Raw genomic sequence first — 60,948 nt, forward strand, 5'->3', positions numbered from 1 at the left:
ATATTAACCCGTTATATTGAACACTAAATCTACATTTCTACCACCCTTAAATTTAGAGGCTATTCTACAAACTAGAAGACAAAAATCCTTCAAAGCTACCTACAAGAGGATGTTGCTACAAAAACGACCCTTTGACACGAAACATGGCTACAAAGAGTAAACTTTATCATGTAAAAAGCACATGACAATAGGGGCAAAGAAAAAGATAGGATGAAAAAAAATGCCTCCTTTGGGAAAAAAAGAAACACGCTGGCTCGCTTTGCTTATTCATGTGCACCACATACAAGATGAAATCCAAAAGAGACTCTACATTCCTCAACGCATTACTAACATGTTAAAACACAATACATCATACATAATCAATTAGGAGTCAATACCACACACAACAAATTAAGTAAGATAATAATCCTTAGCAATTTTATATAAAGAACTAGTCAGAGACCCGTGCGTTCGCACGGGTGCATTATTTATTGTGTAATATTTTTTGAATGATACGAAAAAAATGTGAAGTAAAAAAGTTTGACCAAATTGTATATATAAAATAGAAATTGACCATTAGAAAAAAGTTTTATTTAAAAGATTTTCATAGTCAATTTGACAATACTTTGCAATTCCAACATAACGCACGGGTGTATTATTTATGGTGTAGTATTTTTTGAATGATACGAAAAAAATGTGAAGTAAAAAAGTTTGACCAAATTGTATATATAAAATAGAAATTGACCATTAGAAAAAAGTTTTATTTAAAAGATTTTCATAGTCAATTTGACAATGCTTTGCAATTCCAACAACATATATTTTGAGGATGGGTAATTTAATTATGATATTATGTAAATAAATAAAAAATATGTAGTAATTTAAAATCTTCAAATAATAATCATGAAATAAAAAAAAATAACAATAATCATATAGATAGTATCAAATACAAACGTAAAATTTTAGATATAAATGCAAAATTTGAAAGATTTACTTATTTTAAAATGAACAATAATCATATAGATTTACTTATATTAAATAATCATACACAAAGAAGAAGAAAATATAATTATGAGATGGAGAAAAAATTAATATTTAAAAATAAAGATTTTGTCTCTTGAATTAAAATAATGATTGATTAAATTAAAATAAATATTGTCTTGTTAGTGACCCGTGAGATAAATACATTTTTTATGTTATTAAAGTTAAAAAAATATGTTATAAAATAAATCTAAAATGAATTACTTAATTATTAAATAATTATACAAACAAAAAAATTGATCCATGAGACGGAAAGGGAATAAAAAGAATTTTAACATTTGAAAAAATAAATAAAATATGTATTATGTTGATAGTGACCCGTAAACTACAGCATAATATCTGTAAATTTATTTAATATTGTATCAAATATATTTAAAAACATGTAAATTTAAAATGAATGATTCAATTATAAATGAATAATAATCATAAATATGCAACTATATTATATTTTCAATTGAAATTGTACTTTATAAAGAGAAAGAGAATGAGATAGTGTATTATGTTTTTAAAATTTAAAAAAATACATTATACAAATAAATTTAAAATGAATTACTTAATTATTAAATAATTAAGCAAAGAAAAAAATTGATCCATGAGATGGAAAAAGAATAAAAAGAATTTTAACATTCGAAAAAATAAATAAAATATGTATTATGTTGATAGTGACCCGTAAACTACAACCTAATATCATGTAAATTTATTTAATATTGTATAAAATATATTTAAAAACATGTAAATTTATAATGAATGATTCAATTATAAATGAATAATAACCATAAATATGCAACTATATTATGTTTTCAATTGAAATTGTACTTTATAAGGAGAGAGAGAAAATGAGGTAGTGTATTATGTTGTAGAAAGTTGGTGGACCAATGAGAGTGAAACACTTGGTACAAAAGATAAAAAGTTGGAGGGTTATTTTGTTAGTTACTAAAATGTCCATTTTGTAGTGTAAATTATTTTTGAAAAAAGGGCAATTTGGTGAGTTTGGTCAATCTCTTAATATATGTTAGATAGTAGATAGTAGAAGGAAGAAAATAAACAAAAAACACTCAAGAACCCATATGTATGTATTTGGCCTGACGGAAGCAACATAAGTATATAGGGAAAAGCTTCCACAAATGGACAAACACAAATCACACTACCCATTTCAAGAAATCTAATATCTACTATCAAACATTTATTAATCTATTGGCCAAACAGACCGATTTGTCCCAAACACAAATTGCATTTACAAAGGAAAAAGGGCATTTTTGTAATCAACTAAATACAACACAAAATTTTCAACTTTTTTAACAAGTGTTACACTCTCATTGGTCCAACTTGATTCAGTCGACTTTCCCTCCATAACACTCTTTGTTTCTAGCATAATTTCAAATTTCACTTTTTCCTAATAAGCTCTTTTCAGGTCTGTTTTGTGAACCTTAAACTTCTCTCTCTATCTCTTTCTCTGCTCATCAACTCATTCATTTTTATACTTCTGTTTCTCTCTCCTTCATCAAATTTCTCACTTTCTCTCCCCCGTCTGAAAAACAACTCTCACCTTCAACCCATCTCTACTCAGGTAAGAAGTGTAACGCCCAGCATTTTCGAAATATTTTCGAATTATGCGTTGTGATTTAATTATTGAAGTTGTGAAATGTTGATTTAAGTTGTCACGTTATTGGTTGAATTATTGGATTGAGTAGGTGGTGGAAAATAGTATTAGAATAATACTATTAACTATATGGGCTTTTATGATGATTAGAAGTAGTATCATTGGGGGTGTGAATATGAGGCCCAATAAGACAAATGGAATAACAAAATATTATATGGTTAGTTGAATAAAGAGGGAAAATTGGAAGTGGCAGTAACAAGAATATAAGTTTATCAAAAAATAAGGGTTTTGGAGAAGAGAAAGATACATGGAGTTGCAGAGAAGAGGTTCCGTAAATTGATCGTGGAAAGTTGTAGAAAGTGAGAAGAGGCAAATGGTTGGAAACTATGGTGAACCTAGAATTCGGCCGGAGAGAATTATAGAGCAACCTTCAATCCAAGGTAAGGGTGAGGTTCTGACTCTATAATAGGGTATATGATGAATCGTATGCGGGATCGGCTTTATGAAATTGTTTTTGTTTGTGTTTGATATGTTGAAATAGCTTTGTTTGTGTCTAGTTTCTTGTGGCTGGCACTGAATAATTTTGATTATCGATGAATTGTTGCTGCAAAATTATTCTGTGTTGATTAATATAATTTCCATGTTGCTGTAAATTTTGTTGTTGTGTTGGTCTGAAAGTTCAATCGGAGGAGAAACCAGAAATTTGTTGTGATGTTGTGTTCCTGAAAAATGTTGTTGCTGTCATGAGGTTTTGATGTCATTGTAATGTTATCGATTGATGCATTGGCTGTGTTGTTATGTTTCACTGAGTAATTGATCTGAGACGAAGATGAGGCAAAGAAACTGGGAGTAAAGGGAGTCTGTGAGAAGAGGAAGTTGAAGAAAAATATATATACAGTAGGGGCGCCTACACCCTAGACACACAAGGAAGAGGCGCCCACCACATGAATTGAAGGGGAGCGTGTGCTCCCAAGGAGGAAAAGTAGGGAGCCGTCATCCCTTAGGCTAGTGGGGACCACCCATTATTCACATGACTTATTTTATTAAGAGGTGGCACTTCGTACCTTATCGTATCAGTTTAATTGGTGAATAGCACTTGGGATACCCTATGTCATTAAATTTTAGTTAGTATATAGCACTCTATGATTAAGTGTAGTAACATGGCATTGACATGATAAAGCAACAGAGAAATAACAAAATAGTACAGAGTAAGGAATACCTTATCAACAATTGTAGATAAATAGTGACAGAGACAAGCAGAGTATTTTAATAGGAGAGTAAATATATACTTAACACTAGCAGGTTTAGAACAACAAATTTTATACCAGTATAGGATTAGATGTAATTAAATTAACGGAATATTGAGTAGATGTAGTAGAACTCGTAGCCGTTAATTGTTTAGCCGGTATAGTTGAATCGTCTGAATAATTACGGAACATTTTGTCGCATAGTTTGGTTGATTTGGTGTGTTGAATTTTGTTGAATTGCCTTTAAATATTGACAAATAACAGGTTGTAAGCTTATGGCCAGTGTAGTTTTTATTGTTGCTGCTGTTATGCTACTGTGATATTTTGATGATGCACAGTTGTAGTACTTGTTGATAATACTGTTGTGACAATGTTATTTTTATTGTTGAAATGAAATTATATTATTGCGCTGTTGTTGTAATGATGCTATGACGAAGCTGAAACAATTTATACTAATAAACCTGCGACGATGTGATGATGATGATGATGAATTACCTCTATTTATTGGTAATAATAGTGATATAGGCGTATGCCTTGCGACGAGATTTATTGTGGTTGAGTAAGTGATGTTGCATTCATCGAGTCTCATACATTTTGAAATTCTAGTACAATAGACTCAGATGTCCTATGGGATGTCAAGACATTCGGTCTGTCTTAAAAAATACAGGCAAGGTATAAACAATTTTATGAAGTACTAAAAGGTAAATAACTCAAGTGATTGTCAACCCAGTTTGGAGCAACTCTCGTATTCTAGGGGCATACCAAGCTAGAAATAAATTTCACTATCGGTAGTATCAATTTGAAGCTAAACAACTTCCGGTTTACAACTTCTCACTTAATCACTACCCAATGCAATACTTCTACCTAAGACTCACATAGGTATGAGACCCTCCTCAAATCCCTTCAATCATAAATAGTGATACCCTATGGTATCAAACAATCGGAGAAGACTCACTTCCATGACAATACTTAGCCACGAATCTTGACTAAGAACAATAACTTAGAGTTTCTTCAGAGCTTCCTCCAAGAATAATACACCTCTTGCCTACAGGTTTCAAGGCAGACACTACTTCTCTTGCTTCACAGTTTCGAGAAGAACATGGTGATCTTCCCACAACCCGGGAGATTCACCTTTACAAACCCTATACTCCTACATCTTGAGTCGTACCAAACTAGGTTACAAATCCTTATTTTTATATCATATACCCAACTGGATTTGGGCTTCTAAACATATCAAATATGCTGTTATAAATTAGCAGTAACTTCTGCTAAAAGCAAGGTCTTCAATTCCTTAACTTCCAAGAATATATCCTTATTTAGAAACTATATAAAGCTGTATATTCTTCAAATATTCTGATTGATTCTTCTGACCTGCTAAACAAATAACGCCTTATATGATTGCATCATATCTCTGAGTATATCTGTGATTGTTAAATCGCAATAGATTTAACTTATCCACTTCAGTTCAGGCACGTTATCGTATGCTGTTATATAGGACATCACATACAACATGTCATTCTAGATGTTGAGACATCTCAACACAACATGTCTTAACATGAGATAGGACGTCTTGCTCAACCTGTTCCTGTCAATAAGTTAATTCAACCTATCTACTAAACCTGCTTTATTTGTTTTACTAAAATTAATGTCAATCCAAAAGCTAGAGAACTTACACATTTGCATACTTTGTGACGGCCTAACCGGCAAACTACGATGAAGGCTTATGCCTTGTTGATGCCTCTGTTAATTGTCAATTTAGCAATGAGCGCTGAAGCTCTGTTGGTACCACATGTTGAACGAAGTTTCCATGTTGACTAATAATGGGATACCTGTTGTTTATGTTGGATGTAAAATGTTTTGATAACATGAATATGAATATTTTCCGCTGTGTATTAGAATGCGAATTTTAAAATTTATGAAGTTTACTTTGGTTCATCCAAATATAAGTGTTATGTATTTATTCAATTAAAACGAGCAGGTTGTTTTATGATTTGTGTTTTAGTGAAGTGTAGCATCCCATGTATGAATATTTTTTATAACTTTGATTTTATAATACTCGTTGGGTAGAAATGGGGTGTTACAAGAAGCATCTCTCCCTCCCCCTCTCTCTCTCTCTCTCTCTCTCTCTCTCTCTCTCTCTCTCTCTCTCTCTCTCTCTCTCTCGTCTGAAACCTTGGTTACGAAAATGATTTTGTTGCTGAAAACGAAAGTTTATATGTAGTAGTGTTGTTTGATGCACGGTGGCCGGTGACTGGAGGTGGTGTTCCGACGAGATGATGTCTATTATCTACTACCAAACATTTACTTATCTATTGGCCAAATGGACCGATTTGTCCCTAGCACAAATTGCATTTACAAAGGAAAAAGTGCATTTTCGTAATCAACTAAATAAAAACACAAAATTTTCAATTTTTTAACAAGTGTTACATTCTTATTGGCCCAACTTGATTTAGTTACTTTCTCTTTATAACACCCTTTGTTTCTAGCACAATTTCAAATTTCACTTTTTTTCCAATAAGCTCTTTTCAGATCTATTTTGTGAAGCCTAAACTCCTCTCTCTATCTCTTTCTATGCCCATCAACTCATCCATTCTTATACTTCTGTTTCTCTCTCCTTCATAATATTTCTCACTCTCTCTCCCTCGTCTGGAAAATAAATCTCACCTTAAACCCATCTTTAGTTAGGTAAGAAGTATCTCTCTCTCGTCTGAATCCTTGGTTACGATAATGATTTTGTTGCTGAAAACGAAAGTTTCTATGTAGTGGTGTTGTTTGATGCACGGTGGTCGGTGACTGGAGGTGGTGTTCCGGCGAAATGATGTGAGGCACAAACGATGGCTGCAGATCTGAGTTTGTTTCCCCTTTTTCAGATTAGTTTCTTTTTATTTCTTTCCATTATGTCACATGTTGGGATTTTGTTGGTTTCTTTTGTTACAGGTTAAGCTAGAAGTTCATCCTACAAGAAAGATAAAGTCTGTAAGTGATGACTTCAAATTGTAAGAATAAATTTTTGCAAAATGTAAGAATGACTTTTTGACAACTGTTTCTGATATATTTTGAGCACCAAAATAGTTTCACAATCTTTCTGCTATGATTTCCTTTTCCCTTTCTTGTAAGAACCATTACTGTTAATATTTTTAGAAGTTTTTTGACATTGGTTTCTCGTGGTTCTGGTTCCAATAACAATACAGAAAATGTTGATCCTTATTTTGTATGCATGTGGGCAAGGTAAATTCATTATATATGAGGTTGCTGATATTTAAACAATATCTCATGGTTATTGTCAATATTCTTTAAATCATATGCTAAACTTATGTTTGTTTCTCTGCATGTGTCCTTCATATACATTTGATACTATGATTCTAAAGATTCTCAATAATAGTCATTTGATCCATACTATAAACTTTCAAGATTGCATCGACTTATAAGGATGTGTTGTATGTTGAAGGGGACTTCTTGGTGGTTATAAATTATTTGAACTGATTCCAACTTCAGTCTTTTATGCATTGATGGAAATGGTAGCTGCCATTGTGAATGTAGATGGAAATGAGATCGAAACTGGACATATAATTGTCTCCACCATTAGTGGTAAAAATGGCCAGCTAAAGCAGGTGTATGTGTTTTTTTTGTATGAAATGTTACATTTACTTGTACTTTGATTTTATGGTTACCCTTTTATGAAAAAGAATGGATAGATTCTTCTTTGTGTTCCTTTTCTGTGTGTTGATATTAAAATAGTTTTCAGATTTGGTTAAGAGAATGTTTTGTGTTTTGATATATTAAAGTAATTTTCACATTTGGTTGCGGGAACATTTGGTTGCTCAATTGTTTCAAATGTATTTGCATAGTGGATAGACTACTTTTTGCATTAAAAGAAAAAGCTTATGTTTATTTTATTTGCCTTGCCACATTTTCTACCGCACATTCATTTGACAACAATAATATTGCTCTTTTTTTTCTTCAATAAGTTGCTAATGCTTATGTATATATTTATTAAAGAAAAGAACTATTAAAATATGATATTAAAGTATGAACATAAAGCGATGTCTAAGACTCTGTCAATTACAAAAGTTGCACACAGTTTTTTAAAAATCGGACCGGACCGGTCGAACCGGGAACCGGCCAGGTAACCGGTCTGGTTCAATAGTCAGATCGGGTATGTCATCAAACCGGTGAAAACCGGGAAAACCGGGAAAACCGGAAAACCGACGGTTTAATTGCTTTTTTTTTAACATCTCTTTTAAACTTTTTTTTTAATATATTTAGTAGTGTATTACTTAAATAGCATTCTCACATAGTTTTTTTAGTTAGTGACAAATTAAAAACTTTATTGTTTATTTGTTATCTTTGTTAATAAATTTTCTTAAATAGCATAAACATATTGAATTTTATTTGATTTTCTTTTTAGGAGAATCCTATATTGAATTAAATTTGGTATATATTGGAGTTATTTTGTTATAAACTATTTAATTAGATTATGTTGTAATTAGACTTTGTTTGCGATTAGATTTTGTAATTTTTTACTATTTTGTTATGTGTGATACCTTTGTTTAAAATTTGAATTTAAGTTATGAAATTGTGAATTTATGATATGATATTTTTAAAAAATTTAAAAGCTAGTTATATTTTTTTTAGAGACTGAATCATCTGGTTCGACCGGTTTTATACCTATATAATGACAGGTCTATTCAACCAAGTTATCCGGTTTAATCCGGTTTGATCGTGCGATTCGACCAATGACCCAGTGGTTCGACCGATAAACTAGTGACCCAGTACCCTCACCGGTTCGATGACCGGTCCGGTTTTTAAAACAGTGATCGCACAGGTTTTAGAGTTGTGCAGAGCTGTACAACAGTACAAAATTATACGTTTAGGTAAAAAGGTTTCCGCGTAAAAAATGCAACTAACACAGAATTACACATTATTTTTAAACACATATACTTAGGGCATGCAATAGGTACTATATTTTAAGTAAAAAATTGCTATACATTGGTGTTGTCAGTACAACTACATAAGCATATGATCATCAGTAATATATGTTGTACACTTCGTTACACAAATTAAATAAATTTATACTATAATTAGTTAACTAGCAAAATATGGTTGACTTAGTCACAAAAATATTTGTAAAAGAAATATTCAAGTTAAATTTATTTTTGTCCACGATATTTGCAAATGATTGATCTTTTTAAAATGAACATTTGATTAATGGTGATATTATATTCGTCCGTCATCAATTATTTTATGTTAACTTTATATTCATGATAAATAAATAAGAATCAATTAATAATTAATAAAATTAATTTTATTAAATACAAAAACAATAATCGTACTAACTACAAAACCTATAATTATTGAAACTATATGTCATAAACCACCATTATTACAAAATAAAATATATTCCTAAAAAACATATAAAGTATACTTCAAACTTATCATTTACAGGTTGGATCCTTCAGTTCCAGAATTAAGCGTCATCATCAATCTTCTTAATCATCACACCAGGCTCTGCAGCGATGTGCTCTTTCAGTTTTTCATCTCCAAATGCTTTTGTTTTCTAACTCTCCATTCACTCTTGCAACATTCCTAGCAAAACCAGAACAAAAACTTGTAATCTATATTATTAGAAAACTCTATATAGCAAAAAGTAGATGTGATAACAATACCAGGTAATAATTTGATAGTGACCCGTAAGAATTTTGTCACAGTAAATTCATAACCCTATCACACACAATGAAATTTGTTTACCTAAACATTATAGATAAAACATAAGATATAAGGCAAACAGTTCATGCTTCAAACCTAGCCAAAAGTTATTGAGATAACTATGCCATCTTCTTTCAAAACCCTGTGAACACCTTTCAACGTGGACATCACCTTGGACATAGTTCCGGCTTTGGATTCCATGGGTCACCATTATCCACGAACAATACATCCTTCAAAATCAAAGTTAACATATTCACATTTATTGCTCAAGCTTAGAAGATGTAGGAATCGTAACAATTAGTTTAGAGTGTCGAGCCAAAATTCCGTTATAGGTGAAAGGAAAATCATCTAATTTACCATAGTTACTTCCTCGATAACCAAATCAAAACACTCATCGTCAAAAGGTAGCTTTAGCATATCAGCTTGCATCACTTCTATGTCTAATAATCACAAATGCAAACACATGAAAAATTAAGAAATCCACACACAACAAATGAAAAAAATATAATAAGATCTTGAGAAAGTTGATATCAATAGTTAGTCAACGAAAAAATCATATACAAAACAAATCAACTATTCATATCTACCAAAATACCAATTATTCCAAATAAGGTTGTGGAAAAAACTTAAATATACACATTTCTAACCTTGTAAAGAAGATGACATTTTCATTTTCTATTATTTAGATTTAAGAATCCATGTATTAACAATGAACCTCTTATAGCCAACTATGACACTTAGTTATTTAGTACATAGAAAGTACTTTTTTAGACACAACATCAAACTTTTTATTCACACGTATGCAGATAAAAAGTAAACTAATGAAATAAATTCAATTGTGACAACAACCATGAAAATTGAAAAAAATCAGAAAAGATTTCAATTTTCAAATTTAAATAGTAGGAAAAAAAAGTAGATTAAAACAAAAATAGAATAAAAAGAACCTTGAAATGATTATTTTCATGGATGAAGACCATTAATACTCTGCATCATGTAAAACCTTTGAAAAGATTTGTTGCTTACTTGTTTCTTTCTTTTGGTCTGTTTACTTTTTGTTTTCTCGATGTGCTTTAGCTTTCGTTCACGATCGATTTGTGGGTTTGGCGGAGGAAAAAAGATGATGGGGGTGCTAGGGTTTGACGGAGGAACAGAGAGAGAAAGGGGGGAGACGAAGAGCCATGTCTGTTTCAGGTTGGATTTTCACGGCACCATGATTTAGGGTTTGCGAGAGAAGAGAATACAGAGAGAAAAGAGAAAGGGAAAAGAGAAAGTAGTACGGTGAGGGAAAAGAGAGAGAAAAGAGAAAGTAGTATATTGTGAGGAAGTTTTTCAAATTGGACCAATGAAAATCAAACACTTGTGGACATAAACTCAAAAGTGAATGGTTTATTTGTTAATTACTACAATGTCCTTATTACAGTGCAATTTAATTTTGAGGAAAGGACACAATAGTCACTTTGGTCAATCTTCTAGTATATGGTAGATAGTAGAGTAGATAGATAGTAGAGAAATAGATAGTAGATAGTAGATAGTAGATAGTAGATAGTAGATAGTAGATAGATAGTAGATAGATAGTAGATAGTAGATGTTTGGGTAGCTCAATTATGAATCTATTTTTAGTAGGTAACTTTTCTCACCCTAACCTTACTTTCGCCCCCTTCGTGTAAAACTCAAAATGCTCTTAATTTTAGAAATGCATTTTCGAACGTTTTCAAATTTCAGAAAAATTTAAAAATGTATTCTCAAAAACTACTATACTGAAGAATAAAAAAACAGATGAAGAAAAAAACAGATGATAAATTAACATCAATTATTATTATGACATACATTAAAAACGAAACATTACATGGATAATCATTTACATAAATCTAACAATACATTTATTAATCAAAAAGGACGTTTTAACATCTTTCGAATATCTTTGGTCGATCTCATAATCTTAGTATCCACCTCAATCAGACCTTTAATTTCGTAACGGTGAAATGTACTTCACATATCAATTAATTCTTCACCCGTCTTGAGCTCAAACTTGTTGAACTATATCTTCTCTTTAATATCAATTGACGATGAACGACAATAGAGCTCACAATTTTTGGTATATGAGAATTTATATGGAAGAAGTTAAATAATTATTACTTTTTATATTTGTATTTAAATGAAAAAGATGAACAATTTTGTTGAAAGATTGAAAATGGAAAAGAACTAATAGAAAAGGAATCTCTCGTATAATTTATTCATTCACTTGTACATTATTCTAGAATTCAAGACTTATATCTGTTAGTGCGTGAGACATTTTTAGTGAGGATAGTAAGAGAGAAAAATAAAAGAATAAGGATTATATTGTTCATTTGAATTGTACAAATAATGATAAAAACTATAATTATTTATATACAACCTTGATTGGACTTGGGCTTACACAACTTGAATTATATTTGATATTATATCAATAATATATCAATCCTAATAATATCACAATATACCTCATATAATCCAAGTTGTCAAACATGCTTTAAAAATAGTCAATTTGAACTATTCATAATTTCTTTCTCAAATTTAGGAATATGTCGATCTTTAATCTTTTGGTGAAAATGTGGGCCAACTGTGCTTCATTCGAGCAATGCCTAAATTCAAGTTCACCTCGATTTACCTTTTCCCTCAGGAAGTGAAATCTAGCTTTGATATGCTTACTCCTTCCATGCAGAATTGAATTATTCACCAGATTTATGGATGACTTGTTGTCGATTTATAACAAAAGCGGTTTCTTCACTTTGACCTTCATTTCTTCAAGTATTGATCTGATCCAAATTGTTTGACATGCAGCATAGAATCCTGCTATATATTCAGCTTCACACTATGATAATGCCACCACAGGTTTCTTTTTTGAGCACCATGAGATCGAGGCACCAAAGACTTGAAAGAAATATCCAATTGTGCTTCTTCGATCTTCCTTATCTTCACACCAATCAGCATCTGAAAAGCAAGTAACTGTTACTTCTTAGCCTTCAGAGTCTCGTCGAAATAGAATTCCATAGTTTATCGATCCTTTTAACTATCTTAGAGTTCTTCTTGTAGCCTTCATGTGGGTCACTCTTGGTTCACTCATGTATCTGCTCACTAATCTGACAACGAAACTTATATCTCGTCGACTGTTGCACACATATCTCAAAGATCCGACAATTTATTTAAACAAATTTACATCAACTTTGTCTTCCTCTCCATGTTTCTCCAACTTTAAGTTTGTTTCGACAAGTGAGGTTACATGATTCAAATCATCCATTCTAAATCTCTTGGGTATCTCTTTGACATACTTCCTTTGATGCAGCACCATACCTTGCTTCAACATTTGAAATTCCATGCCTAAGAAATAAGACAATTTTTCGAGATCCGACATTTCAAATTCCTTCATCATCAGCTCTTTGAACTTTGAAAAGTTCTCCAAACTATTTCCAGTTACCAGCAAGTCCTCAACATATAAGTAGATGATTATTATATTTTGTGCCACAACCTAAACATAAAAACCATACTCAGATTTGCATTTGATAAATCCTAATTTGACTAAGTATGAGTCAATCTTCTTGTTCCATGCCCTAGGTGCCTGCTTGAGTTCATAGAGAGCTTTGTGCAACTTATATACTTTACTCGCTTCCTTGTGAATTACAAAACTAGGAGGTTATGTTACATAGACCTCTTTGTCTAAAGGACCATTCAAAAATGTTGACTTCACATCTAAGTGAAATGTCGACCAGCCTTGGCTGCATGCCAATGCTACCGCTAGTCGAACAGTCTTCAATCTTGCTACTGGAGCAAATACTTCAAAATAGTCAAGTCTTGCTCTTTGAAGAAATCCTCGAGCTTTTAACCTTGTTTTATGTCTTGCAATCGACCCGTCAACATTGTGTTTCAGCTTGAACACACACTTACGTTGATAGCTTTTGTATGTGTTGGCAATTCGACTAAATCTCATATGTTGTTTCGTTTGGTTGCCTATAACTCTTCAACCATAGCTAACTTCCACTGTTGAATCTTTAAAGCCTCTCTATAGTTATTGGTTCAGCACCTGCAAGTAAAGAAAAATGAACTAAATCTTCATCTTATGTGACCTCATCATCACCAACCACATCATAATCATGAAGTCTTGCTGGAAGAACTTTAGTTCTTTGAAGTCTTTGGCTTGTATTAGCCACACCCTCTTCGACTTTGACTGTTTCTAGAATGTCAGCAACTGTTTCGACTTCGATTGGAATAATTTCTTCGACTACGACTTCACTAGTTGCTTTGTCGAAACCATAGCTCATCAATGGCTTATTGATTGCATCATTAGAATTCCAATCCCAGACTGAATTTTCATCAACCACAATATCTTGACTCAACACAATCTTTGCATTAACTGGATCGAATAACATGTATGCACCAGTCTGATGATATCCTACTGGAGTCATAGGTTCACTCTTGTCATTAAGCTTCCTTCTTCTTGCATCAGGAACATGCTTGTAACACATTGAGCCAAACACCTTCAGATGACTCAATGATGATCGTTTGCCACTCCACACTTCTTCATGAACCATATTCTTCAACTTCTTGGTAGAGCACCTGTTTAGAATATAAACTGCAGTCGAAATAGCTTCACCCCATAAAGATTTTGGCAAATTCTTCTACTTCAACCTGCATCTCGCCATATCCTGTATGGTTTTGTTTCTTCTTTATGCAATTCCATTATGTTGAGGCGTATAAGGAGCAGTTACCTCATGATCGACACCATGTTCGGCACAGAAATCTTCAAACATATTGGATGTGTATTCGCCACCTCCATCTGTTTGCAGAACTTTGATCTTCTTTTCACTCTGGTTTTCGACTAGTATCTTGAATCTCTTAAAGATTTCAAATACTTTGTCCTTTCTCATGATCATATAGATCCATAACTTTCGATTAAACTCATCAACAAACAAAACAAAATATTTGCTTACACCAATGGTATGCTCTTCAAATGAACCACATACATTTGAGTGTACCAATTCGAGTATGCAGGATGATCTCGTTGGCATAGTCGAAGCGAAAGAATTTCTGGATTGTTTTCCGACTAAACAATCTTCACAAAATTTATCAGGCATCTCAAGAATTGGAATACCAGTAACAATATCTTGAGTAATCAGTTGATTGAGTGATCGAAAATTCAAATGTCGAAACCTGAAATGCCACACCCAACTATCCTTGTGGGTAATATCTTTTTCAATGTTGAACTTGTTCCTTCATGTCTGAGCATAAGATGGGAAATTTGTCTTCTAGCTGATTCAATATATGATTTTTTTTCCTCAATAAAATGGGAAATTTGTCTTGGGTTGATTCAATATATGATTTTTTTTTTCCCCTCAATATTTATTGAGAAGACAAATATGTTATGGTAATAATCTTGTGTCTTATAGTGTTGGACTTCTCAATGTTGCACATGAGAATAACGTTTCCTATTTTATTATGTTGGATTTTGACAATAATAAATGTGGATTGTCTATTCTTAAATTTAACTAATGTTGTTTCCATGGATTTTAAATTTTGTCCCCTATATTTCTTTTTTCTTTTTTAGGTTTTCCCGTCTTTTAGGCTGGTAATGTCAACCTAATTAAAATTACTACTAGTTAGGTATGACAAGTATAAAATGAGAAGAGAATTCACACTTTTTTCCCTTAAACTTAAAAACTTACAATCCAATCAAGAAAGACACTAATAACTGAAAACTACTCAATTGACCTTGGTACAATTATAGACTTTGAAAAGAAACAATTATAGACTTTGAAAAGAAACAACTAGTAACTACTCAATTGACCTTGGTACAATTATAGACTTTGAAAAGAAACAGAACAAAAACAAATACAGACTATGTGACAAGCCAATAATTGAGTAAGATAAAATTTAGGAATAACAATGCTTTCTTGATCTCAACATTGGGGCAGATCCGGTGGTGGAGGTATCACTGATTGTAATGGGCCAACTCCATTTTCTACCAAAAGTGCTGTTGCCAAACCCCAACTCAGATGTGAATCTATGTGACAATGCAAGAACCAAATTCCTGATTCACACCATCAAATAAACAAATCATTCAATTCGTCAATATAACACTCCTTCCGGGTGTCATTATAAGAAAAAAAATCACTTTTTAAATATATTGAATAATGAATGTATCAGTCTATATATAATTTAGAAAAGTAAATTTTTTCTTATAAGTATCAGGGAGTATATAATACCTGGATTATCAGCCTTGAAACGAATGGCGACCCATCCACCCGGAGGTGTGCCAATAGTGTTCCTCACCGGTGGATCCACAAGGTTAAACCTAGCGGGATCTGTTCTCGGATTAAAATTTCCAAAACCCGAACCAACTACAAAGAAATGGAACCCGTGAACATGCATAGGATGATCCTCAGTTGTGACAATACTAGTATCCTGTAAAACAATTTGAATATTTGAACCATATTTCACTCTAAACAACTTAGTTCCTTTTCTAGGTGTCCACAAACCCCTAGGAACATTTCCTGTATAATTGAACTGTATAGGAGGAACCGGCGGAAAATCCGTGGTAAAAACACCAGGAATTCCTTGATAATAAGCTTGCATTAATGAAGTTGTTCTAGGAAGAACAAAAGAGTTGTTGTTTATGCTTGCTGCAAATCTTGTTCCGTTCGGTCCTTGACACCTTGGACTATTCGGGTTTGTGCAGTTTATTAATCCTAACCCGACGGTGAACAATAAGCTCACGTCGAAGTTTTGAAACACTTGAATTTTGGAAAGTCCTCTGATCCTTGATGTGAATGCAGTTGAAGTTGCTGTGTCGTTGAAAGCCGGTAAAACGGGTAAAATAGGTCTTGAAGATGGTGCATTGTTGTATTGAAGAATTGCGGTTGTTGTTGTGTTGTCGAATGCAGCATTCATGGCTGTTTGGTAAGCGCGTGCTGCCATGTAGTAGCGGCCGGGCGGTTGATCGGCTGTGACAAGGACGTTGATTGTTTGGCCCGGTCCTATCATGAGGACTCCGGTTGTGGAAGGTTTTGTGTAAGCAGCATCCATAGCAACTACTGTCATTCTGTGGTTTGCTATTGAGAAAAAGAGTTCTTGATTGAGTCCACTGTTGATGATTCTTAAGAGAATTGTTTCACCCGCATTTACTTGAAAACGTACCGTTCCTGCATTGTAATATTTCTTTTATCATTTGCGTTATTCAATCGTTAGATTAAAGAAAATGTGTATGAAATCATGGTTTTAAATTGCAGTCTGCAACTGCAATACAGAGACTAATTAGTCGTATCAACCGTAGGTGCAATTTAAAACAATGAGTGAAAGTAATGACTAATGAGAATGATTTTCGAACCTTGACTTGAACATGGGTAGAGATCTCCGGGTTGACCGTTAATGGTGTATGCAACCGATGTATTTGGAGCTCCTCCGGAGAATTGTGTTTGTCTGAAGAGAGTCATTGGATCTCTATCAAACCATTCCCCTATGAATCATCAACAATACAAAATGTTATGGCTCTGTCTTTGTTTGATTAAAAGTATAAAGTAAGTGATGGTTTTAAGGATTACCAAGAAGGATGGGAAATTCTCTATTTGGCGAATTGAAAGGAAAATTAGAACCCAATTTTGGATAAACAATGAAAGCTCCATAGACAGTTGCTCTTAAGAAACCAGTGTGAGCATGCCACCACAGTGTTCCTTCTTGATTTTGGATTGTAAAACGGTATGTGTAACTTCCTCCTGGTTGGATTGGACATTGAGTCACATAACTAGGCCCATCTGCCCATGGATTTCTCATCATCCTAAATCCATGCCTAATGCACAAGACACATAAGAAGATTGTGAGCAACATGGCAATAATTTGAAGTATATAGCAACAACATTAACATAGTAAATGCTTGTAAAAACTGCTTAAGTATCATATAAGTTTATAAGTATATTCTACCAAGAAATAAAGTCAAATTATTTTTATTAGGGGTGGTAAAACGTGTTCGAAATGTCGAACATGTCTGTTTTGTCTGCACTTTTTTTGTGTGACAGATCAAAATTTTAGACTCACATCCTTTAATATGTTTGTCTTGCCCTGTCTCATTTTTGTAGGTTTTTGCAGGTGCGGTCATTAACATAAATTTTTGTAAATTTTTTATCCTTAGAGGAATAGTATTTGTGGGCTCAGCCCACCCATTCTAATTTTTTTCGAAGCAAATCAAGATTTTAGGCTCATACCTCGTTAATATCCAATCCGTTCTGCCTTATTTTTTCTATAATAGACTTAAAAGAGGCGGATATGCTCGTTTTATACCCTTACTTTTTATCTACGTTAAAAGTTGGTTATATAAACTATCTTAGTAAGCTTATGAAACTTCAACGTTAAGACCATAATTGCAATTTAACTTAATGCTCGCAATTTAAAACCATGGTAAAGATTGAGAATTAGTGATGATGACGATAATGATAGTTACCAGTGGAGAGAGATATTGTAAGGTCCAGCATTTGTTACTTTGATCGCCATGAAATCTCCATCTCTAGCTACAATTGTTGGGCCAGGAAACTGTCCATTTACAGTGAGTATGTTTCGTGTTTTGCACAGCCTATTCACCGTCGCAGTTTGAATCTATTTAAACCAATCATTCAAATTAGCTAACACAATTTCAAAATTGGTACAAACATATATAAGATCAATGATAATCAAACAAACAAAAACTTACAACAAATTCATGGTAATGATCCTCTTCAGCAGAAGCAAATGAAACAATGATAGTAAGTAAGCCAAGTAAACAGGTTAAGACAATCTTCATTGTTGAATTAATATGAGTTATTTGAGTTATGTTACATTTGGTCTAAAGTGAGGATATTTATAATGTTATAAAGTTGGAATTGGAATTGTAAACATTGTTTAATGTCGGAAATAAACAAGGTACATTGACATTTTAGGATAGTTAGTCTAACCATTCAGAGGATTTGGTGCAACCACTAGAAGGTCTAATCAATTATGTAACAAATGTTAGATTCTTTGATTTTTTATTTTTTTTCTAATAGATGTATTGGTCAAAAGAAAAGAAAAACAAGGGGAAAGTGGACTTAACACATTCATTCACAACAATTTCGTTGGGTTTTCCTATTCTTTTTCAAATAAAAAATGTTCAATTGACGTTAAACTTGGTAGGGAGAACCATGATTCGATCTCCCGCAATACGATTAAGAGGAGGCTGATTCCCGAACATGACTAAACAAATAAAAAATCCAAATGTTTATGTTTGGAAAATAAAAAAGTTTTAGTAAATGATGGGGTTGTTAATTTCATCTTTATTGACTTTGATACTTTCTGTATTTCCCTCTATACTTTTTTTCTTTGGGTAAGTAGCTTTGTTAATAAATAAATATATTCATTTTCGCCTGTTCAACCCTTGATGGCACATTTTGATAAATTTTGATTTTTGATTTTATTTTTCAAAAGCTAATGCAATAAGCTTATATTTTATAGATTTTAATTTATTTATTTTTAAAATTTTACGAAAGATAAATGTATTAACTTTACATTTTAATTATTATTATTTTTAATTTTACTAAAGCTTGACTGCTGCAGATTTTAATAAATTTTGAATTTTTTTTCATTTTATAAGAGCTATATGCATTAACTTCATCTTTCGATAAATTTTAACATTTTTTTTTTAATTTTACAAAAGCTAAAATGCATTAACTTTACATTTTAATAAATTTTGATTTTTTTTTTGTAATTTTACAAAAGCTAAATGCATTAACTTTACATTTTAATAAATTTTGATTTTTTTTTAATTTTAAAAGAACTTGACCCTTGCTGACACATTTTGATAAATTTTGATTTTTTAGTTTTATTTACAAAAGCTAAATGCATTAATTTCACATTTTAATTTATTTTTTTATTTTTTATTTTACAAAAGTTAGATGCATTAATTTTATTTTATTATTTTATAAATATTACTTATAAATTTTAAATTGATGCACCAAAAGGAGATATGTACGATAATTTAATTGGAATGTACTAATAGTATAAACGTTAAATGTTGGAAAAATTTTAACTTACATTTTAATCATCTGTAAAATAATGCAAATAAATGATGATAATGAATAGAAGGTGTAAAGGGAATAGTAACTAATCCCATTTACCGTTACCCCCAATGAAATTTTCAACAACAAAATAATTTTTATATGATAATCTATTAAAATTTATAATGGATCTTCAAGCCAAACTTTATTCTTAATGGTTATTTGTTGTAACCTCTGAATTTTAACTTCACATTCTAATTTTAATTTTATTTTTAAAAATTTACAAAAGCTTTACCCTTCTTGGCACATTTTGATAAATTTTGATTTCTTTTATTATAAAAAGATAAATGCATTAACTTCACATTAAATGAATTTTGACTATTTATTTTTATTTTACAAAATCTAAATGCATTAACTTCTATTATATAAATTTTAAAATATTTTTATTTTAGAAAAGCTGGATCGTTATTGACATATTTTGATAAATGTTTTTTTTAAGTCTAATTACAACTTTGATCCTCCTATTTTACCTCATTCATGAAGCTTGATCCGCAAATATTTTTTCTTTTAGATGTGGGGTTTCCTCTAGATTTAAATTGGGTCTGATCCCACTAAGCTCACTGCATGAGTGGTTAAGGTTTTAGTCTATGTTTTTGATGCATGCTTTACTTGATTACATGATATGATTGTATGTTTGAACATGTTTCCCGTGAATACTTATTGTATACGTGTTACATTTAATTGCTATACTTTTGCACTGAGTATGATGAGTGCTAGGTTGGATTACAATGGTGGCTACAAGTGAAAAAATGCAATAACATGCAGATCTGGAGCCATTAAGGCCATTAATGCCCATTATGGGTTGACCGTAATTAGGGGTGGCAAAACGGGCCGCCCGCCCCGCCCGCCGCCCGCCCCGCCTTATGCCCGCCAAAAAACGAGCGGGGCGGGCATGCCCGCCAAGTAAAATGGGCATAAAAGTCATGCCCGCCCCGCCAAGATGGCGGGTTGGCGGACGGCGGGCTTACCTGCCTATTTTTATTTATATTTTTTTAATAGTTTAATAGGCTTTTTTTACCTTTTAATTAAACTTTTTACTTATTTTTTAAAACAATTTTTTATAAAAGCAATTTTTTAACAAATTTACTTAAAAAAATATTACATATATTTATAAATAAATGTATAAAATAAACCATCAAGAATTAAAATTACTAGAATTAACTAAAAAAAGAGTGAATTTTGGAGGAGAGGCGGGTTTTGGCGGGCGGCGGGCTTTGGCGGGGCGGGTATGGCGGGCGGCGGGTTTTTGCGGGGCGAGCTTTGGCGAGCGGCGGGCCTAAAATCCCAACCCAACCCGCCATTTTTTGGCGGGTGGCGGGCCGGCCCCGCGGGCCACGGCCCGTTTTGCCACCCCTAACCGTAATGGTCTCAGAAAATTTGTATGGGGAGGACTGCCTAGGTGAGGTTACGTGTCATAATTCCCATTACGGCTAGGCCGTAATAACTCATAGCCTCTTCTTTTTTATAACTCTCTCAACCGTAGTTTGTGAGCTTGGTTTCTTTCTCATCTTTCCATGTTTTATGTTTTACTGTTATAAGATTTGAAGTAACATGCAATTCACCAAACGCAAGTAATAATATCAATTCAATGAAGAATCTTATTCGTTATGTGGTTATGTACTAATGAACAAATAGAAATAATCAAGTGATGTGATAACCCTGAGATGGTCTAGGAACATACTAGTAATGTGTTCTCGAGTACGCAGTCGTACTCTGAGTTAGTGAGTACACGGGAATATTGGTTATGAAAGGAATCAAGTACGTACGTGGGATGGATAATAAGACTTCTCGAGCATACTAGGATTGTCGCATGTAATCATGAGGATAATTCAGGAAAATATGGTAGGTTGCACTGTAAAACCAGCCTCAATGGAAATGATTAGTAGGAAGTCCCTGATTCTGTAAGATAAGCTTGACATGAGAAGAACTAGTTGGTGAAAGGAGTTTTGCGAGGCTTTATGTCTATTGAAGCGAACATGGTATGTAAAGCGAGTGTGCAAATATTCATGCATTGTATGAGACTAATTAAGTCTTGATCCCCTTTTTATTTGAATTTTGATACACGAGTGTTAATCGTAATAGAACTAGAATAATATTAGAAATCTTTTGACCAAGAGGACTTATGGTTTAGTAGGGCTCCATTGAGATAGTAATATCTCACCTCATGTTGTTGAATACTTTTAGATGAGAGGGTTCAAGCAAGGGAAAAAGCAATGTGGCTTGAGGAGGTTGAAAATGTTCCTTATATATTTTGTTTCCATTGCGTAGTGATCTTAATATTTTATTTTAGACATGTTATATATGTACGCACTATGTTGTAGACTACGTGTTTTCCATGTACTTATGTCATAAATGGAATACTGTATGTATTCAATATCAGTATTAATAGCTTAATTTTGATAATTCTAGACAATATCATATTCAGGGAATTGCATTTGGTATCAGAGCAAGTCGATACAAGACCTAAACAAGAAACATAAATAGTTAAATCTTTTCTTCCTCATATGTGTGTGCTTCCGGCATGAATTCTACTTTTTGGTATTAAGTTCTTAAATCTGATCAGCTTAATATATGTGTATGTGATATGAATAGTTATGGCTGAGTCACTACGAGGACGCGAAATGTCGAGAGTAGCTTGTCCTCATAATATTGGAGCCAACCAAGGAATAGGAAATGATGAGGACCGTTGTACACCAATGATGTACCAACAGCATCAACATCAGTTGTAATTGCAACACCAACAACAAGAATATATGATACATATGTAGGGTGCGCCACAACCTCAACCTTCTCGGTAAGGAGCATGGAACAAGAATTTCCAAGACTTTCACCTAATAAATCCGCCTGAATTTCTGAGAAGTCTTATTTCGTTATTGGCACACAATTGACTTACTATCATGGAGCGAATTTTCTAAGTAATCCCCTGTAGTGAAGATGAAAAAGTTACCTTCGCTACCCATTTGCTAAGAGGATTGGTGACTAGTTGGTGGACTGACTATGAATCTTCCGAAGGATTGGGAGCATTTCAAAGAAATAATCATGGACATGTTTAAAATATCATGAAGCAAATGGAAAAGAATTTAGGTTAAATGTCGTGGTCTTTAAAATATCATGATTCATCACTTATATCACTTAAATGTTCAAAAAATATCATTCAAATATAAGCTAACATGTTTTCAAAGTAAAAGCATCGAAATCATTAAAGCAATGCCTTTAAATGTGTGATTTTTCAACAACAAAAAAAGCAGAGTAGTAATCAACAACCATAAAGCTATTATCGATTACCAGTTATAGATTTCCATTTTTTAACACTGATGCATAGCGCAATCAATTACCATTGTTGTGTAATCGATTACTACCTAAACAGATGCATTATTTCATGTATCAGTGCATCCACAAAGGTGTGTAATGCTTCATGGTTCCTTCAAAAGTGTTGTCTTATTTCATGGAGGTTTATATGTGAGGACAAATGTTGTTTTATAACAAAAAATGAATTAACAAGGTGAGCAACTTTAAAGATCAGATTTACAAGAATCAGCATATCACTTTCATGTGATCCTCATTTTTTCAAAGTGTTTGAAATTTTGTGTACTTTCAAAATCTAGAATAAGTTTCAAAACATTAACAATTTCTGAGCATTTAAGTGGTATACAATTGAAATGTGATATTGATAAGAATCAACAATTCAAGTTTGAATCTGATTATTGTATAGCATACATAAGTTCTTCATTTCTCATCAAAAGCGAGTGTTATGTGTTTCACCATAGTGTTTGGTGAAGATCATCATAACGTTTAGTGATTGCGGAAAAAATTGAGTCGAGGTGATTCAAAGTCCACCATAGAGTTTGGTACGTATTATAAAAAAAGTGGCATGCTTTCTTGGTTGGGAGATAAGTGTTCTTTAGAGTTCTTGGTGTGCGACTGAATGTACCCTTAAGTTGGAAAGGAGAACCAGGATAAATATTTTATGTCATTTTCATTCCACACTTTATTTTTCAACACATAACTGCATAATTTCATAACAAGTTAAAAAATCATAAATTCGCATCGGACAAAATAATAGTTTCAAAATTAGCGCATCAATTTAGAAAAATTCGGCAAACCTAATTCACCCCTCTTAAGTTGCATATAATACTTAGATTAAAATAATTAGGACCACTAAAATCTTGAGTCCTAAGCCTGCCTATGCACTCCTGGTCTTTACTCACGACCGACTCTAAAAGAGATGTTCCCAAATTTTAGTGTGCAACCTTAGAGATCACATAAAGAAATTAGATAGCGTCCTTTTTGAACAAGGTTGTCACGAGTTGGAATTCTGTAATAAATAATTCTTCAAACCAGCAATGATTTTGAAGAAGCAATATCTTTGTTTAAGAGAATTTTTGCCTAGCATAAATGTTTTGATCAATATGAACATGAAAATTGTAAGCATCTTACTTAGAAACTTAGATAAAAATAATGTTTCTTTTAAAAATTATATTAGTTAAATAATATTTTTAAAACTAATAGCATCTAATAAAATATGTCATCAAGTTCTTTAAAAAATAATATGTTGTTAAGTTTTGCTTATAATTTAAGTTTAAAAGATGAATTGTTTTTGTTGGTTATTGTATTTGAAATTGGAGGGAGTTTTTCCTTTGTCACTCATGATTAATTCATACAAGACTAACGATTTTTGTTGTTGTATTTTTTTTTTATAAGATGGAGAGCCTAAGCCCAAAAGGAAAAACAACTAATAAAAAAATAACTCTAGGCGTAGCAACCCTAGACAAATCTCTAGCGAACAAATAAATTAAATCTTCTGGACATTCATCAAACACTTGAGATCCTGGATCATGGTGAAAACCCTGGTTATCCATTGCATCAGCGCATCGATTGACTTCTCTGTAGACGTGGAGGAACTTAACTAAAATATCGCTTAGAAACATCTGATTGATTTGGCTTAACAACACTTTAGGTGCTCCAATAAAGGATTTCTTCCCATTAATTTTGTCAACCACCCTTTTGTTGTCCGGTTGAATCTCTAATCTTTTGAAACCTTTGCTTACTATGAACTTGATATCCTCCAGGATCCCCCAGGTTTCAGCTACCTCTACGTTACAAGCACCAATCATTTGGAGAAGCCGCCACACCCATCTCCATTATGATTCCTCGTAATTCCTCCGCAAGTTGCCTTGTGCTCATTGCTAACCGTCCCATCAACATTTACGCAAATCCAGCCCTGACTTAGAGGTTTCCATTTAATATTTTTCACCTCCTGCTATCTTGTTAGGATTGTTCGGTTAAGATTCTCGCAAGCAAGATACTCCTTAACAATGTTATTGATCAGAAGGGGGAGGTTACTAGGCATGATGAGATTTTCATTGTACGTTCTCATTTTTATCCAATACCATAAAGAGTGTCAGATAGTTGCCCAAACTTCACCTGTTATCTTGTAATCTTCTATATAGAACTGGTTAACTAAGTTTTCGTTTATTCAAACCTGTTGATTACACCTAACGAATTCCTCCAAATGGTGTTCACTGACAAGATGAAGCCACATAACTCTGGCCATGGAGTAGTATCGCAACACATGCTTAATATCTTCTTCTACACCATTACAACCTTCACTCCATGGGCCGACAATAGATAATCCATGAAGATAAGCGTTAGTTTGAAGTCTTTCATGTTTAACCAACCGAATGAAGGTTTTAACCCTTTATGGGACTTTCAATTTCCAAATGATCTTCCACCCTTTGTGAATATCTTCAACGTGATTATCGCAACAGAAGAGACTATAGGCACTGGAAATCGAGAGCATGCCACTCTGAGTTCATTTCCACAAACAAAAATCTTCTCCATGAGAATTCCTAGGGGGCGAATTGTTGTAATCTCTTCCATATTTTCCTTATCGAAGATATTGTTTAAGAGACTTAAACTCCACTCTTGATTACTATCCACCAAGTTGGCCTCCTTATTCAACTGAGGAGCATTGGTAGAGGACGCTAGCTGATGTTGAATACGCCCTAAATTTAACCAATTGTCCTGCCAAATATCGATTCTATTACCATTGCCAATGTCCTAAACTGTTAAACTGTTCAGCTTAGGCCAAAGCTTAACTAAGTCTTTCCACAAACTCGAATCTTAGGGTTTGGCTCTAACAATAGCAAGATTGTTGCTATCTCTATCATATTTTGATTTTAGAATCTGATACCCCAAGCTCTTATCATCTGACATTAGCTTTCAACCCAATTTAGAGATACAAGCTTGGTTCATCTGGTTAAGATTTCTAAATCCCATACCTCCCACCTGCTTAGGCTGCAAAATGTTACTTTATCGAACGACATGAATATGTTTCTCCTCGTATTTATGGCCCCAAATGAAATCTCTCTGAAGTTTATGTATCTCTTTAATATGTTTCTTAGGTAAAGAGCATGTCATCATGGAGTAAGTTGGAATTGCCTCCACAACTAGGAGTGTTCGCAGTTCGGTTCGGATCGGTTTTGAGATAAAAACTCATCCGATCCAAAGATAAATTTACTTGCGCTTCGGTTCGGTTTTGGATTATTGATTAAAAAAATTCATCCAATCCAATTTCACGCGATTTATTTTAGATCGGTTTTTGGATATCCAAATTACAAATTATATTTTTGATTAAGATTATAAAAATGCTAATAAATAATAAATTTGATATAATATATAACATATAGAATATTAAAAGTTAAAATTATAAAATTAGAATGATCGACTATGGTTGAAACAAATAAAATAAGAAAAATAAATAAATTTAACTAAACTAAGAAACAATATTACAAAAATAAATATCGAATAATAAATTAACCCAACATACCATATTAATAAAAAAATACTTTCGGTTTGGTTCAATTTAGATTGGTTTTGAAAAATCAATCTGAAATCCGATCCGAGTAATGCAATTTTTTTAAAATGACATCCAAACACATCCAATAATATTCAATTTTTTGCGATTTTCGTTATTTTTTGGATCGGTTTGTGGTTTTTACTTGGATTGGTTTGGATTTGAACACCCTTATCCCCAAGTGTCTTTGCCAAATTCGTCCTACCTGTAAAAGATAAATGGTTCACTCTCCAGCTTGTTAGTTTATTCTTGATGTTATCAAGAATATGGTTGAAATCTTTGGCTTTGGGTCTTCTTCCTGTGATGGGCACTCCCAAATACTTCCCTCGACTCTTTGGTCTCTTTATAGTCCGACATACAAGTAAGCTCGCGTCATATCGAAATTGGCGTATTATTAGAGAAAAGGATTATGGTCTTCTCATTGCTAACTCTTTGGCCATAAATAAAACATAAGTTTTCCAACACATCCTTAACGCACTCCATTTAATGAGAAGATGCTTCTCCAAATTAGAGAAGGTCGCCTTCAAACATCAGATGCGAAATCATTGGACAATTTCTCCCAGCCTTGACTCCCTTCCACCTTCTATAAACAACCGCGTCCATAATCATATGGGACAATTTCTCCATACAAAGAACGAAAAGATATGGAAAGATCGGATCCCCTGTCTAAGACCTTTTATAGAATCGAAATAATTCGATTGATTTCCATTCCATCTTATGCTCATTGACATAGAGGAGATAACCTTCATGATCGACTGCACTAGAGAGTGGGGGAAACCAACCTCGGAAAGAGTATTTTGAACAAAGCTCCAGATGAGATTGTCATTAACCTTAGCCAAATCCACTTTGACGACAAAAGAGCCTATTCTCCTTTGCCTTTTGTTCATGTTGTGAACTATTTCTTGAGCCGGAACAACATTTTTCTTGAATACTTCTTCCTGGAATAAATCATGTATGAAAAGGTCCAATGACATCATTAATACACTCCTTCAATATATTAACCGCCACTTTGCTCAAGCAATTGTACACAGAGTTGCACAATGAAATGGGGCGAAGTTGGTGAACCTCTGTTGGATGATTGACCTTAGGGATCAAAACAATTTTAGTTTGATTGATCTCTTCAATGCTAGCTGGATTATCCTACATATCTCTAATAAACTTGCAAATATTATCTCCCACCACATACCACGCATTTTGGTAAAAGCCCGCCGGAAAGTCATCTGGACATGGGGCCTTCTAAGGAGCCATGTCGAAGTTTTATTTGTTGTTGCATTTTTATCCCATCAAAATGCAATGAAAGTAATTAATTAAAAGAGATAATAAATTAAGGTATAATCCAGCTATATGTATCGGAGAGACCGAAACATGATCTCAAAGTCTGAATTGGTTGAAAAGTAAAATGATATATTCTAATTATTTATGATTCATGAAATTCCGAGTATGATCCCGACACGGATACAACAATACAATTAATAAATTAACTAAACGTAATCATAAATATTAGTGCAGATTTATTGACATAAAAACGATTTTTCTAGACTCTGACCCTGTCTTGTAATAAAAAAATTTATTGACACACACTTTTTTTTTAAAGTGTCGTACTACGTGTAGTTAACCATTTTTCAACAAAACAAAGTATTATTTAATCATCAATCAAGGCACTGACTTACACATATTTCATGTAATTTATTTAATATATTATTTCAATGAAGCAGGTTTGATTCGTTTTACTCACCACATTTTCTTGGAAAAACATGGTTTGTTCTACTAGTTTTTCTTGTATTTGGTAGGCTTTCACCAAACAAACTTTACCGTTATACCATCTATTTTTGATTTGTTTTGCTCTAACTAACCATGGCCATCTTGGAAATAATTTGATTTTCTTTATGCTTATGCCACGTCCCTAATTGGTGTCAAAGTACTGCAGGGGCTTTTATAACATTGTCAACCTCTTATTTTTCAAAAGATTGTTTTCTATGTATATATATGGTTGGTTATGTCGTGTTGAATATAGGACATGCATGTAGACTAATTACAAAATTGGCTGCGAATCATTCCAATTTTACTTTAACAAAAGGGTCGAGTCCAATAAAAATAAACAAATCGAATTCTTTTACCTCTTTAATCCATTTCTCCAACCAAATATAACGATTTAATTTATATATCACAGGATTCCCCAATTAAATTTTGCATTACACCAAAATATAAGGAAACGTTAATTAGATCAAAATTTCCTTTTTAAATTTAGGAGGATGCATTGATACCTTCCTTTCGAACCAATTTTCATTTTTTGAAATTGTGGTACTTTAAAATATGATTTGTAATGTTGACTAATTTGGGATTTTGGTTGAAAAAATATGAGATAGAGATGAGAGAAAACTCAGAATAAATCAGCTCAAAGGAATCCAATCCTTAGTTTGAAAAACAACGGAGGAAAGTGGAAACTAAAGGACTAGCCCCAGTCAGCTTTTGCCACATTTACTGTTCAAAATAACTATGATAGTTGAATTGAGATCAATTGTTCATAATTTAATTTGTTAAGAGAAATTTACTAATTCAAGTCTCGTAACCGATTACTACAATGTAATTAAAGCTGTTAAAATGATATATTTGGTCCTAAACAGACGGGATCTGGCTCTGAGTAATTTGAACTCGAGAATTATTACCTGAGTCCAACTCTAGATAGACTTCGGACTACTCGACCTTAAATAAATTTTTTTATTTAAAATATTAAAATAAAAGCTCCAAAATATTTATTATAAATAAAATTAAAAATTATAATATTTTAAACATAATATACTTTTAAGGATTATATTATCTTTTATAAATATATAGTGTGTTTCTAAATACAATATATGTCTAAATTGTATAAAATAATACTTGAATATTTAACATAATAGAAAAATTAATATAATACAATAAAAGAATGTTGATTATATTAATGTATAATATTTAAAAGAGAAAGATTGAATAGAATAGAGATAAAATTTAGTGAGGTGAGAAAAATCAATGTGCTATTTTGGAGTAAGATAATATAAGTATTAATATATATTTTTTATAATTTATAATTATACGAGCATAATAGGCTACCCACGACCCATATGGGCTATCCCTAATGGGTAGCGGGCTTTTCAGGGCTATACTAAAAAAACTCTAAAAAATATGGGCTTTAATTTTAAGACGCAAACCCTATGATTTTATGGGTCTGACAGGCCGACCCGTATGGACTAACCCATGTTGACAACTCTAGTTGTAACCAGTTACAAGATGTAGTCATTTTTATTGGTATTGCCCGTGTAAGTGGTTAGACAATCACAGTAACCGGTTACTAGTGTTATGGGATTTAATTATTCGAACAATTGTAATTGGTTACAAGTTTTTTGTAACCAGTTATAGGTAGTTAATTTCAATTTGGGTTAAATAAGTTTTTAGTCCCTATAAATATGACAACTTTCAATTTTAGTCCCTGCAAAAATTTTCTTCAAACAATGGTCCTCGCAATATTTTCCGTCCCTATTTTTAGTCCCTCCCGTTAAATTTCACTAACGGAGGCTTACATGGCACGCCACGTGTAATGCCACGTCAATTAAAGTCAATATTAATTAAAAATAGATAGATTGCGGGGGTTTTAAACCCCCTTTAAATAACTTAAAAAACCAAAAATTTTCAAGAGCAATTAATCAAACTGTTGGTTGGGAAATCTTTGTCACCCTCATTCTTCACATTATCAAACCTACAAACCTTGATTTCCCAGAAATTTTCAAGAGCAATTAATCAAATTGTTGGTTGGGAAATCTTTGTTACCCTCATTCTTTGTATAAAATTTGACAGCAAGGGTCAGTTGATCCTATCACATGCCCATGCAGACAAAGGGAGAGAGAGCGAACCTGACAACATTAACACGAGAGAAGCAACAACTGCAAATGAACGCTTCAGTACGCTAAGAAGGGATATATTGAATGCCAGATTGGTAGCGACGTAAAGCAGTGGAAGCAAGGGAGCACCATCACAACCTGAGACATGGAAATGAATGTTTTCGACAAGGTTCAAAATCATTAAAGGGAAGAAGAGCTATTTAATTATTGAACCTTTTCACAAAAAATGGAGAGAGGCCAAATAACAAATTTCGTATAATTATGAGAATTTCAATTTAAAATTCAGTTTGGGTTGTGGCTCACTTTTAGCTATATAGCATTGTGATATGAACTTAGAGAGAACCGTAACATATAAGATAGTCATATCCTAAGAAAACCCAAGAATCATATAAACCATCAGTGCACTTAAGAAAATAATCATTTACTCTTAACAATTAATATGATAGTGTTGTGATGTAAGAATTAAGAACAAAAGAAATAAAAGGAAATGTAGATAAGAATAGAAAACCAAGTAGGAAGATGTGTTATTGTATTGTCACGTAGTATCTATTAGAGCATACCTGTCTTATCAGCTCCAATGTTTAGAAAGCAAGCAACACCACTCTTAAGATATGAAGGCAGTTGAGCAAATGGTATTCCTTTCAAGTTAGAGATTAAAGGTAGAAAGAGAGGTACGAAAAGAGCCTACAATATATATCAGAAGCCAACCGTAAATATGGCTCATAATTATTATTTAATTAAGATACATAAAATATGCATGACCAAAATAAACTCGAATTTTGTAACTAATAGTACAAGTATTCTAACAGTTCGCATTTGTTATTGTAATGGGACAAACAAAAGTAATGCATTTTGAGATTATCTAAAAGGATAGAGAGCATACATATAATTTGAACTCACAAGATAACACATCTATTAATATATCAGCAAAACAGGATGTAGAGACTACACATTTGTTTTATCAGGTCATTTACAAATTGTGAAAGGTGCACTTATTCTTTGTAATTTATATTGCACCAATCATCATATTTAAACCATTTGTAGTTCACGTTATTATTACAAGACATACCTGGAATCCAAATCCAAAAGAATTGACCACAAATATATCCAACGACTTCTGCTGCAAGAGAACATGTTACAGACTTCAAATCATGCCCATGAATAAGATGCCAATGGAAACTATAGTACAGATTCCAGTGACCTTAACCCCCTTCCGCCAAAAAGAGTAAAAGAAAATACCTTTAATCGAGTGGATGAATCAAGAAAAACAAATTCCTGCCGTAAAAGAAGATCCAAAAGGTTTTACTAAATTTTAACATCTCTTTCTGGACTAACCTTGATTACCGAAACCCCAGCTTGAAAGGCACAAGAAACTATCATCAAGGCTGACCAAAAGAAATCAACATTAGAGAGCATCTGACATGCATTAGAGCCACTGCAATTAAGGGAAACAAATAATCAGACAAGCCCACTTTATGTGAGTCACAATATTATATATGAAAAATATTTTCGTATCTAATACAAAAGTATCTTTGTCTATCTTATGGCATTAGTTTGTAATTTCCGTATCTAATACGAAAGTATCTTTGTCTATCTTATGTCTTGTATATATTAGGGTTTCTTGACAGCGCATAGTTCAGACTCACTTGACTTGCTTTTGTTGAGTTGAGTGGTTACACTTACACTTTGAGTATTTACGACTTCTGTTTAAATAATGGTTAAGCATTGGCGTTTTTGCTTTTGTCTTGAGTTACCAAGGCTCATCTTTTATTTCATGCTCTTGATGGTTAAGCTTTGGTAGCTTCTGTCTTTTATTGTGGTTAATTCATTCAACATTTCACTTTGGTTTGAGATGTGACACCTTCCAGTTGGGGCTTCAGTTGTGGTTAATGTAAAGATTTACCCTCAAAAATCTTGATGCTCTTGAAATTTTTTGATTTTTTAAATTTAAAGGGGGTTTAAAACCTCTGCAATCTATCTATTTTTAATTAGTATTGACTTTAACTGACGTGGCGTTACACGTGGCGTGCCACGTAAGCCTCCGTTAGTGAAATTTAACAGGAGGGACTAAAAATAGGGACGGAAAATATTGCGAGGACCATTGTTTAAAGAAATTTTTTGCAGGGACTAAAATTGAAAGTTAACATATTTATAGGGACTAACAACTTATTTAACCCTTCATTCAACATTTCACTTTGGTTTGAAGATGTGACACCTTCCAGTTGGGGCTTCAGTTGTGGTTAATGTAAAGATTTACCCTCAAAAATCTTGATGCTCTTGAAATTTTTTGATTTTTTAAGTTATTTAAAGGGGGTTTAAAATCTCTGCAATCTATCTATTTTTAATTAGTATTGACTTTAACTGACGTGGCGTTACACGTGGCGTGCCACGTAAGCCTCCGTTAGTGAAATTTAACAGGAGAGACTAAAAATAGGGACGGAAAATATTGCGAGGACCATTGTTTGAAGAAATTTTTTGCAGGGACTAAAATTGAAAGTTAACATATTTATAGGGACTAACAACTTATTTAACCCTTTCAATTTTTAGTTTTATTACTTGTGTCCCAATCAATTGTAATTGTGTATAAATATCTAAGGGGTATCTCAATCAATGTTAATGAAAATTCGCATCCTCATTTATGCTCTCTCTAATCTCTCTCTCTCTCTCTCCCTCTCTCTCTCTCACTCCCTCCCTCTTCACCATCAACTTACTAGAAGGAAAAACAACACCAGAGACCGCTTAGCACCTTTAAAGTAGGTCATAACTCTTGATTAGCTATCAGTGCAAATACAGAACATGGTTATGAAGCCACTCGAAGAAGGAGGTTGAGTTCACCGAAGACATGTTAAGAAACCAATTCCTAGCCTTAAAAGTGCACTTGTCTTCCACCTCTTTCACATTTTTTGACTTACCATAATTTTTGTTATCATTATGCACCGATCAAATAGTCCACACCAGTGTATGTCAAATCGAAAGAAGCTCGCACATAACCTTAGTCTTAGAACCTTAGCCATAAAGTTTTTGTTTAAGTATAACTTGAGTCAAATTAGGTCGGCTCTAAATGTTCATTTTTTCTTGACAATTACTTTTAATATAAAGGCTTAAATGTATTTTTGGTGCCACTATTTTGATGATTTTAACTTTTTAGTTCCCTTATTTTAAAGTTCAACTTTTTGGTCCTTCTATATCACAATCTTTAAGCTTTTTTTGCTCTCCTCCAATTTTGTAGATGTGCCACGTTCATTTAATATATGGCGCTACCACTGTGGTGATAAATAAGCAAAAGTGGTCTTGTCGAAATTAAAATGTTTAATTGATTTTCAAAAAATATAAATTAATATTATAAATGTAAAATAATACTCCCTCCGGCCTTATTTATAAGCAAAGATTCCTTTTTTAGATTCATTGAGTAATGAATGTATCTGGTTTGCTACGCAGACCAGATACATCTATTACTCAATGAACCTAAAAAAGGTATTTTTGCTTATAAATAAGACTGGAGTAGTACATTTAAGAATACAAAATTAATTTATAAATGGGGATAATAACTATTTTCCCTGCCATATTAGCGAGGTTTGAAAAAAACCCCGTAAAAAAAGTTTAGATTCCCACCCCAAACACTTTCAAATTTATATGTTTTGGCCCCTCCACCCATCCTGACTCGTCTTGCTCCCTATACATTAACTTCTTTGGCCTACCCGGTCCTTTCTTGTACATAGGTGGTAGTATGTCTTCTACATCCACAGATGGCCACATGTCCATCCCATTGATGGGGCTCACATTATGTTTATGACATTTTTGACATGCCTCTCTCGTGTAACATTTGTCAACATATAACTCTGTATTCAAACTTTGATAACTCATAACAAACACAACATGCATACATGGTATTCCAACTAGTTCCTAGAAACAACATGAACATGTTTTTTTCCCAATGTCAACTATAAATTGTTGGCCATTGAATGGGTGGTGCACCTGCCAGATGTCACCCATACTCCAGGTAAGAATCCATTGACCACTCTTTGAGACTTCCTTGTCTATTATCTTCCTAGGCATAATATTATGTTGCCACTTGCTTAGTTTTTCTAAATTGCTAACAATCCTATTCACCAAGTAGTTTCCACTCAGACATTATGAGGATAGGTTTGTACCTAACTTGCAATATTGTATTGTTAAATGACTCACTTAAGTTGTTCATCAATACATGAAAATTTGGATAAAAGGAAAAAAAGTGCTTACACCACAACTTTGTTGGAACTCCCATTAGCCATTCCCATTCCTTTTTGTCAAGGATCTTCAAATCATTTATCTTTTTCTCCCAAGCTTGGAAGTAGGTTACTTTGGCAGCTCCCATTAAGATATCCCTAATTGTTGCACCACCACCAAACTTCTTCTTGAAATTTTCATAAAGATGTCTAAGACATTATATGCTCAATATGCTCAAACATTTCCTTAAACACAACTACTAGTCCCTGTAAGTAGTGTATATGTTAGGAACAAAAAATACAATAATGGAGAAAATACAGGGGTATAACAGAGTAAACCTTTTATTGATCTGAATAAACACATATTTCCTCTCTACACCAACATCTTCCATAAGTAATTGCAAAAACCATCTCAAGCTTTCTTTTGTTTCAGACTCTACAACTCCAAAAGCTAATGGATAATACTTGTCATTTGGATCCTTATCCACAACTACTAAGAGTTGACCTCCATACTTTTATTTAAGATGACAACTATCTACACCAATGAAAGGCCTACAACCATTAATAAATCCATTCTTGCATCCATCAAAGCAAAAGTAAAACTTATCAAATCTTGGTTGAATAGTAGACAAAGGTCTCTCCACATCAATCTCGATAGTATTCCCAGGATAATGTTTTTTTAACTCAGCTGCATACCTCCACGACATAATGTATTGCCTTGTTGCATCTCCTTCAACTATTATTTCAGCCAAGCATTGTGTTCTCCATGCTTTGCCTTTAGTGATACCCACAACATATTTCATCCCCATCTCATACATTATTTCACACACTTTTACCTTTCCCATGGACTTCTTTTTTTCCACCAATAGCTTGGATACCCACTTTGAATTGGCTTATTTGTTATTTAAAACCCTAGCACAAGTATGTGACTCCACCCATGTCTTTAGTTGGTAGGTGTGTTGTCAACAACTTTACTACACAAAGCCAAAAAACCACATTTTCCCTTACACTCTACCCTAACCCTATATCTTTCATTTTTAACAAACTTTATCTCTCTTCCATTAAGAACAAACCATTCCCTAATAGCATCTTTGAACTCCACCAAAGAATTGAATTCCATTCCTAAGTTGAATTTGAAGTCTTTGTTCAACAACTCACTTCAAAACTTCTCATACTTTAGAATCTTTTCATTACCGCTATCCTCAGGATCAGAGCTGTCCAGTTCCTCCCTGTAATAATAAACATCATCTATTGGGACATTATTGGGGTTCCTGCTCGAACTACAACCAAATAATTTAGCTGGTACAAATACTTTGACTTTGGGTGAGTGTTTACACATCTTTTTTTTCTTGGTAGCACATCTCTTGTAACCAAATGACTTTCCATTCACCACAATCCTTTTACCCTCAGTGGGTGTGTCCACTTCCAATTCAACATAACCTTCGTCTCTTTCAGGGGTTCTTTCTTCTTCCGCATAAACTTTATTTCCTACTATTGTTCTCTCCTCTCCATTATCATCATATAGTTTTCCTTTAACATCACTACCATCACTGCTGCTATCATCACTTTCTTGCATGAGGTTGCAAACATTTAGTACAGAAACCTTGCTTATGGTATCCACAACATCATGTTCAACCCATATATGATCGTCCACGTCATTATCGATACAATGTGTGGCAATTTCAAGCGATTCTTTGTCATCAGTGAAGTGGAAGTAACTTTCATCAACACCTAGGATCTTCCTTTACAGTCTGAAAACATCAAAGGCTCAATCTTTAACTAAACTAACAGCCTCAAAATAGCTCCCCCTATCAATATATTGCTCTTGAATAGTGGTTTTGTCCCCACCCTTGTAGAAGATGAAGCTATCATGCACAAATTGGCCCCATGATGAAATATAACAATAATGGTGGGTATTTCTGAAATTTAACATTAAGAAATCGTATTAGGCACCACAATATTCGTTTGGGACCACAACAACGACAAGAACTATTCAAAAAAGCACAATAATACAAGGGAATCAAATAACACACAACAAGACAAGGGGTTTAAATGACATACCTTGTATAAAGCTTTGTGACAACACTGCTTCAAATCTTGTATTGAAGGGGTTCAATCTAGGTCGTGAATTGGAGAATGTTATGTTTAGGGTTTACACTTTGGGAACAATAGAGAGCATTTTAGGTGGATGATTAGGATTAAGGGTTCAGTAATAACTTAATCACGTTTTTTATCATGACCTACATAAGTTATCATGCCACGTGAGATATTATTGATGTGGTAAGAATAAATTTTTTTAAAAAACATTAACATAATGAAGATTATGCTGACTGGATGGGCCAAAACATCTGAATCTGAAAATGTCAGGGTGGTAATCTAAACTTTTTTACGGAGACTTCTTCATTTCCTTCTCCTAAAAACCTAGATTTTCAATCTAATACCAAATTAAAACACCTTCAGAATATTCATGCTAGATTCTTCCTCCTTGATCTCCACAGAAAATCCTCTTTCCTCCAAACTCACTGATTGTTATTCCAATGTTAGACTCTAACATTTCTTCCATAAACTCTTCTATTTCACTGAAAACTCAAATTCACTTCTTATAATGCATCCCTTATTAACTTGTTTTACTTTGGTTAATATGAAAAGACCCTCTTTTTTATTTAAAAATGGTTGAGAAGTACATACGCCTACATAAAGATTCTTGTTTTTCTATTTTGAAATCTTTGTTTTATATGTCTCATGAACAATGGATGTTAAGGGTGATTAATGGGTATGTAGCGAAATTAGGTAAGGATGCATTTAGTTTGTAAGATGACAATAGAAAATATATTACCCAATTCATGTTACTGTGACTAATTTGTTAAGGGCCATTGTTGAGTAGAACTTATTAATGGGTAAAAGAGCTAAACCGAAAAAATCCATGAGCCTAGATGAAGATTCTTGTTTTTCTGATTTGAAATCTTTGTTTTACGGGTCTCATGAACAATGGGTATTAAGGATGATTCATGGGCATATAGTGAAACTGGGTAAGGAAGTATTTGCTTTGTAGGATGAGAATAGAGAAAACACAACCCAATTCATGTTAATGTGATTAATTCTTTAAAGGCCATTTTGAATAAACAATTTAAAAATGAAAGAAGAAGAAGAAGTGCACCAGGTGGAATACAACAAAGACAGGGGAAAATTTTTTAAATGGATTTTTTATTATTAAATATATTATTTTATATTAGGATTTTAAGAGTAAATTTAAATTAAATGATTTGTCACTTACGCTTAGTTGGAGTCAATGTGTCAAAAACACGACATTGACACATATTAAATGAACAAATGTGAAATAGAAGAACAAAACATATGAATTTAAAAATAGGGGGACTAAAAAGTTAAGATCATCAAAATTATATTAAAGTCTAATATAAATTTATGTTTATACTTTTATATGAAAATCGATCATTAAGTAAAACTCTTCATGTGTAAAAAAAAGTAAAACTCTTCATGTGTAAAAAAAAGTAAAACTCTTCATCATTTTCTTTTATCTTCTTTTAAAATCATAAAAACTCATTTTAACCTATTCTATTTTAATTTTTTTAATCTTCTTCTATTTATAAATGATATTCTGGGATAGATTTGCGACATCATTTATTTATATATTTATGCATTAATTTTAACAAATTATTGATATTAAAAAAATAATGTGGCTGCTGGGATTCGAGCCCAGGTCTCCACGGCCACAACGTGGAATTCTTACCACTAAACTACAGCCACTTGATATGAGTATTTTGAAATTAGTAAATACTAGTTATCAAATCGATGGATGGAAGACAACAAAGGGCTTGGACCAAGATCTCTATTTGTTTTCTTGATCCCTATCGTCCTCAGTTAGGCTTTATACTTCTTTCGGTGTGCTCTTCTTCTCTTCCTCCCTCTTTTATCTCGTTTTCATCCTGCAATAGCCTTTTCCTCCATTGTGAGTGTAATTTTTGTTCCACCTTTATCTCTCTTAGGGTTGTTTCCTCTCTCTCGCCCTTTTTAGATGGGTGTTATTTTTCTGTTGTTGTATCCTTTCTCGCTTTCATGGAATTGATGGATTCTCAAGAAAAACTCAAAAGATGCAGAGAAATAATAAAATTGGACAGTAATCCCTATCCCTCTAGCCTAAAGATATCAAAGAACCCTCTGATGGGAGAAAGTAGATGCCCCATCAAAAACATTGTGCATAGGAAATTAACTTATCAGCAATAGAAAAATCAATAAAAAGAGGAAGATGCAACAGAAGAAGACATTGATTTTTGTGTATAGGATGACGGTGATGTCAAAGATGAGTTCAAATACTCTAAACATGTGTAAGTAGGTAAATTTATGTCTGATAAGTCTATTCATAAGAACTCTATCACTACCATGTTGGAAGGAATATGGTGAGATCTGAGTGGTCTCAAGATCACAAAAATTAAACCAAATATATACATGATCTCCATGGAAAACTCCATATTTGTCAAAATAATTCTCAAAGGAAACCCTTGGATCTTTCATAACACATGGCTGGCAGTGAAATCTTGGGGTCCAGCCACTCTGCCCCAGAATTCTGATTTTAATCTTGTTCCTGTTTGGATCCAAATTTGGGATTACCTCTCAAAATCAGATCCAGTAAGTGGGAAGAAAAATTAGATCTAAAATTGTTCTTGTTATGGAATCGGGGATTTACACGTATCCAAAAAATTCATAGTTTTAAAAGTCAAAGTCTTGCTTGACATTAACTATCTAAGCGAGTATGCACATTGGGAATAAGGCTGAAGGTATCACATAGATTTATTTTAAATATGAAAAAATCCTTATGTTATGCTACAATTGTGACATTATTGGGCAAATGAGGAGTTTTGTACTGAAGACAATCACAAAAATCTAAATCCTAAGGTAATGAACCCCTTTGGACTTTGGTCAAGGTCGTCAGAAGTTAGAAGGAAAACAATGGAGCAGCGGAGAAGAGGTACAATAGCAACCCTATGAATTCTCCAAGTAGTGGAAGTTCATCCCTATTTTTAAAGCTATATTAAAACATTTGGGGAAATTGACGAATAAAGCAGCAAGATATCCATGAGAATTAAAGTCTAAAATTGATTCCCAATGAGGACAATAACAACACTACTCATGAGAATAAAAGGAAATGGGCACGTGAAAGTCTAATCTTGAGCATTGAACAAGTGGTAGGCTCCTTTAAAGGGCTATCTGAGAGCAATGAGGGTCATTAGTTGGAACTCTCAAGGGTTGGGAAACCCTTGAATAGTTAGAGCTCTCAAAATAATCTTCAAGACTCACAATCCTTACATCATTTTCCTATTCAGAGCTAAGTTGTATAGCCAAACTTTTTCTAAGATTTTTTTCTTCAAATTTATCCCTTACATGACTAGTTTTCACGTTAATGATTGCTCCACTGCTTCTGGAGGCAAATTTGCGGCCTTATGTTCATGTGGCATAATGATGTAAATTTGACCATTATTGATTCTAATAATAATTACATTGATTGTTATTTCTCAATGAATGACTTTGATAATAATATTAAACTTTTTTGTATCGATGGGAATCCTAGTCACTCTAAAATGCATCTCACTTGTATGTTGATTGACAACCTGAATAACTTTTATAACTATAGGGATTGGATCATTTATAAAAGAAAAACAAAATGAAATAATAGGTAAGTTTCTATCTGAAAAATATATTCACAAAGCGTCTCTAAATTCAGGTCTACTAGGCATTTGACCTTGCGGGAATAAAGAGTTAAACTCGAACCATCATTGTACCGAATCTCTACGGTAACCATTTAGACATCAAACGTGTTCTAAAGGGAAATTCTTGGATTTTTTTGAAACACATGGTTAGTTGTGAAACCTTAGGAATTATACTGCATACCTCAGGAAATCTCTTCTAACCTTATCCCAATCTGAGGCATTCCCCTCAAAATTATATCAAAGCAAATGAGTTTCAAGATTGGATCAAAATTGGGGACTGTTTTAGAGTCTGAATTGTATAGCTACCCAAAGAAAGTCACATTGATAAAGATTAAAATTTTGCATGATATAAATAACCCTATCAAACCTACGATGTATATAAGCAACATTAAGGATGAAACTAGCTGGATTGATTTTAGGTATGAAAAACTTCCTATGTTTTGTTTTAATTATGGAATAATAGGCCACAATGAGGAATTTTGTACAAAGGAGAATCAGAAGAGCACGTGCCCAAACAAAAGAAACCCTTTTGAGTCGTGGCTTTAATCTACAAAATTTGATAAATGGATCATGGACCATAAAGAGAAAAACTATAATAGAAACCCTATGATTTCTCTAAGTTATGGAGAATTTAGCCCGGTTTCGGAGGCCATGTTAAGAAAGCTCACCAAACTTAAAATTTCAATTAATCAAAACATAAAACAAAAGGAAAAAACAAATTCAAACACCCATAGAACAGAAGACCAAAATCTTATAATTGAATAGTTCACCCCTTTTCTCTTAAATCATTATTCATTAAAGTGAATAGTTCACTTGTTGACTTTGGTTTAGAATAAATTTTCTAAAAAAACACATTTAAAATCCTCAATAAATTTTCAAATAAACTTATAACAAACTTCCCTAAATACATTCTATGGGTACTTACTTTCCCAGTTGATTCCCTCTCACTCCTTATTTATAGGATAAATTCTCACTCCTAAATTAGGATACATTGCCACAAAAATTTACTAACCACTTCATTAAAAAATCAACAACAACCTTCGTAACAAAAAAAAAAAAAACACAACAATTTTTTTTTGTTTTTTAACAATTTTTTTTGTTTTTTGACACATCCATACACCCAATCACAATCCTTACTCCTGCCACTTCAGTTTCCATCTGGGTCCTTGCATGCTCTTCTTCAACCTCACCATCCAAAAAAACCATTATACCCTGCGTACGTTAGCCTCCACCACCACACTCTCACTCCCCAAATCCCTAATGCATAAAAACAAACCTTTTTGAAACAACCCTTATTGAAACAAACCTTATTACTAGGTTAATTCAATATATCCAAAACCAAACTTCACAAACAAAATTTCCACTTTCTATTTCGATTCAACAATGATGGACTCCGAGAATCACACCTCAGAGGAACACCTACACCCTCACCCTCTCTCCTCATCCAAAGACGAATTAGAAAACCTCGACCTCCACAAAAACCTCGACCTCCACGAAAGCCATGATTCCGTGAATAGTAAATCGTACTCTAATTACCGGAGCGTCATGTCCACGCTCTCCGATTCTCAAAACCATCCTCTCTCTCCGCCGACTCTCGTTATACCTGCAGACTCCGATCCACTCCTAGCTCCACCGCACCGAGAATTTACAAACCCTAATTCCGCCGATAATTCCTCTTACATCGACCCTCCCTCTTATGCAGACGCGACTTTTAGTCTGTTCGACGGTGAGACATCTTCCACGGCGGTGATACTCCGACACGAAGCTCCTCGGAAGGATTATTTTTCTCGAGATCTTCGTCGTCTTCGAGCTCGGAGTATTTGAAAATAACGGTTTCGAATCCGGTTAAGGAGCAAGAGAATTCGAATTCGATTGTTCCTGGGAATAGTAGCTACGTGACGTATTTGATTACGACGAGAACGAATGTTCCGGAGTTTGGAGGTTCGGAGTTTGGTGTAAGGAGAAGGTTTAAGGATATTGTGACGCTTTCGGATCGGTTATCGGAGGCTTATCGAGGTTTTTTTATACCGCCGAGGCCGGATAAGAGTATTGTGGAGAGTCAGGTGATGCAGAAGCAGGAGTTTGTGGAGCAGAGGAGGGTGGCATTGGAGAAGTATCTTAGGAGATTGGCGGATCATCCTGTGATTAGGAAGAGTGATGAGTTTAGGGTGTTTTTGCAGGTTCAGGGGAAGCTTCCGTTGCCGACTACAACGGATGTGGCGTCGAGGGTTTTGGATGGGGCGGTGAAGCTTCCGAAGCAGTTGATGGGGGAGAGTTTGATTGCGCCTAGTGAGGTTGTGCAACCGGCGAAAGGGGGGAGGGATTTGTTGAGGTTGTTTAAGGAGTTGAAGCAGTCAATGGCCAATGATTGGGGAGGTTCTAAGCCATTGGTTGTGGAGGAAGATAAGGAGTTTCTTGCAAAGAAGGAAAGGGTTCAAGAACTTGAACAGCAAATCAATGGTGCATCTCAGCAGGTGTTATTTTCACTATCGTTTTCAATTGTGTTTATACTTCTATGACCACATCCTGTTTGGATTGACTTATTTGAACTGAACTAGAAATAGCTTATATACATAAGCACTTTTTCTGTGTGGTTAACTTATGATGGTACTTGTTGTAGAGTTTCTCATCATGAGACAATTTTGTGCAGGCGGAATCACTTGTTAAAGCACAGCAAGACATGGGAGAGACAATGGGTGAATTAGGGTTAGCATTTATTAAGTTAACGAAATTTGAAAATGAAGAAGCTGTGTTGGACTCTCAGAGGGTACGAGCTACTGACATGAAAGGTGTAGCAACAGCTGCTGTGAAAGCTAGCAGATTATTTCGAGAATTAAATTCTCAGACTGTGAAGCATTTGGTATATAACAAAATTTTGTGATGTTAATTTTTCAATTATACGTTTGTTTTTATTGTCTACTTAGAAAATTCTTTCAAATTTATGTACCATAGGTTAGCATTTTCTTATAAAGGGTTTGCACATTCCCTAATATAATAAAGGGCAACTCACCGAGTAGGTTTAGTTGTTGATGATTTTCCGTTTTATGCATAGCAGGATACACTTCACGAATATCTTGGATTAATGTTGGCTGTTCATAGTGCATTCACGGATCGGACAAGTGCACTATTGACAGTTCAGACCCTTCTATCAGAACTCTCTTCTTTGCAATCAAGAGCTGAAAAACTTGAAGTGGCTTCATCTAAAATATTTGGGGGTGACAAATCAAGGACTCGTAAGTTAGAGGAGCTACAGGAAACCATAAGAGCCACAGAAGATGCAAAAAATGTTGCAATTAGAGAATATGAGCGGATCAAGGTACGGATTTAAATGCTTTTGATTGTGATTGGTTTTGTAGGCTAGATATGTTGTCTTCAAATAGCTTTCTGCTTTGAGGATATATTGTGATTTAAAATGTTATATATATGCTTCAATCTTATAACTTATAAGAGATAAGATTCTGTTGATAATGTATCTTGGTCTTGAGATCCATCAAAGCTGTGTTTTGTTTAATTTCATGTTCTATATCTTTCAAAGTGGACAAATTAACATTAGTTTTCATCACTTTATTTTCTCTAGTTAGCTTAAAATGTCGTATGATTTGGTCATCTGCAATCCTTTACAAATATGATGGCCATTAAATATGTTTCAATTGTTACAAATTAGAGGTTCAACCCTTTGTATTTGGGGACCAAAGTGTTTGTGTAAATTTGTCGACCGAGCTCCTGCTATATGCATCTACATTGGAAAAGTTCTCATGTGTTAGACATTAGATTTGTGAGGCTATTACTAATATTATTACTATTCTTATTGTTTGTGGGTTCATACTTGTTATAGCAATATTGGCACTTGACCTAATTATTTGTTGTAAATTTTAGTATTTGCTTTGGCTCTATAACGCATCACATCTATTAACGATATTTTCTGTTGATTATTATTGATTGAACTTTATTACTCCCAATAATCCTTACCTCTCTCTTTCTCTTTTTCTGCCCAAAACTTATATTCACAACATGTTATCTAAGCCTCTGTGACCAAGTAATCACGCAGTCTAGAGTCATCCCCAAAAGTTTAATTTTTCGGTTGAAATGAATGAATTGTGTTATATAACACAGGGCTTTAGTGAATTTTCTGGTGAACTGTTAATTGAGAAACTTCAGACAGTGTTGTTTGAGATTTTCCTTCAAGCATTCGTTTTTTGCCTCCCTCTATCCTCCCTTGTGCTTTCTTTGGATTGCCAACAATCATCTCAATAAACTTATGATTGTCCTCTCTTACATAGCTGGTTCAACATCTTAAACTGATTTCCCTCCCTTTTCTAAATTTCTTCTCTGCTTTTGCGATGACATTGTTCCAACTTTGGATTTGCTCTAGTAAGTGCTATGGTGGATTTACATGGCGGTTTTTGGGCTCGCCACAATGGTAAATATTGTCCGACATTGCGGGTTTTTCTGCCATTATCCACTATAACAGCGCCGCAAAGCAGTGGGTTGGCGGGATTTTGGCTCTCCCGCCAGCCACCATTGACAACACTGGCTCTAGTTGATTGCTGAATTACTACCATACCTTGTGAAAGCATCTATGGATTATATTATGAGGTTCTTATAGTTAAGCTGCTTTCCCCTCTTTTCCTGCTACGCACTCCTCTCACTACGTATTTGTGGCTATTGTTTATTTATTAAATCTCATCTGTTTAGTAGAAAAACTTCAATGAAGATAGTCTTACTGGGAATCAGTATCACAAGCTACCAAAAAATACCCTATTCAATAAACTGGCAATGTAATATGATATAGGTGGGAGCTAGTCTTCTATCTGTCGCATTTTTTATATATGAATTTTATCTTAAGAACTAATGCGATCACTACGGACAAACAAATATGCACATTTTGTCTTCAGTCAGGAACCTATTTTTAATGTATGATGTTTTTTCTCTCTCTTTTCTTTTAGTTCTTCAATAGCAAACATCTGTTAGTTTAGTCTTTCATGCATTTTGGTTTGGTCTTATACCCGCCCTTTTGCACGGATGTTTGATTATTAGATTTTGTTGCTTTGTTTTTCAATTTCCATTTCGTCATATTATATATATATATTTTTTTATCTATCTCCTTTGTTGCTTTGTTTATTTATCATGTTGCCAATGCAGGAAAACAATAAAAGTGAACTTGAAAGGCTTGATAAAGAGAGGCAGGCTGACTTCTTAAACATGTTGAAGGGATTTGTAGTTAATCAGGTAAATTAAGTCCGTTTGTTTTTAGTTCCTCGTTATGTAGAACTTAACTTTTCTTTCATGTAGCCGACGTCACTTAATAGAATAATGCTTGATTGTTGTTGTTGTATCTGATTAACTTTTGTTATTAGGTTGGGTATGCTGAGAAAATAGCTAATGTCTGGACAAAAGTTGTTGAAGACACTGCTGGATATGCGAAAGAAAACACTTGAGCTCCGGATATAGATTTAAATTTTCATCTTTATTCATTGATGTGTCATTATCATAATGTCTATGTATTCATGACAATAAATTAAAAGATGTGTTTTTGCGTGTTCTTAGGTTTTTCTCATTTGTACCTCAGAACATTTACACATCATTCAAAGGATATTTGATGTTGTACATTACATGCTTGTTTTGTTTGTTTGACTCATGCAGCTTTCCACGAGGTCTAATTTTTGTTTTATGTTATTTTCATTTCTAATTGTCAAAGTTGTAAGTATTTTATAGTGTTTTACTTAAAATTATGAAATAAAATTAATCAACAATTGAGTTTAATCTTAGTCGAATATCATAACAAATGTATTTTCAGATCAGTTTTGAGTTCAATCTTGATAGTTTTTGAATATTTTTTATTATTAGCTGTTTTAGATATGATGCATCTTGATGTTGTTTCTAAATCTATTGTGTCTATGAATGTCAAGCTAGTTGATGTCATGGTAGATGTTGGCTACTAGTTTACAAACTAGAGTTTGTTATTTGTGATCATATGCTCCAATGGATCCGCATGGCGGCAGCCAATTTGTGGTTCAATTGTAATCGGAAGGTCAAATGATGGTTTAGATGGTCATTTGTGATCATATGCTCCAACGGATCCACATGGCGGTAGCCAATTTGTGGTTCAATTGTAACCGAAAGGTCAAATGATGGTCAGATAATGGTTCAAAGAGTTTGTTATTTGTGGTCATATGTTCCAACGAATCCGCATGGTGGCAGCCAATTTGTGGTTCAATTGTATTCAAAAGGTCAAATGATGGTTTAGATGGTCAATTGTATTCAAAAGGTCAAATGATGGTTTAGATGGTCAGATAATGGTTCAAAGATAGAAGACTTGTATATGTGACACCGAAATACAAAAGAAGAAATACAAAAGAAGTGACAAGTACACAGTTCCTATTCAAAAGTTAAAACAAGACGACACTAGTTCAAGGAAATATGAGTGTACTTTTGAGTTGCGTTGATACCTTTTGGCAAATAATAAATGGAGATTTAATGTGATTTGTGGTACACATAATCATGACGTGTCACAAGTTTGCCGATCATTCCATTTCACATCGCCTTATGCCTAAAGAGAAGGAAATTGTTTCTGACATGACATTAAACATGGTACATACCAAAAATATAACTGTAAATTTGAAATAAAAAGACCTTAAAATATCTCAAATATCTAGCAAATATACAATGTTTGTGCCCGTGACGATAAAGGAGATAATAAGAGATATAACTGAAGTGCAACCATTGTTGAAGCTTCTGGATCATAACCATTACAATCAGAGAGTGACTTTCATTTTGTATTCCAAGCAAATCAGAAGAACCAAAACTTTATTATTATCTAGGAGATTGTTTCAAGAATTCTTAGTTGATGAATACACAATGTTAGAATCTAAAAGATTGACGTGACAGTGTAAGAACTAAGCAAAGTTAAGAGTGTCAAAATACAAAAGTCTAAACAAAGAAGGTGATCAAAGTCAAGCACCAAGTTCAAGCAGAAGAAAAAGAGGTGTTATGCCATCGTCAAATATTCAAAGTCGTAGGTTTATGGATTAACTATATTATATTATATTATGATGAGATGACAATTTGTATTAAGGTTGGTTTTTCATATTTTTTTCATCACTCTTACATGTAATCCAAATTGACATGAGATACAAAAAGTTCTTGGCCCTCTTCACTTGAAACCTCAAGATAGACCATATATAATATCTAAAATCTTTAAAATGAAGTTTGATAAACTATTTTCATATTTAACCAAGAAGGGTATATTAGGCCAAATTCTTTCATGTAAATTATGAATATTAACTCTTTTGTTTTCATCACGTCTTCGTGATAGACTATTTTATAATTTTGAATTTTGTTCTATTTAATATAAATGTTATACCCAATGTCATTATGCCATTTATTATTTATTTATTTATTGTAGATATGTACATTATTGAGTTGCAAAAGAGATGATTGTTACATGCACACATCATCATATTTTGTACCTTTCTAATAAATACCATGTGTAATACGGTGGAAGAACTGACTTTTTTGAAATGTCGCGGCTAAGCAAGAGTCGTCACCGACTTTTATTTTATCCAATTTTAGAAAGACTAAAAGAACATAAAAAGACCTTTTAAAAGATTTTGAGTTCGGGGGTAGGTTATACAAAGGGAAGGTGTAAGCACCCTTTGTATCAATGGTTATCCATAGGCTCTTAATTGCTTAGCTCACTTATTTTCAAAATGTTTGAAGTGTAGTGTGTGAATAGTAAAACTTTGTTAAGGACTTTAGCTTGTAAATAAACGTAGCCTTGTTTTTTAAAGTATTTGAAAATGAGTGGGACAAAGAATTTTGAATTTGAAAAGAGTAAGCAATCAGGAGCACCTACCCTAAGTTAGAAAAATTGTTCTTTTAGCTTTTCGGTTTGAAAAGGCTATCCATACCATGAGAGGGTAGGAAGTCCTTTCATTGGATGTTAAGGGTCATCGAGAAATTATCGTTCGCTATAAAACTGTCCCTACTATATATAGAGTAGGTAGTCTTCAGGGAAGGATAGAATAGTCATTTAGGCAACAGGCGTGAATACCTTAGCAATTGAGACAATCATCATTTACCAAGGCAACTTCGAGGGACAAGATCATTTACTGTTAAGGCAACTTCGAAGGGACTATGATCTTATGATGATGAACGGAGAGTAACATTTGTTTTGCTTAGGTATCCTCGGAATCGAGGGACTTGACTATTTTAGAATCGTAATTAAAAGGCAACAGACAGCATAAGAAGGGTTACCCTAAAGGTGTGTGTGTGACACAATCATGTGATTAAATTCAGATATATTATCTTGTAGTTAGTGATCTAATTCATTTAACAAGGCTTGCACTCCCTAGGATTACTAACCACGTAGGAAAAATAAAGGCAGAATTAAAAGTTCATACGCTATTACAATAAACACATGTGGGCAGAAAAATAAAGGCAGGAAAATAAAATCCTAATTCTATTACAATAAACACCTGCAGAGGCAAAATAATAGAAACCCTAAGCTATTACAAGGCTTTGGGACGGATACAGAAATTAGGCAAAGGAATAAAATAAACATAATAAAAGAAAAACCCCAAATGGGGAACAAGTTAACCATAGTTAACAGAATAAAGGGTTAATACTACTTTACCCCCTGCCATATAAGCGAGATTCGGTTTACCCCCCTTTAAAAAAAAAACTTATTGGACAAACCTTGCAAAATAAAGATTCCATCAAATTTGACCCTGATCAGTTTTTTTGGCCAAGATTCTTAGAATCTTGCCTACGTGGCATTTTTGGTAGTGCTGACTGTACAGCACATTGCTTATGTGGCACAGTCAGTACTGTCACGTGGAATTTATTTTTTTTTAATTTATTTTTTTGAAAAATTTTTTTATTAATTTTTTTTTAATAAAAATTTATTTTTTTTTTAAATTTTTTTTATTAATTTTTTAAAAATTTTTTTTTAAAAAAAAATTAATATTTTTTTTACGTTTTTATTTTATATAAATTATAAAAAAATTGAAAAAGAATTATAAAAAATTGGAAAAATTAAAAAAAATTTACGTTTTTATTAATTTTTTTTTTAAATTTTTTTCCAAAATTTTTTTACTGTTTTTTTTTATTATTTTTAAAATTTATTTTTATTATATATAAATTCGCAGGTATTTTCAAATCCATAGGTAAATCCACAGGTATTGTCAAATTCGCAGGTAAATCCGCATGTATTTTTAAAGGTAAATCCGCAGGTAATTTTAAATTCGTAGTTAAATCCGTAGGTATTGTCAAATCCGCAGGTATTTTTAAATCCGCAGGTATTGTCAAATTCGTAGGTAAATCCGCAGGTATTGTCAAATTCGCAGGTAAATTCGCAGGTATTGTCAAAGGTAAATTCGCAGGTATTTTTAAAGGTAAATCCCCAGGTATTGTCAAATTCGTAGGTAAATTCGCAGGTATTTTTAAAGGTAAATCCCCAGGTATTGTCAAATTCGTAGGTAAATCCGCAGGTATTGTCAAATCCGTTGGTGAATCCGCAGGTATTTTTAAAGGCGTACGTAAATCCGCAGTTACTGTCAAATATTTTTTAAAAACGTAAAAAAATATTAAATTTTTTTTAAAAAAAATATTATTTTTTTTTATAAAAAAATAATATTAATTTTAAAAAAAAAATTAATTTTAAAAAAAATAAATTAATTTTTAAAAAAAAAATTGATTTTTTTAAAAAAAAAAATTAAAAAAATAAATAAATTCCACGTGGCAGTACTGACTGTGCCACATTGCTTATGTGTTGTACAGTCAGCACTACCAAAAATGCCACGTAGGCAAGATTCTAAGAATCTTGGTCAAAAAAACTGATCAGGGTCAATATTGATGGAATCTTTATTTTGCAAGGTTTGTCCAATAAGTTTTTTTTAAGAGGGGGTAAACCGAATCTCGCTTATATGGCAGGGGGGTAAAGTAGTATTAACCCCAGAATAAATAAGGCAAGGTAAAAAGGTGAATGAAAATAAAAAGGCAAAAAATAAAGGGAAATTAAAAGGTTTTTGAAAACAACAGGACGAACCCTGATTTTAAAATATTTATAATAAAAGGGTTAGTAGAAACAATGATTAATAGTCATGATGAAAAATAGTTAGCCAAAAATAAAATCAGGGTTTGAAAACCTAAAAATAATTAATTAACCTAAAATTAAATTAATTAGCCTAAAAATAATTGTTAGCCTAAAAATAAATAAATTAGCCTAAATTAATTATTAGCATAAAAATAAATTAATTAGCCTAAAAATAAAGAATGTGATAAAATCCTAACCCTAATTCATGAAAATGGACAACATCTACCTATTATATATTTTATGGTTAATGGTTAAAACAGAGATTTTACCAAGGTTTTCAAGGGCAATGAAGTAAACAAATAAGTGTAAGGAAGAATTGACACCTGCTCCCTTTGCCCAAAGGAGGTACCTGCAAAAATAAAATAATAATAAGAATAAGAATATTAGTAATAGTAATAATAATAACACAAGAAAAGAATTGGGGTTTAGCAAATTAAATTATGGACAAAATTACGAATAACCTTGATTTGCCCAAATACCAAAAGGTTTTTGGCCAAATATGAATAACCTTGATTTGGCCAAATACCAAAAGGTTTTTGGCCAAAAAAGCAATTGGGGTACCATCTACTTGGTCAATCCATAGAAAACCTGTTCATAAACCAACGCAATGTTACAGTTAAGAAAACAAATGGAAAAATAGAAAAGTGATTAAAATAAAATCAAAAAAATTATAAAAACCTGATTATAAATCAAATAAAATAAGAACAAGAAACTACAATTTTTGTTAGATTTTTTTGAAAATATGAAAATAGAAATTAAATCAAATAAAATAGAAAAAAGAGGAATTTGCGATTTTGAGGGTCGAAGTAATTTAGAGTTCTATTCTAAATGAGTATTGTTCTACGATTTTTTTCTGAACTTCTGGAAAAAATTTGGAGCAAATCGAAACAGTAGTTTCAGAATTCGACTGATAGGCTGGAAAATTTATTACTGTGTTGCAACCGGAATTACAACCCTGAAGAAGGAGAAGTAGGAGAAAATATTTTTTATGTTTGTTAGAAGAGAGAGAGTCGGAGTAAGGATTAGAATTGTTAGTCCTTTCAAAGTGTAGAACCTAGTGCTATTTATACATAAAAATTAGGTTAGTAAAAATATTAAAAGAATCAATTAATTAATTAATAAATCACAACTCTATATCAAATATAATTTGATTTTGATTTCTGAAATATTTAACTAATTATGTTGATTCTTTACTAAACTATACAATTATGCAATATTAAAAAATATGAACAAAATCTTTGCAAATCTTTTTTTTTTTATTGATTGTTGGACTAAAATTATAAAAAATAAAGATTTTAATGAGAAAATAATATTTTAAAAATGCCTAATAAACAAATACGAAAATAATAATCAAATGATGAAAAAAAATACTATTTTTGATTTTTTTTAATATTTAATGATTTTTGGTAATTTTTTGACTAAAAAATACATAAAAGTAAAAATTGACTACTTTAAAAAATGCATATTTAATTAGTACGAAAATTAAAATTAAAATGATAAAAAAATGCAATTTTTGTGATTTTTGAATAATTGGAAATAAAGTTAGAACTAAAATTAAAAAGCAAGTAAAAGGGAAAATATTAGAAGTGGGATTCGAGCCCGGGACCTCTCCCTCTTGTACCTTTTAACCTCAAATCCTTACCAACTATGCTATGTCAATTATTCGAAATAAAATAACATTTGCAAATATATGAGGGCAAATTTTGGGGTATGACAGCTGCCCCTGTTCAATCTTCTTAAACATGAGGATGTAGATTGGCTTGTGTGTCTGTCGGAATCTGAAGGTGGAAGAGGATTGAACACTAGAATACCAAGAAATTTGCCCTTGCTGATGCAGGGTTTTTTTCCGCAGATGGGCTTAAAGATGCCATCCAGGCAAAGTATTGTTGGAGATGGGCTTAAAGATGCCACCTGCCTTGATAGGTTGAAAGTCAGAATGAGTCGTACGTTAGATTGTATCTGAAAAGATATACTTAGGATAAGTCGTACGTTAGACTGAATCCACTGTATTGATAAATGTCAAGGTAAGCCGTACGTTGGGCTGTTCTTTAGGAAGAGTCATACATTAGATTAGGTCCAATTGCATCGATAGATGTTTGGAGAGTCGTACGTTAGGCTGAAGGATGGGTCGTACGTTAGACCGGATCCAATTGCATTGATAAATGTCTGGATAAGCCGTACGTTAGGCTGTAGGATAGGCCGTACGTTAGACCGGATCCAATTTGCATTGATAAATGTCTGGATAAGCCGTACGTTAGGTTGTATCTGAGCTTAGTATGTTGAGAAGTGTCTGTTGGAGATGGGCTTAAAGATGCCACCAACAGAAAATATGAAGTGGGCTTAAAGATGCCACCTAACTTGTTAGATTGATTTGAACGTTAATCGTCTCAGTACCTTTTGTAGTAACTGATTTAGATCTTAAGAAAATGATCGTCTCCACCGTTGTGAGGATAGATTTAGATCTTGGATCGTCGATCGTCTCAGTACCGTGTATATTAACTGATTTAGATCTCAGAATGTCGATCGTCTCACCACCTTGTGGGGTAACCAATTTAGATCTTGTAATGTCGATCGTCTCAGCACCTTGTGGGGTAACCAATTTAGATCTTGTAATGTCGATCGTCTCAGCACCTTGTGGGGTAACCAATTTAGATCTTGTAATGTCGGTCGTCTCAGCACCTTGTGGGGTAACCAATTTAGATCTTGTAATGTCAATCGTCTCAGCACCTTGTGGAGTAACCAATTTAGATCTTGTAATGTTGATCGTCTCAGCACCTTGTGGGGTAACCAATTTAGATCTTGTAATGTCGATTGTCTCAGCACCTTGTGGGGTAACCAAGTTAGATCTTGTAATGTCGATCGTCTCAGCACCTTGTGGGGTAACCAATTTAGATCTTGGAATGATCGTCTCCATCGTTTGTATTGATGAATTTAGATCTTTGAATTGTTGATCGTCTCGGCACCTTGTGAGGTAACCAATTTAGATCTTGGAGTGATCGTCTCCATCGTTTGTATTGATGAATTTAGATCTTTGAATTGTTGATCGTCTTGGCACCTTGTGAGATAACCAATTTAGATCTTGGAATGATCGTCTCCACCGTTTGTATTGATGAATTTAGATCTTTGAAGATTGGAGATTTTGTTTATCTGCTTGTACCTGTATTCAGAAAAAGGTAAAGTTAGTCTTTATGCGATGTCATGATGCATGTATTATATGACGAGTCTCTCAAAATAAATGAGAAACTTGTATGTTTATTATGAAGTAATGTATGCAATGTATGCAATGTATGAATATGTTTATGCTATCTGGAGTATATTAGTGACTTTTCTTGATTGAGAAAATAAATCTCTATATCATTGTGATTTTGATGTATGATCTTGTTTTGAAGATGCTCAGCTGGGGATTTATGATTTCTGCTTGGGGATGAGAGCCATTTGAATGATTGATTTTGATGTACCTTAACTGGGGATAAGAGAGATGAATAACCCTGTTTGGAGAAAAGAAAAGTATCGGAGAACCGGCAGTGTCGAAGATGTAAACTCCGTTGGGGAACTGAATCTCTGTTGGGAAGAGAACATTTGAAGAGATCCTCTTGAGGATTACTCTGTGGGGATATGATTTTATAAAACCGACGTTGTGGGAAGACATGGATGCCTTGAATGTTACCCCCAGTGGTTATAGTGACAGTCATTCCTGGGTTTGTATTGATTGGGACACACCAATGAGTATTGATCGAAGTGTTGAACATGCCTTGCATAGCTTTGCCCCAGCTAGCAGGGAACTTGAAGAGATTCGCCTTGTGAGGACCTTATGATATGTGTACTATAGGTGACATGCCCCCTAGTAGCCATAAGCTTAGTATGATGTCCCTGACTGATAGGGAAGTAGCTTCAGACCTACTTGGGTGTATGCCCCTAATTGATCGGGAAGTAGCTTCAGACCTACTTGGATGTATGCCTCTGATTGTTTGGCATTTTTGAGAGATTCTTGGAATCTTGACCTGATTGCCCCAGATTGATTGGACAAACATGTCATGCCCCTTGTAGGAGATGTCGCTTCTGAAGTAATTGTCTGTCGGGATGACCTTTGGTCATTAGTCATACCCTGTGCAGGTTCTTCCTGATGCTAACATTTGAAATTATGTAGCAGAATATATTTAATAATGAATTCATGAGATGAAATGCATATGTCTGTCTTGTTTTTTGAAAAACATTAAAATAGGAGATGTAAAAGCGTGATGTTTATAAAAACGTGATGTTTGTAAAAACAAAATATCAACTCAGCATTTGTGGTAAACCTTAAGGAGTCAGGATACCTTTTTTGGTGACAGTATGCTTTCGAACTAACCATGCTTTAGTTAGGACTTTCAAGGGTTGTAATGTGGCTTGGTTCACGGTTTAAGAAACAAAGGATAATGGCTCAAAGTTTATTTGTACCCATCCTAATCTTCGTGATGTTCTTCGATCCTATGCTCAGTTAACTTTGCATTTAAGTTCTAGCAGGTCTTGAGGCCGTAACATTGACATTTGATGATGGTTAAAGTACCGGAAGTTTATTTTGAGCAGACAGTCATCCTTTTTTTGTAATATTCTTTTTTGTCAAGAATTTATAACAACCTCTTTTGGTTTTTTGGCTTTATTATCCCTAACTTTTGTCTGAACTGTTTATTTTGAGATTACAGTCAGCGGGATGTTTCCATTTTCGATAAGTCTCCTTCATAGGTTTGACTTAACAGTTTTTTTTCTTTCTTCTTTTTGATGGATATTGACTGCCTGACTTAATGGTCACGGGAACCCATCATTATTTGCGTAAACAACGGCTAGTATAATTGAGTTAACTGAGTAACTACCCTGCCCCAGGTTATGATTAAGGGTTTTAAGTTGCATATGAAAGAAAACTTCTACTCCTTAGGCTCAAAAGGGTTTATGAGAGATTAACATCCTTATATCTCCACTGTTTAGGAATTGAAACAATGCCTGTACATCGTCAGCATAGTCTGTTCAAAAGCATCACTGTATGAGGTTGCGGCATCGTCTTCGTCATCCTCCCTTAAAAGGCTTACAGCTTAGCAGGAGTTGAATATCACAAAACAAAAACAAAATAAAGATATAGTTTAAATGAGTGATAGGGAAATAAATAATTCAAGACAAACATATGCATTGCACTAGTGATGATTATTAAAACAGATAATGTCTATCATAAGTCAAATGTTTAAACAAACAAAAAAGAAATTGCAAATGGAAGTAAATCTAATGATCCAAAAGTTCATCCATCTAGCCATCCACAACATTATCAATCTTATTGTGATTGGGCGTGGAGGCAATGATCACGCTAGGGGTTGCAGGAGGGTCGAACTTGATTTCCCCAGCATCGATCATGTCTTAAATCTTATTCTTCAATGTCCAACAATTGTCAGTGTCATGTCCAGGACTATTCGAGTGATATGCACACCTCGCGTTTGGATTATAGCGAGGGGAAGGAGTGTTGGGATTTGAATGAGGAGTTATCTGTGTAAGTAGCTCTGCTTTCAACAAGTGTTACAGCGCTTGAGTTAAAGACATGTTGATCTTTGTGAATTGACGCTTAGGTGCACCTGGCTTGATTCGTTGTTGTGGAGCTGCCCCAACAGATGGGTTGCGTTCATTACGACCTTTCTGGTTGTACGTAGCATCAGCCATATGAGGCTTCTCAGGTGAGTTGAAGTCAATGATCTTGTCGTCAATTAAGTCTTGAATCCTATGCTTCAATGGTCCACAATCTTCGGTATCATGACCAGGACTGTTCGAATGATAAGCACATCTCGCGTGATACTTGTATCCAGGAGCCAGATTGACAGGAACTGAATATGGAGGCAACAGGGTTATCAAGTTCTGATTGAGCAGTTGTTGCAGAACTTGAGACAGCGGCATGTGCAACAGAGTGAATGATCGCTTAGGTTTGGATTTCCATTTACCTTGACCTCCTTGCTGCCTATGTTGATCTTCTCCTTCTTGATCACAAATGCCTTCAACTCTTCTTGCCCCTTGACCAAGTTAAGGATCATCTCTTGGAACTGGTTTGTTCTGAACCTGAAGATTTTTTACTGGTTGCTCGAGATCCATGATGTTGAAATAAACAGCGAGGAAGGATGAGAGATCTGTTGTGAGAAACCTGCTATACGATGTTATGAATGCAAATGCAATGTTTTCAAGGATCTTTTGGAAATTTAGTTTATGAAATTTAGACATTGAATCAGTCACAGCTTCTTCTGAAGAATCTTGGTTTTCGTCCTTGAATGTCCTTCTTTGAGAATCAAGCTCACCATATCGAGTAGGTCATCGCCTCTAATTCGGGATACTTCTAAATTTGAAGGCGTATGGCTCAAGGAAAATAAATTCTCTTGCCCCTTGATAGGTATAGAGTCTTTGATTCGAAAGGCATATGGCCAGAGGAAAATAAATCCTCTTGCCCCTTGATAGGAATTCAGTCCTTGATAATTAGCACTTGCAATTGTGCGCCCCAAATTCCTAAGATCCTTGAAAGGGTTAGTTAATCATGCTATGTTATGATGTCACCATGTCGTGCATATGTAATGTAGTAAGCAAAGCATAAGGTAATAAGGACGAGTGAGTCCCACAAGAAAACCTGCAAGGAAATCAAAGGGTTAGCAGCACACACAAGCAAGTCACACAAGTGTCCTTAGGTTTAGAGGCTTGCATGGGGTCTGACCAGATAACTACCCTTCCCCAATAGGTACTTCTATGGATAAGGATGAAATCAGCAACAGGTTCTACAAAGTTACCTAGAATTGTCAGTCCTTCTAAAGCACCCTCGAACATGATACATACATACCATGCAATGGTACTTTGAGAAAAAACCTATCTGAGCTGTAGTATCGGGTAGCGACTATGCCCTCAACATACATCAAGAGTAGTCCCCCCACTACGTTCCTAAAGGCCAAGATGGGTTAAAGGTAACTAAAGGTCCTTAAGCTCCGACTCACCCACATATATCCACACGAACCTCCCTCATACAAGAGAAGCATGCAAACACCCATAGAGGCCTAACTTAAGCGTGAACTCTCATATTGACCAATCCTCCACATACATGAAGGAGGTCGCCATGACTATGCCAGTTCCTATCTCAAGGTGCACTCGAATCCGGGTATAGGATTCATCTTCCATTCAATTCCCAAAACAACCCTGAAAAAATAAAGCAAGCAAAACAAACATTAAGTGATCCTAAACTTTAAGGTAACCACTCTTTTAAAAAATCCCCAGCAGAGTCGCCAGTTCTGTAATACGGTGGGAGAACTGACTTTTTTGAAATGTCGCGGTTAAGCAAGAGTCGTCACCGACTTTTATTTTATCCAATTTTAGAAAGGCTAAAAGAACAGAAAAAGACCTTTTAAAAGATTTTGAGTTCAGGGGTAGGTTATACAAAGGGAAGGTGTAAGCACCCTTTGTATCCATGGTTATCCATGGGCTCTTAATTGCTTAGCTCACTTTTATTTTCAAAATGTTTGAAGTGTAGTGTGTGAATAGTAAAACTTTGTTAAGGACTTTATCTTGTAAATAAGCGTAGCCTTGTTTTTGAAAGTATTTGAAAATGAGTGGGACAAAGAGTTTTGAATTTGAAAAGAGTAAGCAATCAGGAGCGCCTACCCTAAGTTAGAAAAATTGTTCTTTTAGCTTTTCGGTTTGAAAAGGCTATCCATACCATGAGAGGGTAGGAAGTCTTTTCATTGGATGTTAAGGGTCATCGAGAAATTATCGTTCGCTATAAAACTGTCCCTACCATATAGAGGGTAGGTAGTCTTCAGGGAAGGATAGAATAGTCATTTAGGCAACAGGCGAGGATACCTTAGCAATTGGGACAATCATCATTTATCGAGGCAACTTCGAGGGACAAAATCATTTATTGTTAAGGCAACTTCGAAGGGACTATGATCTTATGATGATGAACTGAGAGTAACATTTGTTTTGCTTAGGTATCCTCGGAATCGAGGGACTTGACTATTTTAGAATCGTAATTAAAAGGCAACAGGCAGCATAAGAAGGGTTACCCTAAAGGTGTGTGTGTGGCACAATCATGTGATTAAATCCAGATATATTATCTTGTAATTAGTGATCTAATTCATTTAACAAGGCCTGCACTCCCTAGGATTACTAACCACACGCAGGAAAAATAAAGGCAGAATTTAAAGTTCATACGCTATTACAATAAGCACCTGCGGGCAAAAAAATAAAGGCAGGAAAATAAAATCCTAAATCTATTACAATAAACACCTGCCGAGGCAAAATAATAGAAACCCTAAGCTCCTCCACCAGTGGCTTGATCAGTATCCTACTTCTAAAGCACATGTGATTTTAAAACCATGGTGGTATTAGGTTTAGCTCAATCCTAAAGCCAAATTCTTAACAGAATGTTTGTGAAGTTACTTGTTAGTATTATTATTATTATTAGTATTAATATTATTATTTCTAATATGTTAATTTTAACCATTTATGATAGCTTTTGTGTTGCTACGGCACTAATAGTGATGAGTGTTATGCTTGTCCTGTCAAATGTTGTTAACCATCAAAATTTTGAAGAAAAGTGGGTTTCTGTCAGCCAAGATGATGCTACGTTACTTTATCTGAAGCTTAAGGTTTATTCTAATTTTGATATTTTACTAGGACCAGGTTTCTCTAAATCCGTTTTATGAAATTTATTCCACTACTAAAAAGACACATGTTACGAATATTTTCAGTGGGAAAATGCACCAGCAGGTTCTGAAAAAAAGTTAAAAGCACAAATAGAGTTAGAAGATGAAATTGCTGATAGGAAGCATGCTGACAACAGTGTATATCGCATATTGAATCATTTGTTTGGAAAAGAGACTAGTTCTACTATGTTGACTTCTACTCCTTTACCTGGTGCTGAAACCAGTTGTCTTAAAATGATGGTAAGAAAAATATTACTAAGTGATTTCTATATGTGTGCATTTTATTAGCAATGCTGACTTGTATAAATGATTGTTAACTCTGTATTTTTTGCAGATAAAAACTTATGAGCAAGGCTGTGGTGTCTTATCAGATTATGGAATGAAATACACAATGGTTTTTGCAAACATGTGCAACGCTGGCATTTCTGAGAAACAAATGACTGATGCAGCTTCTCAAGCTTGTCCGGCGAAAAAAAAGTAGTAATTCTTAAATTTCTTTCATGTGCAATGTAATAAAACATTAATTGATAATAAAAATTGTTTCTCATGATCATTAGTATGATAAAATAATCCTATGCTACATTGTTAATCCCAAATAGCATTTCCATGTAGCATGGATTCTCTATAATGTTACAAAGGATAGCGTGATAGATACTATTTCAGAGATGAAAAATCAATTAATGACCTGAAATAGCTAAAGCAATAAAATTTAAATACAAATAAAATAGAACTTGACCTATAATAAAAACATAACGTTTTTTTAGAACATAACAATGAAAAAAAACTATTAAAATGGTTCAAATTGACATTTATCCCCTAAAAATACACTCCTTAAAAGAAGGAAAAGGACGTGATAAATTACTGAATTGAAATTCAAGTCACAACTCAATCAACGCATGTTGTGTCCCAGATAATAACAACAGAACTTTGTGTCATGAAATTCAAAGAGTTGCAACATTAAATTTATGTGGCAAAGTTGTAACGTGATATTCATGTGGCAACAAAGTTGCCACCAGTGCTAATTATTTCGTTAATTACTGTTTGTGACGTAAAAATCACGCTGTTAATTGCATTTTTTTGGCAGTGTGGAACTTCTGTTCACGAGAACTGACATACTGCTGCTGAATACACAAGCTTCCATCCAACTTAACCATTTTGTGCCAAATACAACTCTCTTAAGCATGTATCTCATATATTCCCCCCAACTAACACAATCATATGTCTTCTCAAAATCCAGTTTAAGGAACATACCACTCCTTTTCTCCCTTGTTGCAAGATCTATTAATTCGTTTATCACAAGAACTCCATCTCGAGTTTGGCGTCATGGGATGAATGCAGAGCCCATAATACTGATCATTCTCTTTAATCTTAAGGCAAGAATTCTGGCAAGAATTTTATACAGAACCCCCACCTGGCAGCTATGTCTATAATCTCCTAATGCTTGAGGGTTGTCAGATTTTAGAACCAAAGCGAGGAAAGAGGCTGTAACAGCTTTTAGGAGAGTAGCCTTAGTGTGAAAATATTATTTTTTTCACTCATTATTTTCAATCTCGATTATTTTTTGAAAATATTACTTCTTTCACTCATTATTTTCATCAACATACTAAGAAATCGGTGTGTACACATGAGTTCTGGTCTGATACGCGCATTTGTTTACATAATATATTTATTTAAAAAAAACTTAAATCAATAATAGATATTTTCGTATATAAAAATATTTAAATCAATAATAGATTTTTCCCATATACAAATATTATTTTTGTTTAGGTATCATTTACAAAAATATCTGGATCAATAGTCAATTTTCGTATATAAAAAATTTAGATCAAGAATATATGTTTTCCTGTA

The 60,948-nt window shown here is 33.6% G+C and overlaps 1 protein-coding gene, 1 long non-coding RNA gene, 1 other non-coding gene and 1 pseudogene across 3 annotated transcripts; 2 read left to right on the forward strand and 2 right to left on the reverse strand.

Moving 5' to 3' along the window:
* Positions 1–6,010: 6,010 nt before the first annotated feature.
* On the forward strand, positions 6,011–7,547 carry LOC131631674 (uncharacterized). The gene is made up of 3 exons (XR_009292780.1): positions 6,011–6,549; positions 6,628–6,714; positions 6,802–7,547. It is a non-coding gene; the product is annotated as an uncharacterized LOC131631674 (long non-coding RNA).
* A 7,694-nt stretch (positions 7,548–15,241) lies between these two features.
* On the reverse strand, positions 15,242–18,404 carry LOC131631669 (laccase-3-like). The gene is made up of 6 exons (XM_058902440.1): positions 18,281–18,404; positions 18,035–18,186; positions 17,142–17,386; positions 16,928–17,056; positions 15,807–16,742; positions 15,242–15,631 (listed from the first exon to the last, which is right to left on the reverse strand). The coding sequence occupies exons 1-6, from the start codon at positions 18,368–18,370 to the stop codon at positions 15,501–15,503; spliced, it is 1,683 nt and encodes a 560-aa protein (XP_058758423.1). The 5' UTR covers positions 18,371–18,404; the 3' UTR covers positions 15,242–15,500.
* A 19,883-nt stretch (positions 18,405–38,287) lies between these two features.
* TRNAH-GUG (transfer RNA histidin (anticodon GUG)) lies at positions 38,288–38,359 on the reverse strand. The gene has a single exon. It is a non-coding gene; the product is annotated as a tRNA-His (tRNA).
* Positions 38,360–41,334: 2,975 nt separating this feature from the next.
* Positions 41,335–45,986, forward strand: LOC131631684 (sorting nexin 2B-like; annotated as a pseudogene).
* The last annotated feature ends 14,962 nt before the right edge of the window (positions 45,987–60,948 follow it).

This window comes from Vicia villosa, unplaced genomic scaffold, assembly GCF_029867415.1.
Source record: "Vicia villosa cultivar HV-30 ecotype Madison, WI unplaced genomic scaffold, Vvil1.0 ctg.000857F_1_1, whole genome shotgun sequence".
NCBI lineage: Eukaryota > Viridiplantae > Streptophyta > Magnoliopsida > Fabales > Fabaceae > Vicia > Vicia villosa.

Bases quoted from the DNA above. Each gene is read 5' to 3' on its own strand.
- LOC131631669 (XM_058902440.1), bottom strand. From the start codon at position 18,370: ATGAAGATTGTCTTAACCTGTTTACTTGGCTTACTTACTATCATTGTT. The intron at 18,187-18,280 runs GTAAGTTTTTGT...TGGTTTAAATAG, and splicing joins ATCATTACCATGAATTTGTT to ATTCAAACTGCGACGGTGAA. The intron at 17,387-18,034 runs GTAACTATCATT...CTTGTGCATTAG, and splicing joins TACAATATCTCTCTCCACTG to GCATGGATTTAGGATGATGA.